Raw genomic sequence first — 72,089 nt, 5'->3', positions numbered from 1 at the left:
TTATTAAAATACTCATTGTCTATGAAGTAACCATATATATATATATATATATATATATATATATATATACACTACACACTTTCTAATTTTTATTGTTTCTAATTATTTGGTTTGTCATAAAATTTATTTGTATCTCCAAAATATTTTTCGTCTTATCACTACCTTTATACAATTATGTTAAAATGATTTATGACAATTAAATATTTTTTATGACACATTTGAATATTTCTACTCCTTTTTAATATTTTAATTTTTTGTATTTTTTTCATGTAAGAATGTTTAACACACTCGACTTAAAGTGATCAATAGCATAACCTTTCATCTACCAAGGTAATATACAAAAGTTATATTCTTTATTATATTATTATTAATTTTTGTTCCATTTGAAGAATTCTTTAATTTTGCTAAAATAATATTAAAAAAAAGTGTTATCTCTTTACTATTGACTATGTTGATATTTGAAAAAAAAAATTAGATCTTTAAGGTAATTTTCATCTTACCATACCCTTAATTATGCATTTCTTTTCCGTTGTGTGAATTAATGGTCTCTCAAATTGTTTACAAGACATACATTTAGTCATTTTTTAAGATTTTTATTTATTTTTTATTTTTATCATGTAGAATACTATTTTGAAATTTTTAATATAATTATTTTATTTTCTAACCCATTATCATACGCGTAATTTTATCATCACAATTGTATAAATAAACGTTATTTACTATAATATAATAATTTAATGTAATTGTCATAAATCTTTTTTATACACCATCCAACATATATTGAAGTTCAAGAGATGAAAGATTTGTTAAAATGTTATTATTATTATTATTTTAATCTTTGTTCTTTGTGTGATTTTGATCAAGAAATGTATTATAAATTTTATGAGTGTATAAAAACAGAAATTTCATTAAAATTTAAAAAATTGAAGTAAAAATGCAAAATATTTTTTAATTTGAAATTTTTTTCCTTTTATATTTTTGTAAAAAGATTTTTAAATTTTATCAACTAGGTTTTATTGATGCTTGCAAATTTAATAAATGTTTTGATTTTCATGAAATTTCATTTGATATTCTAATTTGAAATGTAAATAATTATAATTTCTTTATAAATATTTGATATTGAAGAAACTATTAATATTGAATATTTGATAATATCATGTTTTTTTTACCGTAATTTTTATTATTTGATAAAAATTAATTAATTAATATTGAAACAATAAGAAAATGGGTATTGGTGTGCGTACGAGTATATACTCGTTACCCGATGAGGATGAAGATGAGACAAAACTTTGATATCGTTGAGTTTGGGTACAGTGATAATGATGATTTTTTTTTTCTCTATGAATGGATATGGGATTATGGGAGACAGTTTTTGTCGCCTAAGCTATCCCAAAGAAACTGAATTCATCATCTTTACTAATATAGTATAAGGATCAACTTAGATCAGTTCAAGGACAAGACTAGGGATGTCAACGAGGCGTATAGGGTATGTGTAGTAGTTTTCCTGTATCCTACCCGTTAGATAAATATTCGTCGCGTATCCGTACCCATATCCGTGCGGGTATCCGTTATGTTGGTACCCGCATATTTTGTTAATATCCACGGGTACTCAAAAGTATTTATAAAAGAAAATTTTAGTATTTAACAACATATTTTAACCTTAAATTCAAATAGGTTTAAGTTTTTTCAAATAAGTCCTAGTTTTGGTTGTGTTCAAATAGGTCCCAATTTTCATCAATTTTGTTCAATGGGTCCTTTTTTGCTAACATTGTTTAAATCATTAACGAGACCATGAACAGTGACTGTCACGTGTCACTTCGTGATTTTTTTGATTTTTTTTTAAATTTTTTTAAAATTTTTTTAAATGTACATGTATCAACCCAGTAGAGTGTCATGTGTCACTTCGTGGTTTTTTTGAATATTTTTTAAAATTTTTTTAAATGTTCACGTGTCAACTCAGTAGCGTTCTATGTGTCAAAATCAATGTTCTATATTCAATTTGGTTCCTATATTTGTTATTTTTGTTCAATTTAGTTCCAATTTTTGTTAACATTAACCAATTTGGTCCCTCTCCAAATTGAAACCAAATTTAATTTTTATATTAAAATTCATATTTTTTATTAAATATTTTTATATAATATATTAAATTTCACATTATTATAACTTTAATATAAAAATTAAATTTGGTCACATCTTCGATAGAGATCAAATTGGTTAATGTTAACAAAAATTGGGACTAAATTGAACAAAAATAACAAATATAAGGACCAAATTGGGAACAAAAATTAGGACTTATTTAAAAAAAACTTGACAAAAATTGGGACCAAAAAGGTATTTTATCCATTCAAATAAAAATACAATATATAACATTCATAAATTTTAAACAAAGTGCAAAATAATTCATTTGCATAGTATTAAATGATAGTTTATAAAGAAATGAAAATTTTTTAAAACCAATTAATAAAAAATAATCCATTTAAAATTAATGTGTTAATATTCTAATAATATTTTTTATTTTTTCTAATTTAAATTAGAACATAGCTATGCTTAACCCCGAAAGATTAATAGGAATTTAATTAAAAAAATCCACATTTACAATAAACTTGAAACTTCTGATATTTTTCTTTATGAAACTCATGTCAGGTATAATTATGTATATTATAGTGTTTTTGTTAGACTGACATCTTAAAATACACTAATAATTTACCATAAAAAATAATATTAAAAAAGAAAAATAATAAAAATAATATATTGTTATTAGACTCCTTTCTTTTTCAAAATTTTATATGTAAAGAAGTGTAAAAACTATTTGAAAAAAATGCATGTAACTTTTCTTAAGAGTAACCCGAAAGAACTCTAAACTTTTAAAGGATTAAGATTAGCCTAGATTTAAAATTGATGTTTATTTTAATTTATTTTAGAATATGTTTAAAAAACAATTGGAATACACAGTAAAACTTAGCTAACATAACATAACCTTGAAAGTGTGAAATGAATACATGAAAGAAATAAGATCTTTTTCTTTCTTTTTTCCAATCGTTATGCTCTTTGAAATTCAAGTTTTCCACATTCAAAAAAATCAAGTCTTGTTCTCTTTTTCAGAATGAATAATCCAAAATGTCTGTAATGCAATATTTTTACACGTGAAATAACTCTTTTTAGAATAAAGAGTGAGCAATCTAATTTTCGATACATAGAAAAAAGAAAAAAATGTTCGTTGATACTATTCGATGATTATTTGAGAATTTTTATAAATTTAAAATAGTATTAATAAAAATTAATTTTTATATTTTTAGAAGAAATAGAAAATAAATAATAATAAAAAATCATATTAAATACCGATATCTTATAAAGAATTTCCCTCATGTGAAGTACAAAACTCAAAATGACAAAGTGAGAAGCCCAAAAGTTTGGGTCATTGTTGAAAGCCCAATCAATTTTACACGTCAAAATATTTTTCCTTTTCTTTTTAAACCTAAAAGGCTAAATCTGGTAGAATGAGAGATTAACGGGAAATTGGGATTTGATTCAACGGCAAAAAAAGCCCTAAGCAACTTGTTACAATTTGCGTTCGAAGATGGAGCATCAGCACGCAGAAACAGATGCTGGAGATGTATCATCAGCCCAAGCAGTTCTGCTAGGAGCACTGGCTCCTGGTGTTAACGTTCGTATTTTACTCTGCGATCACTTCTATTTTTAATTTTATACTATCTTTTCGCTAAATTTGTGTGATTTTTGTTGCTGCTGCTGCTTTTTTAATTCAGGGTCCTACATGGATTACTTTAAAGTCGACTTTTTTAATGTTGGGTGTCTCTCTTGCTGTTATGCTGGCCCTGGCATTCTCTTCCAGTGATTCATGGTTGATGTTCCATGTTGCATTCTTAGTTATAATTTGCGTCACCCTATTTTTCCTTCTCAGCTGGTACTTCCATTCTTCCCTATTTGAAAATTGTATTGCTTTCAGATTGAAATTGAGATTTTGTTCACAATGATGATTCCTACTTAGTGTGCATCCCAATGAACTCTAAATTAAACATTTATTAGCTAGGCCCTGATGTTATTTCCGGAATGACATAACTTGGAAGTGTTGTTATTGTCGCAGGTAAGGTCAAGTTTTGTGCTTCATGTATGAGTTAAGCTTTTCACTTCTGTATGTGCGTGTTTTCTTTTATATAAGTGTGTCTGGCGCTGGCACTCCATATGGCTGGGCAAAATATTGTGATGAATCGATGATGTTGTGATTCATGGATCAAATTAAGTTTTTTCAGAGTGATATAGCATCGAAAGGAAGGAATGTGTGTGTATGATTAGTTAGTGTACTGTGATTCTGTAGGTGGTTGTGCTCCATTCTTGGGGAAGATTGCAAAAGTGAAAATAAAAGGAAAATGCATGTTGTATCATGATAGCATATGTTTAAGTAAAGCCGTGAAAAGCATCGGTTTTCTTTTGACATCTTCTTACGAGTCAGTTGTTTACAACTTTCTCTGATGAATTTTTTATATGCAGTACTTAATACATTTTCTGTGCAGGTTTCTTGCCGAAACTGGTTTAGTTTCTGTTAATTATCAAATGCGTGAGATGGGATTAGAGCATAAGGATCATTCAGAGAACCTAAAGAGCAAATGACTATTTCTTAAAATATTGCTCAGTTGAATTTCCGAGGACATTTTCTTGAATTGTGTAGGGAAACTTCGGTTGAAATCTTTCACGATGAATTGATCGGCAACCAAATGTTCCAGATTTCTTAAGAGAAACGAACTAGCTGAAAGGTTTATGTTCTGTCAGCTACTCTTGTTTAATGATACGATGAAACAGATGCATTGGCTGGGGAAACCTCCACTAGAAGTGAGTTTCTTTTGATATGCTGTTGTTGTCTAATGAGGACACTGTTTATGTTGTCTGATTGCTAAATTTGTTACATTCTTTTTTTTCCGATTGTGGATGTTGCTGCTGGATACCTTGTAGTCATGTACGTTGCAAGTTGTATAGATTTTATGATGATTTTATTATTTCTGCTTGTTTATGTTCCTCCACGCACTGAATTCATAGTATAATCACCTTAATCAACTACAAGGATATGTCTTTGTCTTCCAAATATATTTTTAGTCTTTTATAATATTTCACGCATGTCTTGGTCTTTCCAAATATATTCTAAGTCCTTATAATATCACATCTTGATTTTAGTTTTCGTAACCAATTATAAGGTTTTAGAATATCCTGTACGAAATATATGCATGACTGAATTCGTTTCCATTCGAAGGCAATACCTTCATGCAGTGTATATTCGCTACATCCACTGTACCTTCAAAAGCTAAGTCACTAACTACACCTTATAATATGAGAAATAACTATCGGAACAAATACATTAGAATATTATCTTCTATGTATGAGCAAATGTATTATTGTTAGCTGTTGGTTTCTGTAATGTTGACGATCTACGTCAATTCAGAAGCAAAGAACTACAGTTTGCTTGAAAAATCTTAATATACACACATATATACAACACGTGTAGACAAAACGTACTTAATAATATCTTAGGAATTGATACAATCTGAAACATCAAAAGTAATTGTGCAAATGAGATGCACTGTGTTTATCATCAGTCATATATGTAGACGTTTTTTCCCCCAGATGTAATTGATTTTTCTTTACCTGGAATAGCACATCTATTTAATTGCATCAGTTGTATCAAGAACATAAGCATGTAAGCATTTCAAGCTTTGAACCTTGAGAAGGACAATTGAAGTCCTCAACCAGGGTGAAGTCAAGCATAAATTAAACAGGCAGGTAAAGAATATATTAATCAATCAGAACGAGTAGCTCTTTGAAGAAACTATTCATTTTCAGAAAACATTAAAAAAATTGAACACTGTTTCACTTCCTTGACAAGAATTATGAGCAGCTCTATATCACCAAGATTGAAATCTAGAAGTTACATCGGCTTCACAAAGATTGAAATCCATTACTTCCACAATTCTTCCATTGGAATACCCCGCTCCTCAGCAACCTCACGAAACTGCTTCATTTTCTGCACAGCAATAACGGTTGCTCTGGCATTGTTGAGTGCATTATTACTCCCTAGTTGCTTTCCCAAAGCATTCTCCACTCCTGCCATTTCAAGAACAATTCTCACAGCCCCACCTGCAATAACTCCAGTACCCGGAGAAGCAGGTCTAAGCATCACCTTCGCTGCTCCATAATCTCCATCAGATCTGGAAAAACAAACAACACAAAAATAAGTATCAGCTATCAGAACAGAGACAATAACATACTTCTACTCTAAGTTAAACTCCAACTCTATCATCTGATAGAGTAGTCATAATACTATGCTTGCAAAAATGTGATCATAATACTATGCTTCTAAACCACCGTCAAAACGATAAAAAGGATTTCTCCAAACTTTTACTTTTAACTCGCACATGTACCAAGTCAATTTCATTTTTTTCATATTTAATTATAAGAGAACCTCATGGATTCAATCTTGGATTCAAAGACACTTGCAGATTATCATAACAGCATAAATGGGTGACCAGAAGAAACAAAGAGTTTAGAAATAGATTGTAAGGTGAGGTAAGGTCGAGAAAGTACCTGTGGGGAAAAGTGGAGTACTTAGTCATTGGCACCTTTACGATGTTCCTCCTGGCATTGGAGGCGGACTTCTGAACGGCGGCGACGACTTCCTTGGCCTTGCCAACTCCGACGCCGACTTGGCCCTTCTTGTCTCCGACAATGACGACAGCTCTGAAGCGCAACTGCTTCCCTCCCTTAACAACCTTCGTCACCCTCCTCACCTGGACAACTCTCTCTTCGAACCCGTCGCGGACCTTCTCCTTCTTCGACCCGGACCCGAACCCCGTGTCCTGCTTCACCAGGGCGTCCGTTTCAAAGACGTCGTTCCCGAGCACAGAGACGCCGCTGAAGGCGGGGCCGTAGAGCTCCTCGTAGGCTGCGGCGATCTCCTCCTCCGTCTCGAGGGGGCCATCGTCGAAGGAGGGAGGGGCGACAAATCCCTCCGGAGGCTCCGGGGGGTTGAAGTCAATGTCTTCCAATGGGTTAACGTTGTCGAAGAAGGAAGTGTCGATGTCGTCGGAGGGTTTGGATTTGGCGCAGAGGAGGGAGGGGTGGTGCTGGGGTTTGGCGAAGAGGAGGGAGACGGTGTGCGGTGGCGAAGGGAGGAGAGAGAAACGGGAAGAGGCGGAGAGAGAGAGGGAATTGAGAGCGGAGGAAAGCGAAGGTGCGGCCATGGAAACAGGGAAAGCTTATCCTGATCCTCAACAACACTCAGCAACAAAATACGTTTGTGAAGAAATTAAGATGAATAAATTTCAAAAGATAAAAATATGAATTTCCTTATTCTTTTTCTTCCAAAGTTTTTTTTTTCTTTCTTGTCTTAATTTTTTAGATGAGCGAACTAATTTTATAAAAGTGATAATATATTTTAGGGTTAAATATGTTTTTATCTCTTAATTCTAAATTTTAGAATTAGTCAATTTTAAAATTTTGGACTAATTTAATCTTTTATTTTTTTGAAATTCGTTGATTTAGTTTTTTTAATCAAACTTTTTAAAGTTTATTTGGCATTTCAATCGTGTTTTATTATAATATTTGACTTAACATTAAAAAAATGTGTCAGACACTATAAATAACTCAGATACAATCTTGAAATGTGTACAAAACATCAAATAAACATAAGAGAAGTTGATTAAAAGAAATAAATCTACATACCTTGACAAACGAAAGAGTAAATGATAATAAAAATTTGAGATAGACTAATTTTAAAATTCACTAAAAATTAATGAATAAAAAACATATTTAACCATTTTATTTAAATTGAAATTAAAAGAATTAAATTTAGTTCTAATTTCAATAATTTCGTGAACATGTACTTTTTGTCTTAATATTTAAATACATACTAATTCTTATTTTAATTTTTCTTTTTTGCGTCGTGAATATTTTTTTCGATAAAAAGATAATGACATGTGTGTAAATGATTACAATATTAGTTACTTATTTACGTAAAATAGTAATAGTAATCTATAAAAATATATAGAGGGAATTCATCTTTTTTGTGTTCACTTTTCATTTTTCAATTTTATTCTTAATTTTTATTTTAAAAATTATTTATTTTATAATTATTTTTTTAACCGTTTTTTTAAATCTTTTTTATTTTGACCGTTATTCTAAAAATTTTTTTAACAGTTATTTTATTTAACAACTATTTTAAAATTTATTATATATACTAGCGTAAACATATGCGCTCGTACTTGTGTATACGCATTTTTTACATATACATGATATTATGTTAGTAGGTGATAATATTGTAATATTATTAAGTTAATATATAAAATAAAATTATATTTATTAAAAATAAAATGAAATATATCAGAAAAGACGAGAGAATAACGGTTGATAAATATGGAAGAAGAGAAGAAGCAGAAATAGACCATTTTATAAAAATTTTGTAAAATTAACGGTCAATTTTCAAAAATTTATTAAATAATTATATTTTAAAGGGTAAAATTAGAATTTTGAGATGTGAATACAAAAGAGGGAATCTCTTTATATATTACTAGCGTAACACAGGCGCTATCCGCATGTGTGTATACATTTTTTAAATATGCGTGATATTATATTAGTAGGTGATAATATTATAATGTTATTAAGTTAATATATATATATATATATATATATATATATATATATATATATATATATATATATTAAAATTATATTTATTAAAAATAAAGTGAAATATATCATAATAGATAAAAGAATAACTATTGATAAATAAAGAAGAAGAGAAGAAACAGAAACATCTGATTTTATAAAAAGTTTGTAAAAGTAACGGTCAATTTTTAAAAATTTAATAAATTATTATATTTAAAGGGTAAAATCGGTATTTTGAAATGTGGACACAAAAGAGAGAATCTTTTTATATATTACTAGTGTAAACACAGGCGCTATCGCGCCTGTGTGTACGCATTTTTTGAATTATATTAATAATTGATGATATTGTAATGTTATTAATTTAATAAACAAAATAAAAGTATATTTATAAAAAATAAAATAAAATGTACGGAGAAAATAAGAGAAAAATAACTGTTGATGAATAGTAAGAGAAAAAAAGAAAAAGGAGATAAGTAAATAATTTTATAAAAACTTGTAAAAGTAACCGTTAATTTTTAAAAATTTAATAAATAATTAAATTATAAAGGGTAAAGTTGGAATTATGAAATGTGGACACAAAAGAGGGAATCCCCTTTATATATAGTTATAGATTATAAATTTTAAAAATAAATATTATTGATCTTATAAAAATTAAAAAATGTGGATACGCAAACGCGACAACACCTGTAGTGTTCAATAATAAAAGTTAACGTGGTCAGTTAAAAAATATATATTAATATTGGATCGATATATTAGGAAAATTTGTTAGTTTCGAAAGTTTAGAAGAGCAAGAAAATTGTAAAGGACCAAAATTATATGTCAACGAAACTATGGAGACTAAAAGTAAATCTAAGTTAAACACTATGTAAATATATAACTAATTTTTTATTCTTTCAAATTTTGAAATTAATATTAAGATATATAAATAGCATTTATTTTGGATTCTTAATTTGTTTTATTCGTTTTCATGTTAAACCATATTATAGACACTAACAGTGTCATTTAGAATAATTATTTGACGTTTTGTTCGATAAACAATATTATATAGAGATAGTAATTTTTAATTTTAGAAAAATAAAAAATTGTTCGTTTTACCAATAATAAAATCACATTTGAACCTTTGTAAGCCTAAAATAATAAAAAAAATCATACCATTCAAAGTAAAAAAAAAAAAATGTTTGACACATGTATTCTGCACATTTGAGCTAACTTCTAATGTTTTTACTTGATTAAAGATTTGTGTGACCCTATTCTTCTTAATGTTTGTTAGATACACTTCTTTTTAATAATTTATGGTATTTTTGAAAGGTACTGGAATTAAGATTTCTTTTAAGTTTGATTAATAATTTAGTTTTATATTTAATTTATCGTACAATTATATTTTTATATTTCTTTTTCATTTAATTAAGTTTTCATTTTTTAGAAAATAAAAAATTCAGTCATCTTTTTTGAAATTGATATTTACAATATGTTATCTTAAGATTTGTTGGGCTTATCACGTCATGAAAAGTTTCACATCACCTAAGATAACCTAAGAGTTATTTTAGTGAATATATAATGAACTTTAAGTTCATGATCTTCCTTGCTCCATCTAAAACACTTTGACTTTTCTTATTGGATAAAGATAGTTTAACCCACATTTTTTGACCTACTTTTAATCCACTCCTTCTTTTAATCCACTCCTTCAATCACCATTAGATCATCTATTTTGAATCTTTCAAGTGATGTGATGTGATGATCTAATGGTGATTGAAGTAGTGGGTTAAAAGTGAGTAAAAAAATGGATTGAAATATCATTGTCCTTTCTTATTTTCTTAGTAGAGAGTTGTGAATTCTTGTGTTCTTTATGTTAATCTTATTTCTTTATTAATAGGGTGATTCTTGGGGTAAAGACGGTAATATTTTTAATTGATGATGTGTTTTTCCCGTATCAAGAGTTATGGTTCGATAGTAGGATTTTTACTTAGTATGCTCTCTGGTTGCAACTTAGTTTGATCTTCCACGTCAGAAAAGATTAATTCCTTATTGTTGGAGAATCATCCTTGGTTGTTAAAGTCCCATGAGAAATTGAGAAATTTGATGGAAGGATCATTCTTGGTGCTTTGTTGGCAGCAGGATGTCATGGTGTCATGGTGGTGCTACGTCATCAGGTATTATATTGATGGGTGTTGAGTCTCCAACGAGGGAGTCAAATGGCACGGTGTCTACAAAGTGCGGACGTTCGATTTGTGGCTTTTCGCAGTGGTTTTGCATCGTGGGTTGCGGCATGGTTCCGACGAAGGGTTTATGGTATTTATGCGTGAGCATTGACTAATATTTATGCAAGATGTTAGGTGATTATACACGGACATTGGTTACCATTGATGTAGGTGCATGAAAATTCTTGGGATGACTTAATTCGAAGTGGAAATTCTTTGGAGGGCTTGATTCCAAGTGGAACTTCTTAAGATGGTATGATTTCTAGTGGAAATTCTTGAGATTGGTTGATTCCAAGTGAAAATTCTTTGAATGATTTAATTCCAAGTTAATATTCTTGGGATGGCTTGATTCCGAGTAGAAATTCTTTGGATAGTTTAATTCCAAGTGAAAATTCTTGGGATAGTTTGATTTCAAGTGAAAATTCTTGGCATAATTTGAATCAAAGGGGAAATCTTTGAAACGATTTGATTCCAAGTGATACTTTTTATGATGGAGTATGATTGCTAGTATAGATAATGAATATGTGCTTATTTTAATTAGGATGTAGAATGTTCGACTGATGAAAATAACACATCTTGAAAAGTCTCACATCGCATAAGATAACCTTGGGGTGGATTTAGTAACTATATAATAAATTCTAAATTCATAATTTTTCTTTTCTTAAGTCTAAGACACTTTAAGTTAGTATTTGACTTTGTAGTAAAGTGTAGTAAGAGGTAGAATGAGAAAAAGAAATAGAAAAAGTCAATAAAATTCCATAAATAGAAAATAACTCTATATGTGACATCTTCGACTAACATTTACTAGTTTAACTAAAAGGTCACATCGACCGACCAAAATACTAGTTAACTTTTTTTTAAATAAATAAATTATAGCTCTTAATATTTATTTTTTATTTAGTTCTTAAAATATTTTTTAAGTTTGTGTGATTTTATAGTTTTATTTTCTCATTCATTCATACGTGTCTTTAATATTTTAATTTTTCTTACACATCGTACAAAATTATTATTTTTAATACTTCATTAAATAAGATTTTAAGAGTGATAAAAAATAAAAATATTATTATGTGTTCAAGAATCGTTTATCACTGTTGCTATTTAAATAATTTATTTTGTCTATTTTATTAATTACAATATTCATTTAATATGTGATACATAAATATTGGTGAATGATGTACTTGTTTTTTTAAATATTTGTTATTTAACTATTTTTATAACATCCTATTTTAATAATTTATTAATACTAAAATAAAATGTTTGATCATGGTGTTCGAAAAAGATAATCGAGCATATAATACAATATTACAAAAGATATGCATATTATTTATATAATTAAACTAACCTACAAATCTATACGAAAGACTGACTAACCAATACTAATGCTCCCTGAGACCTATTGATAACTCCTCATCTTCCATATATGTCTCTAAGTTTGTAATTTCGTCTGCTCTCGCCAAATAGGCGATCATCGCAAAAGAAAGAGATAGCACAAGCACACAAAAGGGAAAACTATTGTACAAAAGAGTTATGCTACACAATTAAAGCATATTAAATACTAAACATGGTTAACACACGAGAATACAAACACACAAACATTTGACACTAACTTAATTATCCGGATACATGCCCTTGATATAGAGTTCATAGGTGTGCACTTGTGATGGTTCATAGACTCCCTAGAGTTCATAGTCTTAAGGGGTTATCACCCAACCACACATAAAGTTAATCTCCTTTCCAAAGATTATGATCTTTTGCGACTCTCACCAAATAACTCATTATAGTATAATTGAGTGTGAATGATTATTAGAGTTTATATACCTCCTTCTTAACAACTTTTATATCAAGGCATACACTAACAATACACATATATCAATTTCATGAAGCAAACATAATTGAAATTTGTTGAGGGCTTCTAAGAAAGGAATATTTATCTGTAGCTTCTTATGCAGTGGCGGAGGATAATGGTGGCAGGGGAGGGCCATGGCCCCCCCAAAAATTTAGAATTTTTTTTTATGATAGGTATTTTTTTTTATAATAGATATTATGTATTTTAATTTTTTTATTATAAATATTAAATCAAATATTCTTTTCTTTTATAAAAATAATAATTAATGGTAATAAATAATAAAATATAAAACCATACATAATAAAGAATAAAAAGATTTATCAAGATATTTTTATTATTTTTTTCATTATAGTTTGAGTTTCTCACAACTTGTTTTCATCTTTCATTCTTACTTGTTTTCGTTTTCTTTTGTATCTGAAAAGAAAAAAATATTTTATTTTTGTTCTTATTTCTCCTTTATTATCTTCCATTCTCGAGGAAGTAAAGAAGAAGGTAATTTTTTCGTCTCACTTGATGATGAAATATTAGTTTAATATTTTATTTAATGAACCTTTTTTATATTTTTTTATTTATTTTATGAACATAGAAAAAAAGTATTGTACCATGTGTTTTTTATAATAAGATTTTAATTGTGGTTCCATTATATGTCTATTTTCTTTTGTTTCTCAAGAGAAAAAGATCTATTATTTTTGCTCTCATATCTTAGTTGTTCTCTTCTATTCTTGAAGAAATAAAGAAGAAGGTAATTATCTTTTGTTTCACTTGATGGTGAAATATTAATTTAATAATTTATTTAATGAGTCTATTGTATATTAATTTTATATTTAATGAACATAGAAGAAAATGGATTGTACTATGTGTTTTTTATAATTGGATTTTAAGTGTGGTTTGATTATCATCGATTTTTCTTTTGGGTTTTAAGTGTGGTTTGATTCCCCGCTAATGATGTAGTTTATTGTTATACTAAGTTATATATATTCATTTTTACGGTATTAATGCCAATAATTAAATGTATAAATTTTGGATGTATTATTTTGGCTCTCCCAACAATGTTGGTCAAGATCCGCCACTATTCTTATGGATATCTAAGAATCTACCGAATCAATTTTCCTTTTCCTTCCATGATGGTGCATGAGGACAAGGATTGATTTTCTACTGAAAATTTTCCCCTTCATTCTCACTTTTTCTCTTCTACCGTTTCCTCTTCATTATTCTTCTCTCCCCCTTCATCCTCTACTTTCACTTTTCTCTATACTCTCATTTTCTTCTTCTTTTCATGAGTGAGTGATTCTCTTTCTAAGTGAGTGTTTTCAAGTATAACTTTCTTCAATATTGCTCAAAGCTTCTAATTCTCTAAAATAATATGAATAGATTAATGATATTTTTGATAAATTAAAGTAATCTTCAATTAACTGATTATATTGTTTCCTAATTCACAAAAATGAAAATATCCATTATATAAATGTAAACAAGTTGTGAATGTGATATGATAAATTAAGAAATTATCATCACATTTGTCTCCAATAAAAGAATATCATTAAAGACTTAATTTATATGGTTTACGTAAACTAAATTAGAAATTATTTACTTAACTGTAATTTTTTTATTTAATGTCCTTTCAGTATCGGTGAGAATGAGAATATATGGTACTAACACAAATATTCCTAACTAAACCAAAAACTTATAACTATTCTTAAATAAATAAAAATTAATAAATATATGATGGGTTTTTCTATGGGAGAATTCATTAATAAAATACAACACTAATAAGATATGAGCCCAAACTATATAAGTAGGGATATCGACTTACCACATGTTGCGTTACAAATGAGTGAGCTTGGTCATATTTACTCTTTGGTAAGTCAAAAATTTTGTAACCCAGCTCAGGTTCGTAAGTTAACTCACTTAAGGATGTTTTGTAGGTTAAGTGAGTCAGGTCCAATTTGATTCACATTTTAAAAAGTTAAATTTTGTCCAACTCAACCCAGCTTGATTTTATGGTGAGCTGAGTTGGTCCACATGTTGAAACTCATTTTAACATCTCTCCACATAAGACATTGACATCACCTCTCACCTAAAACTTTAAAACAATGAGTTTATAAGTGTTCCTTCTTATATGGTAGTAAACTTTATCAATTCTACTCAATGTGAGACTTAGACTCACTTAAATTCCTAAAAATATATACTCACACTACTAGAAATTCTCAATTACATGGGATTTTTCTTGCAAATTTGTTAAAAAAATAGCAAGAAAAGAGTGTTTTCTACCATTTTTTCTAAGAATTTTAATTGGCTTGTAATTCCTTCGTGGGTAATCATTTCATACAAAATTATAAAATTTGTAAGTATTTCCTACAAAATTTGTTGCGAAAAGTGTTTTATACAAAACACTTTGCAAGAAAATTAGTAGCAATTTCTTGCAAATTTTTTTTTTCACAACAAAATTTGTAAATATTTCTTACGAAAAAATTTTCAAAAAAGAATTAGTAGTGTCATTTATCATGTTTGCACAAAAAGTAGGTATATTTTTCCATATTGATATGATTAACATCATTTCACCTTGTGTTTATAAAAGAGACCTTACAAATCTCGAATATATTAATTAAAGATTAGAACTTTTTGGTCATCCAAAAGACTTATTTTACTTTATAGTAAATCTTTTATCTTCATTATAGTTTTAATTACCATGATGGAATAAATCACTAAAAAAATATCTAAATAGTAATCAATTTTAAAGGCTAAAAATAATTAGTAATTATAATGACCAATTTAGATATACTGCAAGAAAATTTCTAATTAGTTACAAATTTTAGTGACCAATAATGATTAGTAACTATAGTAACCAATTTAGATACTAATTTACAAAACTAAAAATTATTGGTTACTAAAATAGTCACTATTATGAATAAAAAATTTTAATTCATCACTAAATTGGTCTTTAAAATTAGCTACCATGGTTTTGACTACCAAAGAAAATTGGTCACTAAAAATTAGTTACCTAGTTTTAGCTATAAAATGACTTAGTTTCTAAATTGGTCTTTAATTAATTAGTGACCAATTATAATTTTTTATTTATAATAGTGATTATTTATGTAACCAATAATTTTTAATTTTATATATTGGTATCTAAATTGGTCACTATAGTGACTAACTATTTTTTTGTTCTAAACTTGGTTTCTAATTGAGAATTTTCTTGTAGTGATATCATTTATAAATTATAAATTATTGATATTTAAAATAATCTCTATTATAAATAAAAATATATATTTGGGTTGTGAATCGGCCACTAAATTAATTCTAACATTAACTACAAAATTTTTTTTTTCTACCAAAAAATTAGTGTCTAAATAACTATTAAAGACCAATTTAAACACTAATTATTTTGTAACTTTTTTTATAACAAAAACTTTGGTAATTAATATTAAAAACCACTTTAATTACCAATTCACAACTCGATTACAATTTTTTATTCATAACAGATATTATTTCAAATACCAATGATTTTTAATTTATTATCTAAATTGATTATAATATAATAATTAATTACTTTTTACCTCTAAAAATAGTTACAATTTAGGCATTTTATTGACATCCTTAATTAGTCTTAATTAGTCCTGTCCTTATTTTCTCTCGTATTTAATTATTTTAGCGGAGCCCGAGGAAAAAAAATGAGTTTTTCGATTTATTTAAGGTGTCCATAAATGATCAGAGAATTAACTCTCGGAATCATTCAATGTCAATTATTGTTCCACCTACTGTTTTTTTTCCTCTTCGTGCAATCATCAACAAAAATGTTTGCAATTGTTTTTTGGCTTAAATATTTTTTTGTCCTCATTTTGACAGTGTTTGTTGTGGACGATCCTCATTTTGACAGAATATTTAGAATGATCATCATTTTGACAGAATGTTTAAAATGATCCTCATTTATACCGAATGTTTAAAATGGTCATCATTTTCGCAATTCGTGTTTTATTTGGTCCTTTTCTGTAATGTTGTTTAAATCATTAACGGAGCATTGTACCACACCTGTACAATGCTCCGTTAATGATTTAAATAACGTTACATAAAAGGACCAAATAAAACACGAATTGCGAAAATGATGACCATTTTAAACATTCAGTAAAAATGATGAACATTTTAAACATTCTGTCAAAATGAAGATCATCCGCAACAAACACTACGAAAATGAGGACCAAAAAAGTATTTAAGCCTTGTTTCTTTTAACCACCAAAATTTCACCCCTTTATACCATCAAACATCTGAATACGATTTTTCAGGATTTCTATCTACATCCTTCTTAAATATGTTAGCCACTTAATTATGTATGTAAGATTTACTTGCGTAGTTTCCCTTAATTACTATCAATTGTGCTCATGTTGAACCAATCGTTACGAAACCAAACTCACTCTCACCACTTGACTCAGGTTGATCTCTCCACACAAACCCTACCAAACTTCCTTTTTTAATAGTCTTAACAACTCTGGAAGTGAATGCTAAGAAGACACTATTATCATAGCAAGTTCCTTCGAATATTCTAACATTTATTTTAAATAAGTGTAATTTAATGGTTGAACCAATAAAAGTTATATATGCCTAAATTAATTTTATTTGAAAGTTCCATCTCTCTATATTTAAAACCAAAACAAAAACACATATTTGATAACAATATATTTTTTATTTGATTGAAAAGAAATCATATAAATAAAAGATTTACCCTCTTAAAAAATTCAATGTATTTCTTACAACTTTTCTTTCACGTACCATTGAACACAACAAGCAACAAGGAACATCACAGTTTGAATATAACAAGGAACATCACAGTTTGAATATGCAAGGAACATCACAGTTGAAATTTTAGTTTGTCTCTCCTCACACATTTTCTCTCCACCATCTCATACATAGAAATAAATATACCACATAATGACACACAACAATACAAGGTTGAATGTCGTAACATATATATCTAACATTTGTCTCTATTATCCCACTGACACCATTAAACATAATAAGAAACGAAATGCAAGAACACAAGGTTTGCATACAACTAAACACATCTACCATATCTCTTAAATATAGCGATCATAGTTTGGATAAGGCCATATCTTGTAATCTTTCAAGTTATCAAAAGTTTGATTCAAAACCATGAACTATTCTCAATTTCAAAGATGTTGTCAAGGCCCCCATAGACATCTTCATCACTTATCGGCATGTTATTGCCATCAAGGGGTGTTGTTGGTGCTGGTGCTGTGGCTTCTGCAGTTGTTTGGCTTGGTGCCCCTTTCCCAGCAGTGTTCGACAATTGATCATGGTGTGCTATATTCACATCTGATTTTGCTCCACTTGAAGAACTTCCACCAGCATTGAGTGAATTCAAAAGCCTTTTAGCATCAGCTTCTTTCTTACGGTTCAGCTTTGTGAGAAATTCCATATATGCATCTTCATATGTAGATTTCATGTCGTTAAGGTTGTCTGTCTCGGATGTTTTCGAGCTTTCCATGTTTGACAAGCACACCGGTGCTTCCACATTTTTGTTTTTTCTAGCCCACACATACTGCTTCCTCTCAAAAAAATGGTTCATATGAGACAGATAAATAAACATTGTACAAATCTGCAAATTACTTCTCACCCATGCCCTATTTTTACTTTATTTGTGTAGAAACAAGTTTAGAATATTAATTGGTTTTTCTTTTGTTCTACCTTAAAATAACATGTAGTTTTAGTTCAAAATTTCATGAGCATATTGTGTGAACTCTCATCCCCCTAATATATGGTAAACAATAATTGTTCACTAAATAATGTGCAAAGGATGCAAAACTAACCAGATTTTTCCTTTCGTCCGTGAAAATGGTTATAAAATCTCCCAGTTGTAGCTCATAATGGTTCACTAACTCCCCTGTTACATTGGATTGGCAAGTAATTATTTTCTATGATGCCAAAATCAAGACTGTTGCAGAAGTTAGAAAGAAAAAAAAAATGAAATTTTACCTGCACTTTCAAGAACATACATTCTACTTCTGTTATTAGACCAATATCTGTTTAATCAGCAACATATATTTAATAACTTTGAAAATGAAAGAGATATCCAATAATAAATTGCAAAAGAAATTTACTTGTATTTCAAGGTCCACATCTTCCCAGAATAAACATCCTTGACCATGATATCCTTCCCTTCCTTGTCTGTCAATGGTGGAAGCTTGGCCTCAACCTCCCTCTATTTAACATATGTATATTTCATAATCAGAAGGCAAAAGTTGAAGGCATTGCATCATGTAAATGAAGAATAATATTATATTTTCCCACAAGTTTTCCTGATTCTTTATGAAGAAAATATAAAACAATTGATAGAAGGTTAGAGAATTAATTAAAAAGATGTTTTTAGAGACAACATTAAAATTATATATATTTAAAATAGAAAATTTCCATTTCAAGAATGTTGAGGCAACTTGGAGCATAGATCAGGTTTCTTATTTCGTCAATGATTCATCTTTCTTAGAATAAACATAAAGAAAACCAAAATGATAATTGAGAAAATAGAAAACCTTACCTTTGGGAGCACAATGCGACCTAGGGCACTAACGTCACTATTCTTCAACTGCTTTGTGAAAACTTCCTCTAACATCTGCATTCAGATAGGCATAATTAAAAAATATATATATAGATGAAACACCAAAAAGAGAAAACCCCATATTAGGAATGTTTGATCTCGAACTCACATGTTTGTTTTAAATAACTGCATGTTTAATAATTATTTTTCTGCTTTAAACTTATAAAACTTTGATAATTGTTTCCAAAATAAAAACAATTAAGATGATTCATCATCTCTTAATTTTCTTTGAAAGGCAAACTCTTAAAAAAGCTAGGTTTAATATGTATCGAATGGTAATTTCAGAAAACCTTGAAATCAATGAAGAAGGACCAGTTACCTTCCCATCTGGGGTGCAAAAAATAGTGATAGTTTTATCTTTCTTGGCAGTGAGTTTTCCATCTGATCCTCGTCCAGAAACAGGTTTTTCCTTTGCTGTCCCTTTGGTTGGAATCGAAGGAGCCGTAGGAGCAACACTCTTACTTTTCTGTCTTACTTGTTTCCTTTTGTCCCTGGCAACTTTGCTAGTCAATGGTCCCACAGAGGCTTGAACTTGAACTTCAGAATTTGGTGGTCCACGAATTGCACTAGGTTGTCCTGTCGGAAGGGTATGCAAAGGATATTGATTCATTTGTTGGAACTGCATGTTTTGATTATATGGAGCGAAATAAGGATCAGGAAAGCCACCTTCTCCAGTTTTTTGAACAGGGACGTTAAAATTTGTTAGTTCTGCCATGTTTTGTTGAGCAGGGATTCTTACGTTCGAAGTAGAGACATTAGGGATTAGTGGGTTGGTGGTGGTTGCTGAAAACGGCACATGAAAGTTGTCCATTCTTGAAACAAAGAGGCTGAATTTGAGGGTTCTTTGTTTGTGTGTTGAGTGAAATGGGAGTGAGGGTGCGTAGGGCTTTTATACCTGTGAAGGAAGCAGAAAGGAGTGTGGAAAAAGCATGAGACGATGGCAGTGAATGAAGAAAAAAACGAAACACACGGTAACAAGAGAGGAAAGAGAGAAATTTGCCCAATGGGGTGAAAAAGGTGACAGGTGGAGGAAACGTTGTGGCATTGGAATGCAAATCCTTGTTGTAAATGAAGCGAAATGTAGGAAGAAAAACCACATATAAACATTTGTTCAAACTCAAAAAGTGGATGTGCTGAGAGAGAGATGCAGCAGAAGAAAACAAGATTGGAAAATTGTTCTTCTTCTAGAGCATCAATCGCAGTTCAAGCGAGCGTTATGGTCTCGTAAAGTTCTCGTCACCTTGCAAAGTTACAAATTCTGTATAAAACACCCTTGTTTTCATATGATGATAAAATGTAATTAAATAAATTAATTAAAAAAAAAAAAAAAACAGTGTGCGTCCTTTGTTTTGTAGAGTGAGTGTGTCGAGAAAGTTGAATATCAGTTATAGAAAGAGATGGTAGTAAAAGGAAATGGTGAGGTAAATTTTTTAGGTTTTGATTTTGCTGTGGTTGTCTTGGAGGTGTGGGGCTAGGAGTTTCATGAAACAACTCAGCATATGTTGTTTGCCAACTAAGAAAGAGGTTCTAAGAGCATAAAGTGAGAAAAAAAATTCAAAAAAAGACAAATTTGAGCTAGCGAAAAAATTGATACACATTAATTGAGTAAAACTACAAAAATATATATTTTAATTATAGCTTTTATTGCACATGAAAAAGAATTCTAAAAATAGTTCCTCCTATGTGAAGTATAATACATAAAATTAAGGCTTGTGGGGTTTATCCTAAACTTTTGAAAACTATTTGCAAAGAAAAAGAAAATCAGTAGGTGACATATAAGGATATAAAAAAAAAAAAAAAAGGATAACAAGTGTTAGGTGTTTGAAAATAATGAGTATACATCTATCATTACTTTTGAAAATATAATGATTGAAATTAGCATATAGTGCTATTTATTTTATAAAAGCTGAACTATAATTATAATGTTTTATTCTTTACTTATATTTTACTTTTTTTATTATCTTCCAAATGTTCAACGTAATATTATTTATGTTTTTAAAATTAATTAAAGATATTCATTTAATTTAGAATTAACTTTGTTAATAATTTCAGTATAATGGTAATTTAAAGCTACCATAAAACCACATCTCTTTTTAACTGTTAATAGCTATAAAAATAAAGGAGTATCATTTATTTCTTTGACCAAAAAATTATATAAACTCATACTTTTTTAGAGAATATATTTCAAGATTAACTTCTCATAAAATTTGATTTTAAAATTATATATTTTATAATTTAATTATATATATATATATATATATATATATATATATATATATATATATATATATATATATATATATATTAATGATACACATATTTCATTTTATCTATATCTATTATACACTTGTTTGTGTGTCTTTTTTTTTCATCACATCATATAACTCAGAAAATTATTCATGGACACCAAAAAACAATTATATAATAGGTTTAGATAAAATAAAGTATGTGTGTATCATTACCCTATAACTTATAAACCTATTATTTTTACTTTCTCTTTATATTTATATATTAAGTGTTGATGATGCACATACTTAGTATACATGAATAATTTTATAAATATATTGATCATTAAACTTTATAAATCTCCAACACCTCTATGCATTATATTATGCTTCATCCTTCATTTTCCTCCCTTCCCTTCCAACTCCACTTCCACCAAACCATGTTGAATTTTCCTTCTTCCATTTTTTCTCTTCTTTCTCCACCCACCTTGTTATCTTTTTTTTCTTCTTTTTATGCAATTTAACTCACAATTTAATATTTAAGTTAAACAAATATTGAAAATAAAAACAATTAATTTAACTTTTTGTGTTAAATTTAATAAATATGATGAAAACTAACTAAAAATAAAAGACCAAACTGAATATAATTGAAAGTTAAAATGATTAAAAAGTATAATTCAACTTTTATATTAGATTAAAACAAATAAATGATATATAATTATAATGAAATTTTCTAGAAGTGTAAACTAATAAATGTTAGGAATAAAAAACTAAAGAACCTATTACACGCTTCAAACAAAGCGAATAAAATAACAATACTCAACAGCTGAGATGAATTCACTTCAATAAGTAAAACAAAGTTGATAATTAAAAAAAAATGAACAATTAAATTGTATATTAATCCGTAGTTTAAAATTAAGTGTGTAAAACCTTGAGGAAATAAATGGAAACACAAGCTTTTACGACACATAAATGATAGCAGGATAAAAGAATAGTTAGAATTGGCATCGCCATTTTAGAATAAAAGGTCAATTAATATTTGTTGTTAAATAAAAATTTGTTCATTTATAACAAAGTAATTGAGTATGTTCTTATATTTTTTATATCATATTAGAATAGAAACTGAATATTTAATTAAATGGCGTTTGTGTTATTTAATGTACATTAGCGTTTTTTATATTTTCTGAAACAAATAGAAAATTTAAAATTAAAATTAAAGGTGTTTGCTTAAATCCTAATTACTCAAACACGTATTCTCTCCACATTTGTTATCACATTGTTATATATATATATATATATATATATATATATATATATATATATATATATATATATATATATAATTTTATTATTTACGTGATTTTATTCATTTGTATTAAATTTATATTATAATAAAAAATGTAATTATATAGAATCAGAAACTTTGAATACTTACAGCTTAATTATGCGCAGATGGTAGACTACTGTTATTTTTAATATGTATGGAGTTTCTTCCGATTATTTAGTAGTTTTCTTTTTCTTTTTCTCTAATTAGTTTTTTTAAATCGATTTCTTTTTTACATTTGTATCTGTATTATTAATTTTATATTGTGACTTAAAAATATTATTAAAATTAAATAAAAACAATTTATTTGCTGAAATTGTATATTATTATAAATTGTAAACTATATATAACATAAAGTACTCCATCATATCGAAAAATATGAATACATTAATACTCTTAAATTTAAATATTAGTAGCATCTAAATAAATAAATACACTATAAATAAAGAGAATTTTAAATGTCAATTATCTCGATTAAGTTCTACATGTGTAGTAATTAAAGAAAAACTCTTTTATAATGTCATTAATGATTTCAATAAAGTATGACACATGTAGTAATGACACTTATCCTACACGTCTAACTTTTGTTATAGTTGTATGAATTTTACTAACTAGTACCCTAAAGACACTGATTATTAACTGAAATTGTATATGGTTATAAATTGTAAACTATATATAACATAAAGTACTCCGTCATATCTAAAAACATGAATACATGAATACTTTTATTTTTAAATATTAGTAGCATCTAAATAAATAAATACACTATAAATAAAGAGAATTTTAAACGTCAATTATCTCAATAAAGTTTGACATGTGTAGTAATTACAAAAGGAAAACTCTTTTATGATGTCATTAATGATTTCAATAGAGTATGATACATGTAGTGATGCCACTTATCCTACACGTCTAACTTTTGTTTTAGTTTTATGGGTTTTACTAACTAGTGTCTTGAAGACACTGGTTAAGAATAATTAATATGCATTGAATCTTATAAAAGTTCATAATTAAGTGTGATATTAAATAAAATCTGACATCATAATCATTAAAGTAATTTTATTTTATTTAAAAGACAAAAATGATCATAAGTGTTACAACTATATTTAATATTTTATTTAATCCTCAATAATAAAGTTAGAAAATAATTAAATAATAAAATAATTGTATTTTAATATTACTAAAAATAAAATTATAAATAAACATAAAAAATCTAAATTAATAGAAAAACCAACAAAAAATTGTGTTAAACATCTAAAAAGTTTACAAAAAAAATTAATAATTAAAATATCAATTTAAATTTGATACTTCATTTAATTTCCTTTATCTACCTTCTCGATAACTTTTTTGCAATGTTCCTATTATCTTAACCAAATCCCAACAAACATATAATATTTTAATATTTGAATTTATTAATTATAAATACATAAACTAGCAATATAAAAAAAATAATTACCTAAACTTTTAATAGAGACCTTAGAAATTTCAAAGTGCTTAATTTGTATCAGTTATTGCTTAAAAATTTCAAAGGATAGTGTTGTCTTTATAAAATCTGTTAAATACATTTATATTATTTTGATTTAAATACATAAAAATGGTGAAATCAATGCACATTTTAATTATTTTTTAACTAGTGCTCTAAAGACACTAGTCACGAGTTAGCATTCTCATAGTTTTTTCAAACCTTTGTTAGCATTCTAAGTAGCTAACCAATTAAGTAATTTAGTTGTTTGAAGGTTAAATTTGCAATTTTTTTAATTTTGTAGAAAATGATTACGCAAGAAAGAATTATCTGTCAATTAAAATTCTTAGAAAAAATGACAGAAAAAATCTTTTCTTGCAATTTTTTTTAACAAATTTGCAAGAAAAATCCCATGTAATATGTGAATTTCTAATAATGTTTGTATCTTTCAAAATTAATATCAAATTTAATTTTTATATAAAGAGTACAACAAATATTTTTATTAAAATTGATATTTTTTATTAAAAAATTAAGTTTATTTAAATTTATATTTTACACTAAATTTTATTTACTTTTTTTAAGTTGTTAACATAAAAAAAGTTAAAATTAATTTTGACTAACAAATATGTTAAACTTGTTTATCGATTGTATTTCATAAAATTAGATAAATTTATTAACTTTTTCAACTCTAATAAAATTTGTATTTTACATCAAACTTTAGTTGTATTTAGGGGTGGGCATGGATTGGATTTTTAATGATCCAATCCACATCCATTTTATATCCAAATAATTGGATTATATTTTTGACCCAAATCCATTTCTTTAGCAAAAGTAGTTTGGATTTTTTTTAAATCCAGATCCAAATATTTGGATCAAGATTTAAATCCAATCCAAATATTTAGATCAAGTTCAAAATCCAGAATCCATTTTTTATAAAATAAATTTAAATTGAATTTTTTAAAACTTGTGTCACTCAGGCCCGGATGACCTAGATGACCCGGATGAGACCGACGACCCGGACGGGCTCGACGACCCGGACGGGCCGAACAACCCGGACGGGCCCGACAACACAAACAAGCTAGACGACGTGAACGGGCTGGACGACCCGAATGAGCCCGATGACACGGACGGGCCAGACGACCCGAACAGACCCGTCCAAACAGTTGGGCCCAATCGGGTAGTCAGACACGTTAGAGTCGTCTGGTCTGGGTCTTCAAGCCTGTTTGGGTCGTCGGGCCCGTCCAGGTCGTAGGCCCCGTCTAGGAGGTCGAGCCCGTCTGGGTCGTAAGGCCCATCCGGGTCGACGCGCTCGTTCGTGTCATCGTGCCATCTGGGTCGTAGGGCCCGTGTAGGTCGTCAGGCTCGTCTGGGTCGTCGGGCCCATTTGGGTCATTTGAGTCGTCAGGTCCGTCAGGATCGCCCGGGTCGTTCAGCCCATCCGGGTCGTCCGGCCCGTTCGTGTCGTCGTGCCCATCCGGGTCGTAAGGCCCATGTAGGTCGTTAGACCCGTCCGGGTCGTCGAGCCTGTCTGGGTCGTCGGGCCCGTCCAGGTCGTCCGCCCCATCCAGGTCTTCAGGTCGTCGGGCACGTCCGGGTCATCGGGCTCATCCGGGTCTTTGGGCCTTCCTGACTCGTTCGGGTCTTTAGGCAGCCTGACCTGTTTTCGTCATTGGTCCTACCTGGTCCGTTTGGGTCTTCGGGTCTGCATGACCCTTTCGGGTCTTCGTGTCCGCCTGACTCGTCTTTGGGCTCGCCTGACCCGTTCGGGTCTTCGGGCTTGCCTGACCCGTTCGGTTCTTCGAGCTCGCTTGAGCCATTCGGGTCATCGGGCCCGCTTGGCCCGTTCAGGTCTTCCAGCCCGCTTGGCCCGTTCGGTTCATCGGGCTCACTCGAATTTCCCGGATCGTTGGGCCCGATCGACTTGTTCAATTTGTCGGGCCCGCCTAGCCCGTTCATATCTTTAGGCCCGCCCAACCTCTTATGGTCGTCGGGCCTGCCCGATCCGTATAGGTCGTCGAGCAAGGCCCGTCCTAGTCTGAATTTAGCATAGTCCATCTCAACCTTTAGTCTAACCTAACTAAAAATTTAAATTGAAAATTTGGATTGGATTTTTTGGATTATCCCTATTTAAAAATCTTGATTTATAAAATGGATATCCAATCCATAAAATATATAAAATATAGATTAGATTGAAATCTAGATCCATTAAATGGATTAGATTTTTAATAAAATGGATTATAAATGGATTGGATTGGAGCAAAAGTGGATTGGATCAAGAAAATTAGATTTTTTGCCCACCCCTAGTTGTATTGATATTTTATTATATCATACTTTAATATCTTTTTATTTGAATTTATATTTCAACTAATTGTATATTTTTAAAATACGTAAGATTCAATAATTTCTACATAAATGTTTGAGTTAGTTTAAAAATAACCATTATATAAATTCAAATGTAAAACTTAAAAATAATATTAAACAGTTCTATAACAATTAAAAACAAATATATTTAAAATTTGTAAATAATTTTAAATAAAGTTCAATTTGAAATATAAATTTAAATAAATTTAATCTTGTTAATAATATTTAATAAAAATAACAGTTGGAATAAAATATCAATTTTAATAAAAATATTTGTATAACCTTTATATAAAATTTAAATTTTGTTTCAATCTGGAAAGGGGTGAAATTACTCAACTTTAGAAAAAATTGGAGCTAAATTTGAGACAAAATAAAAATATGAGGTCCAAAGTGAGACGGAGTCCATGATACCTAGCGACATGTGACATTGTAACTGCCATATCATATTGCCACTACAGCATCAATTGGATACGTGATAATTTATTATTTTTTTATAAATTAAAAAAATATCAAAAAAATCACGAACTAATTTGGTACCTCCTGAACATTGTTAATACAATATTAATGCAAATAGTCTAATTGTATCAAAATTTTCAAAATAGAACCAAATTGATATACATAAAAAAAATAGATCAAATTGATACACATAAAAAAAATGGACCAAATTGATATTTTATATAAAATATAGAATTAAAGGCATAATTTAACCTTGTTTAAACCGATTTAGTTTTGTTAGTTGCACAAACATGAATAAAATTAAAAGTGTAGTCTTCTACGATTAGGATTTTTTTCTTTATGTTGGGAGTTTCCAACCTTTTCGCCTGATTCTTAACTTGAATTGTTAGATTCAAGTTTAAGAGTGGGTTCACTTGTGAAGATTAATTTGAGGGAGAGTGAGATGATGGATTTGAGTGGATTAGAGTGTGAAGTGTGTGTTATTTTTTTGAAGGGATTTGAGAATGAATTTAGAGGTAAAGTTTGTAAAACTATGTGAGTAATTTGAATGATGTGATATAGAAGAAATAAAGTTTTGATAGATTAAAATGTAATATTACAATTTTGCCCTTATAGTTAAAATTAATATATTATTATTAGATTTAGTATTTATTGTTATTATTATTATTATTAATATAATATAAATTATTATTTAATATTATTATTATTATATAAATTATTATTTAATAATAATAATAATAATATTATTATTATTATTATTATTGTATTCAAAGAAATAATAATTAGAGAAAATTTATTTAATGAAAATTAAATAACAAATAATATTTACTTTACATTCTAATATGAAATCGATTCTTTGTTTTCTGAAATTGATATATCAATGTGTGTGTGTATTGTTTTCACTAATTATTCACAAAACAGATTCAATGGGGATAATATTGTAAAAAAAAATTCTTTCCCCAAATCTCTTCCCATCAACGAGATGGAATATTGAACTCATCCCGCAAATTAGTTCTTTCTCCCTCTTGCAAATCTTTACATGTGAATGCAAAATTCAATCGCTTATCCGTCGTCGCCAACTCTTAGTAACAGTAAATTCGCGTATTCGAACATAGCGTAAAACTGCGGCGATGTGTATTTTTTTCTCAATTATTTTCTATATTTTTAACTTTCATTTAAACTTATGTTGTTTTATTTCCATTGAACGAAACTTGTTCTCTTGGCTTTCATATATTCACTTCGTTGGAAACATAACGTAGTTAGATCCTTTCAAAATCCAAATCAGTTTACATAAAGTGTTATCAAAATTTACGGAGACAACCCAAGTTTAAAAGTATTTTCTTCAAATAAGTTTTATAATGAGTTTTTCTTTTCCCGTTTAAGAACTCATTGGTTCATTTAGACAATAATTTTTATCTTTTAATTAAATATAAGAAATAATCATTCATACAATGAAGATTAAATGTTGTCCTAGTGGATATTAAATATGAATTATTGAAAATAATTGTAGAATACAGAGGGTCTTATCTAATTCATTATATAAAATTATACACTTGTAATACAAATAAAATATATACCAATTATGTCAGAAAATTAAGATTTATCTTGAGAGTTTGTGGAGTTATGCTTTATAAGAACATCAATTTTGTCTAACCAAGGTAACCTATAATCATTTTCACGACTTATCACTCATATTCTCATATTTTTTTTAGTGTGGTGGAGTCAATATATTTTTTCAAACCCAATATCAAACCAACCCTTTTGGTTTCTCATCAATTGGTATCAAAGCTTCGACTTTTGATACAAGAAAAAGTCAAAAGACCAATACCAGATCTTTATCAATATTTTTAGGGAAGCCTAAATAATACATTCAAAAATTATATATTTAGTTACTGTAACTAATACTATTAGATATGTATAAGTCATGAGAAGAAAAAATAATCACAAGAGGTGTTTGATGAAAATAACTCAATGAGATATTGCTTACTGATTTATTAGAACTTTGTTCAATATACATAGTACAATGTCTCATCATATAAAGGAAACAGTAAAAACTAAGATATATGATACATAATATATTTGATAATAATTAAGAAGAATAAAATATATTATATATCCACCAATAGAATTAAAAACAGGAGATATATGATATCTCAAACAAATACAATAAAAATGAATACATAATTTAATATAAATGTAAGTATAGAAATAAATCAAAGATATACAAAATATTGTTCTTCATTCCTTGATTTTTTGAACCAATCACTAATTGAATCAAAATTAAAATTTTCAGTTATTTTTTTTTCATGTGCATAGATATATTGTCGGCAAGAAATTCATCTCACATTTTATTAATGTGCATAGATTGATTCAACAAATCTTCATAATATAAGGTTTTTATTGCATTAATATGGGATGAGCAACTTTATTGTGACGTTTTCATTGTGTAGTTTCTTTTATATCACTTTTAAAAATTGAATTTATTCTTTTATTCTTTATTAATATATTTTAAAAAAGTTTAAAACTAATAAACAATTTATCATGATCTAATAAAAGAGTTGAGAGATGTAATTACTAAAAAATATATATGATAATTAAACCACAATTAAATTTTGATTATGAAAAAATATTTTGGAATACCAAAAATTTTATATAATCATATAATTTTTTTAAAGCATCAAATATATAAAATATATTAAAAAGATATCAAAATTTTAAAAAAATATTTTAAATTATATATTAATTTATATATAAAATAAAAATTCGGAGGATCAAGCCCTCCGAGTCCTTACTAAGTTCTGCCGTTGCAAAAATATATATTAATCAATAATAAGTCATATGTTAGCCCTCCGAGTCCAATAATAAGTGCTGATTTAATGAATGTTAGCAAAAACAAAGTCATATGTTATGTTGAAATTGAGTGTTTAATTGAGTTTTAGATACCATTTTTTTTTCTTATCATTGATTAAAGTACAATCACAAAATTCAATTTTTAATTTCTCACACATAGTCTTTATGGACGTATTTATGGTATTCTTTTATTTTTTTTAAATTATTAGTGACCATTTGCTGGCTCATTGATTTATTACCATGCTGAAATTGGCTTTCAAATAACATTTTTCGTATCTATAATTTCAAATTTAAGTTTTTGTCAATTGTATTGTTTACAAACCTTTTTATGGTATTGTTCTTATGAAATATTTGTTGGTTGATTCATTAAGGTGTGTTCTTATGTAAGTGATGATTTGTGGGAGAGAAAGATGTTTGATTTGAGTTGATTAGAATGTGATATTTATGTTGTTCTTTTTTATGGAGTTGGAGGCACTAGTGCAGAATTGCATTTTTACCTCGTCTTATAGGCCTCGGTTGGCGAGGAACCGAAGCATATAATGGTGCGGTGACAATTTTGCAATTACATGAAACTTTTATGCCTCAGTTCACATAAAACCCGAAGCCAAAAGTAGTTATAGGTCTCGGTTCAAAAAAAACCGGTGCCAAAAGAGATTATAGGCCTCGGTTAAGGAGGCCCGAAGCCAAAAAGGTTGATAATAAAGTGAATTTGAGAATAATTTTTGTAAAAGTTTGTGAATAATTTGACTGATATGACTAAAAAAAACTAAATTTAATAGATGAAAATGTAGAACGACTTAATTGTCCTTGGTGTTAAAAGTGATATAAAATGATATTTAGATGAGTTGTAATTATTTTTGAATTTTTTTATAATGAATAAAATTATTAAAAATAATTATTAATTGAAATAAATAAAAATTATAAAATATTTGGTATAAAAATTGAATATTTTTTATTTTCAATATTAAAGCTCAAAAAGTTAAATATTTGTTATCATATTTTTTAGAAAGTGGAATAGGTTACAAAAGAAACATAACCAATTCCAAAACGTGTGTGCATTTTTTAGATCCAGTTCCAAAACTTTTGGAACTGATTCCATTCATGTGTGGCCTCCATTCATGCACGGGTTCTTCATCACGCACCATAACTCCAACACATGTATGGGGATGTGATCAAATGAAGTGGGACGGGATGCGAGGTTAGCTTCGTAAATTACCAACATCCACCCGCAAATCTGATTAGATGAAGCATGATGGGATTTTAACCTTCTCCTGCTGATCCACGCCTTCCCTTCCATTCAAATACACCCAAACGAACACATACAATTTTTCTTAATCCTCGCTCACCATTCTTTTTTAATAGTGTATCCCCACAAACAAACACGATGTAAGTGTTGAATTATAAAGTTTGGTATATACTACAATAAAAATCGCTTTAGACAACAACACAAAATTATAAGTTAAATCACAAAAATTGTGGACTAAAGTTTATACAACAATTTTTTAGACGTACTTTAGGTGAACGTAGTTGTTTGTAAGAGGCTACGATTTTCAGTACGACTTTGATGTACGTTGCTTAAAATTCTCATAAATGCAATGATTTTGATGTACGTTTTTTCTCAAAACTTCACATCTTCAACACTTTGAGTTCTTGGCATTTTCAGTGTAAAATCAAAGGGAGGGAAGAAATTCAATTTTTTGCGTTTTTTGAACTAAGTTTTGTACTTTTAGTCAAAAAAGGAGGGATGAAATATTTCTAATATAAAAGATTTAATTTTTAGTGTATTTTAGATCACATTTTTAGAAATTAGTCCACACCTTTTACAAGCAACATTTATATAAATGTTGCTTAAGATAGTTTTTAAGTCACGTCTAGAAAAATGTTGCATTTAATATGTTTAGACCACATTTTTATACCCATGGTCTTGTTTAGTGTTGTCTAAAGTCATTTTTGTTGTATATATTACTTACAATTAAATTATCTCCATTTCTTGAATAGTTTGTTTGGATGAAGTAATTGAAATATTTTAGATTTCAATTTTCCTTGGATAAAATATTTAATTTATATTTTAAGGAAAACTCAACTCTATCCTTCAACTCGAGTTGAGTTAGCTCGACTTTTGATTTGAGACGACTTGTCTCGACTTTCGGTATGAATTGACTCCCAAAGATTCAACTTGGGCCGATTAGGCTCAACCTTTGACACAAATAGACTCAACTCGACTTCGGCCAAGGCCTACTCAGCTTAAATTTAGTTAGGATCGATTGGTCTCGTTCAGTGGCGGAACTTGGACAAAAAATTTAGGGGCGCCAAATTAAATTTGTTACATATTTTTTTTTTTAATTAGAAAAAAAACTTTTATTTTTTCTCTTCATTTCCTCTGCTTAAAACAAGCACACATTATAGTATAATTCAAAAAAATATCACTATCCTTCGTTACTATATCATGATACCTAATCATGAATACCATTTTGATAAGTCATTCGTACCTCATCAATTTGATTTGTTGGGTATTGTCAAATTTAAGGACGTTTTTCCCGGATCGCGTTCTAATGAATTTTTAAATTCATTATATGTAACTCTATGAACTTTAGAGATATGTTTTTCATTGTCTTGAATTTTCGATGCTCATGAAATTTCTTAAGTTTAGTTAATGTCGATGCATTTTTTTTCATATTTATCACAAACATTTCTCTCTCCAAAAAAGAATCAATTATTTTACTCTTTATCATAATCTTTCTAATATAAATTTATCACCTCCCACCTATTTAGAAAAAAAAAAGATAAAATATATATTCACAAATCACAATTATCACAATGCAAAACATAATAAAACCCATACAAATTTAATTAAATAAGCAACACTGTATAAATTCAAAACTTTTAAAAATTTTACCATAGGCAGCAGAAAACATAAAATCCCCAAATTTCATAATTAAGGGTTATAATAATTTTGGGAAATATTATAATTAAGGTCCATACAACTTTCATAAAAAAATTCCTAAAATCATAATTAGGGTTTATACTAATTTGGGATAAACTTAATTTGGAATAAACATCCTAAAAAGAATAATAAATTTAACATATATAAATCATAATAAGATACTAACCTTGATATGTGAGAGATCATCCGAGAATGTATACTTCAATCTCAATCTATGTATTCCCCAACCTCTGTTTATCTCTTTGTATTTATTTCTCCTCATACACTTTCATGATAATTTACATGATGAAAAGATCTTATAGCCAGAAAAAAAAAACTCTAATGTCTTTTATAAATCAATATCTCCATTAAACTTTTTATTTTATCTTTTATTATAATTTTTCATAACATAAACTTAATATAAATAATATATAAATATAATTTTAATAAATAAATATATATATATATAAAAAACAAAATTCAAAAATTTTGGGGGAGCCGTGGCTCCCCTATGTCCCTAAATAGTTCCGCCAATGGTCTCGTTCATCGGTCATGGCCGACTCAACTCGACCTTCGACATGGGTCTACTTGGCTTGACCTTCGACTCAGGCCGACTCAGTTCGACCTTCGACTCGGGCCAACTTAATTAAACCTTCGACCTAGGCTAACTCATCTTGACTTTGGCCCGAGTCGACTCATATCGACTTTGGCTCAGGCCGACTCGGCTCGACTTCAGACAAGACTAACTTGGCTTGTCCATTGATTTTACCTTCAACATGGGCTGACTCGGCTCAATCTTCGTCATAGGTCCACTTAACTCAACCTTTGGCTAGGGCAAACTCGACTTCGACTTGGGACGAGACTTGACCTGACCTTCAGTCTAAGCTGACTCGATTCGACTTGACCATCGACTCGGGTCAACTAGGCTCGTCCATTAGCCTGGGCTAACGGGGCTCACCCATCGGCTTAGACCATCTTGGCTCGACCTTTGACTTCGACTGATGGGTTAACATAACTCATGCGTGATGTTTTGTCTGATGGAGGAGATTATGTTATATGTTATTCTAAAAGGAGAGGATAATCCTTTATGTAGAGTGATGCATTTTTTTTATAAATATGATATATGAATAATTTATACTATGTTTGATGGTGGAGACGATGTTATAAGTTGTTATAAGGGGAGATGACAACCCTTCATGTAGAATGATATAAATTTTTAAATTTGATCTATGAAAAATTTATACTACAATAATTTATACCTATAATTCAGGTGTGATGATTATTTTTACAGTACCATCCTTTAGACTCAATGGGTATTCCACGAGAAGTTATCCAAATTCGATCGATGAGACTCTTTCTTCTGCTGATGCAATGGTGAAACTTGGACAAAAAATATTAGGGTGACAAATTAAATTTTTTATATATAATTTTTTTTAGTTAAAAAAAGGCTCTTCATTTTCTTTCTTCATTTCTTATGCTTAAAAGAAACACACATAATAGTAAAATTTAAAAAAATATGACTATCATTCGTTATTATATCATGATACCAAACCATGAATACTATTTTAGATAAGCCTTTCACACCTCATCAATTTGATTTGGTGGGTATTGTGAAATTTGATGATGCTTTTCCCGGATCGTGTTCTATTGAATTTTTAAATTCATTATATGTATCTTTAGGAACTTTAGAGATTTGTTTTTCATTCTTGGTTCTCATGAAATTTATCAAGTTTAGTTAACGTAAATGCATTTTTTTTCATCTTTATCACAAACCTTCCTCCTTCAACAATTCTTTTGCTCTTTATCATAATTTTTCTAATATAAATTTATCACCTCTCACCTATTTAGAAAAAGATGAAATTTATATTCACAAATCACAATTATCACATTGCAAAAAATAATAAACTCATACCACTTTAAATAAATAAGCAAAACTGTAAACTTTAAAAATTTACCATAGCCAGAAAAACACAAAATCCTTAAATTTCATAATTAAGGGTTATACTAATTTGAAAAAAATTATAATTAGGTTTCATATCAATTTCATAAAAGAATCCTTAAAATCATAATTAGGATTTATACTAATTTGGGATAAACATCATAAGAAGAATCATAAATCTAACATACATAAATCATTATATACTAACCTTGATATGTGAGAGATCATGCAAAAATGTATATTTCAATCTCAATCTATATGCTTTCCAATCTCTGTTTTTCCATCTATCTATTTGTAATTTTTTCTCTTTACACACTTTTATAATAACTTACATGGTAGAAAGATCTTATAGCAAAAGCAAAACTCAAATCTCTTTTATAAATCAATATTTTCATTAAATTTTTTATTATTATTTTCTATAAAAATTAATATAAATAATATATAACTATAATTTAAAAATATATATATAAAAAAAATTCTAAAATTTTTGGAAGAACTATGACCTCCCTCTCCCTATGATGTTCGCCTTTGTGGAGATGTCATTCCTCCTTGCACCACCAACAAATTATTCAAAATCCTCAAAATCTTCCAATTTCCCACACTTTTCCTCTGACATTTGATCAGTAAAATTTAGTTACCCCTCCGTCCCTCTCATCTCTCTCATCTCTCTCATCTTTCTATATTTATGACATTTTCTTTAAAGAATGTAAATTTTTTTTTTCTAAAACTATTTACTAATTTTTATTATATAAATAAAAGTACATGTCATTAAAAATATAATATTTATTCGCTATTTAAGAACATTTTTTATTTTCTTTTAAGAAAAAGTTAATATATTTATTATATAATTTTATTATATATATATATATATTAAAAATAATTTTCTGTAAAACTTATATTTTAAAAATAAAATTATAAATGGTAAGAAATATATAATTTCTCTAAAATTAGTTTTGCACACTAATTTTTAAGAAATTAAAGTTGATAAATTAAAATTTTTTATAAGCAATTAAACTATGTTAATTATATAAAATTTATTTTAACCTTTTCAAAAAAAATATTATTTGTTAAAATGTTGATGGTAAACTAAATTTAAATTTTACTCATTATTTTGCCAAAATGATCTTACTCCTAAACAACGGTAAAGAAAACCAGCACTATAAGAAAACTTTGAAGGAAGGAGAACCAACTTTCAAATAAAAATTTAAGAATAAGGTGGATATTTTAAATTTATGCGGGTGCAATTGGAAATCATGAGGGTGCAGGAGACAAAAAATAATTTTGGTTTGCTCCTATTAATGAGGCTGAAAACTGTGAAGTAGAAGGTAGAAAAGCCCAAAGTCTGCAAAACCCTATCTTTCGTCGTGGTTACCGAGTTTACCCTTATGTATTTATAGTTTCCAAACGCACCAAGCGAGTTAGGCGCGGCGGGATCAGGAGCTTGCAAAATGAAGGTGTTCTCTCCAAAACCCTAATTGCTTCCGTTCTCGAATTTTTCTGTCTCTTCTTCCATCTTTAACACGTCCATTTCTTTTACAGTTTAACATCGCAAATCCCACCACTGGATGTCAGAAGAAGCTGGAAATCGATGACGACCAGAAACTGTAATCTTTCTGCTTTCTTTTGATGTTTCAGTTGTCTTACTCTTCTATTCCGTTTCGCATGTCCTGTTTAGAATAATGTTGCTCTGTGCTCTGTGTTTCCGACTAGCATTGATTATGATTTTAAATTAGCTTAAGTTTTTTTTTTTTTTTTGTAGTTTAATAGTTTCTTTCTTTTCGATGCTTTTTTAACTCTATGATATCTATTGGGATTTGACCGCTGTTCTTTGCAAGTTGAAGTGGGATTTGTGGACCTTTTATGTGAATTGTTTATTTAGTGTTCTTCTATTTTGTATTGCAGTCGAGCATTTTGGGACAAGAGGATCTCCCAGGAGGTCCTTGGTGATGCCCTAGGCGAGGTATGCTCATTCTGCTTGTTTTTCTTGTTTTTTGATTGTTAAAAAAATTATCTGTTAACCGCTATAATAATTTTGATACTGAAGGAATTTAAAGGATATGTTTTTAAAATCACTGGTGGATGTGACAAACAAGGCTTCCCAATGAAGCAGGGAGTGCTGACCCCTGGTCGTGTCCGACTCTTGCTCCATAGAGGTAAGATTCTTCTGTTGCTTTAGTCTGTTGTTTTGGTTTATAAACAAACCATAATTGTAGTTTACTGATGTTGGAATTATTGGTATGGCTGCCATGTTCAACATTTGTATTTTGTCTTGAAAATTTTAGAATGGATTCCTCTTTTCCTCTACATATTCTTTTTACTTACTCAGTGCGTCTTTTTATGTCCATGCTTGACTTTTAGTTTTTACTAGAAACTTATTTATTACCAAAATTTTCATAGCCGTGTTTATTTGCAGACTTGATGATTTTGTTTGCATTTGAACAGGAACCCCATGTTTCCGTGGATACGGGAGGCGCAATGGAGAGCGTAGGAGGAAGTCTGTTCGTGGATGCATTGTTAGCCCTGACCTATCTGTTTTGAACTTGGTTATTGTGAAGAAGGGCGATAGTGATTTGCCAGGTCTCACCGATGTTGAAAAGCCAAGGATGAGGGGTCCAAAGAGAGCATCAAAAATCCGAAAGCTGTTCAACCTGTCCAAGGATGATGATGTGAGAAAGTATGTGAACACATACCGCCGGACCTTTACGACAAAAGCTGGTAAGGTTTTTAGGTCCATAAATTTTCTCAGTTTCAGTGTAAATGTTGTAAATGAATAGTAATGTTATTCATCTGTAGACTGAGAAAATTTGTAAATGAGTAGTGTTAACTAACCAATCACTGTAGCTTGTACAGCATCAACTCTATAGTTCCAAGTTTTAATTTATTCATCTAGTTACGGATTTTCTGATCAAATAGCTAGTATTTTGTCACGTGGTGGACAGGTGATGTGTTTTATTTTTAAGTGAAAGAACTTAACATTCGCTATTAGTGTGGAACCAAGTAATGGATGTTTATGATGGTCTCTGATATTTGAATAAATGAATTATTTTACTCCTTTACTTATATTGAAGTCCAATTATTTATCAAACATGATTTGTAATTGTGTTTTAATCTGTAATGGATAATTGGTTACAGGGAAAAAGGTGAGCAAAGCTCCAAAGATTCAACGATTGGTCACTCCTTTGACTCTCCAAAGGAAGCGAGCAAGGATTGCTGACAAGAAGAAAAGAATTGCTAAGGCAAAATCAGAAGCAGCAGAGTATCAGAAACTCCTTGCTTCCAGATTGAAGGAGCAGAGGGAACGCCGGAGTGAAAGCTTGGCTAAGCGTAGATCCAAACTTTCTACTGCTTCCAAACCCACTGTTACTGCATAGGCTGCGTGAGATCTGGTGAGGTTTAAACTTCACTTTAGTTTTTGGGAGACTCGGTTGCTTTTAAATTTAAATACATTCAGTTCATTTGAGTAATTTTCAATGATTTTTGTCAATCGAATCTAATGATTTTTGCCTAGTTGGAACTTTTATATATTTTATGCGTTGGCTTCTACAAAAAGCTTCATATTGCATTTCATTTTATGCAAGGCCGGCATTAAGATTAACACGAACAAGCGTTTTATTATGTGTTTCGCCCAAAATTGTATAAATCGGATGGTGGATACCATGCTCCCAATGAAATCTTGTGAACTAGGCTAATTTATTACTACTATATTAGGTTTTATTTAGGGATTGTTCGAGCATGTTGCACAAGGGAGTATTCATTAGTTTAAAATTATTCAACCTAATTCAACTTTTGTAAGTGGGATATTTTGAATGTTTGGGTTAAATATATACAAATGTATTGTTCTTTTGGTTGGTACTGAACTATGAATTTAAAGTTAACATTCCATAAAACCTATATGTTAATATAATGTTTTTAATTTTTATCTATCGTTATGTTTTATTGAAAATGGTGGTTGGTTAAAATTATGATATCCAATAGTATGTTTGTAATTTTGTTCAAAACATAATCAAAGTTTTTAACATTATTTATGACAATGATCGAACTAAAGTAATGTCATGATGAAACCGAAGTCGAACTTGACTTACCAAACTCATTTCTGGAATACATATACAGTATTAGTAAAAACCAATATCAAAACGTAGAGGATAAATGATGATCTTTTAAATCGTAAAAGAGCTTATATTTTTATATTTTAGCTGTTCATAGATCCTATTGACCCGTGTTATTATTTGATACAATCCATAAAATGATTTAGGTAGTGATTGATATAGAAAAAAAAAACGTTATTAAAAAAGCGATTTGTAGTTTACTTCTGGAGAATTGGGTGGATTTCAGTGTAAGAGAGGGTAATTTGCTATATACTAGTTAAAAGTTTTATTTAGTCCTTCATAATAACCTACGTTGATAATTATTTTTGTTTTCCTCAAAGTTGTAAGGTTTACTTATAAGGCTTCAAAATATTAAGATACCAAGCTGCGTAAAATGAAAAAATTATCTTGTTTCAGAGATGGAAACCTTATTGTTGGCGCGAACATTTCAATATTCTCCCAATAAACAATATTTAAAACTTAAATTAAACTATATTTTATAAATAGATATCTTTACATAAAAAATAAAAAAATATTAAAAATGCAACATCACGTTTTTAAAAATTATTTTATTACTAATATAAAGTAATTCAAAAATCATATCTTTTAAGAGAATATTGAAACAAAAACAGGTTGAATTCAACTTCGGATCAAATTGGACAGATACGCAAGTGCAAAATATTACTTTCTATCTTTTAACCGAAGAAGCTTGAAAGAGTTCCAGTGCTGTTGAAATTTAACAGTTTGCGTGAAACCTTCAATAGAGAATGCTATAACACATTCAGGCTGAAGGTTGTAGTTTTATATTACAATAGGTTGACACAGTTTGACCAATGACAAATACAAACTGAGAACATAATTCATAGAGGGTCCACTTAAAATTTCCTTGGCTTTAAATCTGGATTCTATAAGACCTTTCTATTGAAACATGATTACAGATTACAAAAGTTAAAAAGAAAAACATTTTTCTATTTTAAAACCATTTTTTCCACCTATAAATAAAAAATTACCAGAATGTAAAATTTATAACATTTTTAGAACAAAAGTTAATATAATAAAAAAAAATCCACAAATAATTTTGGAAATGACTTTGGTTATAAAACAAATGACTCGTGGGACAAAACACACCTACTGACGACATGGAGTCAACTGATATTCCAGTAAGGCTTAAATATACATTTGGTCCCTATTTTTGTTGATTTTATTCAATTTGGTTCCTATTTTCGTTTTATGTTCAATTAGGTCATTTTTTTCGTCAAATTGTGGTCAATTTGGTCCTTTTCACTAACGGTGTTTAAATAGTTAACGTTTTTGAACAGTACATGCCACGTGTCAGCTCCTGGTTTTTTTTATTTTTTTTTTATTTTTTTTAATTTTTTAAATTTTTTTTTTAAAATTTTTTTCATTTCAAAAAAAGTGTCCACGTGTCAAGTCACAATTGTGCCACGTGTCAATGCTAGTGCCACGTGTCAATTTCTGATAATATTATTGTTTTTGTTCAATTTAGTCCCTATATTCGTTATTTTTGTTCAATCAGTCCCTATATTCGTTATTTTTGTTTAATTTAGTCCCAAATTTTGTGAAAATAGAACCATTTAATTTTTAAAATTGACATTATTATTACTTATTTTTTAAATTTAATTATAAATTATAATATTTAATTATTAATTGAATATAATTCTTAGATTCAATTGTTAAATAGAATATAATTATTTAAATATTATTAAAATATAATTATTTAAATAATATTAAAATATAATTATTTAAATATTATTACAATATAATTATTAAAATTTTAAAAATATATATTAACATTTGTAAAATTTACATTTAAATTTAAAGTATTTAATATTTTTATTGCATTTTAGATATTAAAATCTAAAATATTTTATATGTAAATGTTAATTTTACAAATATTAGTTTATTTTTCTAAAATATTTTTATATATCAATTTTAAAAATATTTTAGAATATAAATATTAGAAAAAAAATTAATAATTATATTTTCATAATATTTTAAATAATTATATTCTATTTAGAAATTAAATATAAGAATTTATTCAATTTATAATTAAATTTAATAATTTATAATTGAATTTAAAAAATAATAAATTTAAAGATCAATTTTAGAAAAGATATTAATATAATTTGTATAAAAGATATTAAATTTAGCGTCAGACTAAATTGAACAAAAATAACGAATATAGGGACTAAATTGAACAAAAATAACGAATATAGGGACTAAATTGAACAAAAATAACGAATATAGAGACTAAATTGAACAAAAAAAAATAATATTACCACAAACTGACACGTGGCACAATTATGACTTGACACGTGGACCATTTTTTTGAAATTAAAAAAAATTAAAAAAAATTAAAAAAAATTAAAAAAAAAAAAAAACAAACAAAAAAAACCAGGAGCTGACACGTGGCATGTACTGTACAAAAACGTTAACTATTTAAATACCGTTAGTGAAAAGGACCAAATTGACCACAATTTGACGAAAATGAGGATCTAATTGAACATAAAACGAAAATAGGGACCAAATTGAATAAAATCAACAAAAATAGGACCAAATATATATTTAAGCCTTCCAGTAACAAGTACATTCCCTGTTACAGCTACACATTTGTGGTTACAAGAAAACGTACTAATGGCATCGATCATCAAGGTTTTCAATAAAGTAAAGATGTTTGCCAGTTCTTTGTAGTATGAATCATACAAGAGAATTAAAAAGCATATATATATATATAGAACTCATAAAGTAGGGTTTGGTGAATATGAAAAAATGAGACAAAATCATACGCCCTGAACACTTCCCAGCTTTTAAAACATTCTCAAACCTACAAGCATAAGTGTCAATGCATGATGAACAACTGTGTTACATGGGAGGAAATAACTGCAGCTAAACTCCACCTGAAATCACCCAAAGAATCGTATCTAGATCTAGAGAATTCAAGCTTTTCCCAACTATAAATAGATAATTAAGTAAAAAGCTATGCCCCTAGCTTACAAATCCAAGACAACCCCATCACCAGCGCAAGGAACTGAGTGCATATAACATTATACAATTACCATCAAAAGCAACAAGAGCAGTCAAATGGGCAGAGAGGGGTATTTCCAGCATCTGCTTTATTAATACCTAACTCATCTTCAGTGTAGATGGTAAACCCGTCCTCGGTTTTCCTTTTTGGTCGAGAAGGTCGGTCTGCAAACTCACCATCGTCTGATCCATCTGTTTTCCTCTTCACAATCTTCTTTTTCTTCTTCTTTGTTTTATCAGTACTCTTATTTACTCCGTCAGATTTTCCAGTGTTTTTCATTTCAGATTTCTTCCTCTTTTTTCCAGCAAATATTTCATCAATTTCATTACATGTTTTTTTTGGTGTAGAAGAGGCTTTCTCCTCTTTTGCAACAGCATTCTCCTGCAACTGATTTGGTGTTGTTTTAGAACTCTTCTTCGTCATTGAAATTAAAAGAAAGCTGCATATCAAGTTACAACCTTTGTGAGAACTGAATTATTCAACAAACAAAAAAGAAGAAAAACAGTTCCCCAGAGAATAAGATTAAGACGAGATAGGCCAAGGCTTTTTCATTCAAGATTTAGATTCTCGTTTTGAATATTCATCAAAGAGAAAAGGATGTATAAGTACATTTTATGTCATCAGAAGAAAAAATGTAAAACAAAAGAGGAAAAATTCCAACCCAAATAAAACTCTAGTATCATCAGATTTTAAAAGTAACGAAGAAGATAGAACAAAATACAATTACAGAAAAAAAGAGTAAAGAATGAAAATTAAAAAGAACTGATCGTTATCCTATAGTCCACTAACCATTTTGAACCAAAAATCACTAATTCACAGAAATATAATATAACTCGGCAATACCATATTGCCAATTAAATTAAGGGTTAATTGCTTTATTCGAAGTTCTGGTGACTGATTACCCTTTAATTGGCAAAGAGCAGCAATCAGAATTTCTGCAATATTAACATAATAACAGCAGATATTCCATTCAAACAGAGAACCGAAGTTTTAAATGATATTTCAGATTGAGAGTGTACAAAATTCCCAGTAGTTTCCTTCTGCTAATGTGTCAAGAATGAAATGAATTATAAAATTAGGATGAACTCCTAAGTTCAATTGCTGTCAGAATCAGTATAATTAGATTTAATCCCTGCATCCATGGGCAAAGCTAAAACAGGCATTTTATTCTTGCCAACACAGAATTACCATGTAACTAAAAACCAGTGATCACTACCTAAAGACAAATTTGCAGAAACTGTATTTACACGAAATCAGAAAGTGCTATATAAATTTCAAAGGATGAGAAAAAAAAGGGGGTAAGTGCTATATAAAATTTCAAAGGATGAGAAAAAAAAGTGGGTAGCGTTATACCAATGCACGAACCAGGGGAAACCGATGATTGTGGAGAAAGAAATTAGCTCTGATATTTCATTCTTTTGAAACCCTACTGCGAGGATATGCTATAATAAAAAAATATAACGTTTTAAGCTAAAATCTCTGTTTTTTTTAAGCATATACAAAGAAGAAGCTAGTATTGTTCAAAATCATTAAAATCCCAATTCAGATTATCCACATCTGTTACAGGAAGTTTAATCTCAAACACAAAACAAATTCAACAAACAATATCGTACATCGGAACCAGAACAATTCAGAGAAGTCGGGAAGGGAAGTGGAGGACCAACCTGTTGCGACGACGGACACAACTCGAGAATGCAGGGAGGGCGTCGTTCACGCCGGCGATTAGCGGAGCTGCGTAACTGCGTCCTCGCGGTTATGGTGGCGGCAGAACCAACCGCAGCGGCGCGTGGGCGTTGATGCCTGTGGTGGGGGATGTGAGAAAGATGCTCTGAGAGTAAGAAGAGTTGGGTTAGGGTTAGGAAATTAGGGGAAACATAAATGGGCCAATAGGTCCATGAATCCTTTTTCTTAATCTTTTTTTATGGCTGGAAATATGTTTAAAAAATGGGTTTAATTATTACACTAATTTTAATTTTAAAATGGAGATAGTCATTTATCTTCTTATATACTATTATTAAAATAATAATTATATTCTTTATTTTATTATATTTATACTTATATTAAAATTATATTTAATTAAAAGAATAAATTAAAAAATTTCGTTATATATATTATAGTTATTTGTTTATTTATACTAAAATAATATTTTTAAATATAAATTTTATATTTATATGAGACAATTAATAATTTAAGGTATTTTTGGACGAAAAGATGAATTTGAAGAAGTGAAAATAAATAAATTTGAAGAGAAATAAAAAAAAAGATTATTTGAATTAAGAAAAAGACGAAGAGAATTAAGACAAAAATTTATAAAAGTGTATGAATATTTGATTGATGAGTATATTATTTAATATAATATTATTATTAATTAGAAAACTTAATATTGTTAATATTTTTTATTATTATTATATTACAAACATACTTTAGGAAAGTTAAAAAAATAGATATACAACATCTTCTTTGTTTGGTTTTTCTATTTTTAACTCTAAATAACTGTTTCTCTCTTTTTCGTCCGTTGAGCCAAACAAGGACTTAGTAAAAATATATTGTTTGTGATGATTTTAATAAAAGAATCAAATTTTTTATGTTTGAAAACCATTTTTAATTTGTTTAAATTTAGCCAACATATTGTTTTAAAATTGTTAAAGTAAAGAAGAAAAGTATCATTTTATTAAAATAAAAAAAAAACTTTTACATCGTTCATTCATTAAAAATAAAATAAAAAGATATAAATGTTTATATTAAAAAATATGAAGAAAGTGAATGTCTAGCTTAAAATATAATTATACAGGAGATAAGTATTGTTTTTCTTTCAATTTACGGTTTAATTATTATTTTTTATCTTATTATTAATATATTTTATTCAATTTGGTCTCCAGTACGAGTTTAATTAAGTTTTCCAATTTTTTAAAAACATAATCATGTGACTGTTTTAAGCTTCAATTGATTCCCTAAATTTTTTGAAAAGAAACATGTGACTTTTTTTAATATAGAAATGGGCGGCGGTTACATTATAACTTTCTATTTACATTGACTATAAGGTACAATGAAAGTGTAAACATGATATTTATATTTATTCTTTATTTTAATTAAATTTAAAAATAAAAAATCACTTTTCTCTTCTTTTAATTGTTACTTTATGTTTATGTTTATTTTAATTTATTTTAATTATTTTTTTTATATTAAATAAATTTATTAGTAACTAAAAAAAAGGTAAAAGTATAATTTCTATACGTATATTTTTTAATAAATTAAGTTGTTTAATTGATAAACTTAGTTTACTGTACTTATATATTATAATAATTTAATTAACCTTAATTCTACATAATTTATAATATTATGAGTAATTTAAGTTCTTGAATTTTATAAATTTATGAAAGCAATTCAAAAATTTAAATACTTTATAATTTCTGTAATATTTTAGTAAATAGAAAAGATTATATATAATATCTAGCTTCCCTAATTTGTACACCAATAAAATAGAGAAGGTTATATTTTTTTAATACTTCTCACATACATTTTCACATGCAGTTATAATTGTAAACACCTAAACTTGATCAAGGTATAAATTTATTTGTCTTTCCATCTTATGATACATGTTTTAAACAAAATCATTTAAGATTGAATATGTTTAGATTGATCATCGAGCCTCAATATGAATTTTGCTAAAAACTTTAAGACATAAAAAGGACTTTTATTAGAGACTGTACTGGTAAAGTATTTCTTGTAACTTAAATAACATGTGGAGTAAACATTTCATCTTTAATAAGTTTTATTCAATTAAGAAAATGTTTGGATAAGTAGATGAATAAAACTTGATAATTGTTTGTGTGTGAAATATTTACGTAAACTTATTTATGACATTTACACAATAATATTATTTAGAATAATTAAATATAAAAACATTTTATATACTATTTTTAATATTTTGTACATCATTACAATTCATGAGTGATTATTCATGATGGTCTACTATCAAAATGTCATGGCAAATGGGATAAAATTGTTAAAAATAAAGTATATGTTTTGGTTAATATTAAACAAGTAAATGGTGACAAAGGAAAAATGAATTAGTGTTATATTTTAATTAAAATAATCTTATAATATGGGTTAAGTAAGAGAAAGTTAAAATAGTTGAATTATTATTGAGTGTATGATTGAGTATATATTATAGTAAGCTAAATTGTTGGTGTGCATTTAAAAATAAAATAATTTAAAAACTTGAAAAAGTACACTTTACTGTAATTTAAAAAATATTATGATGCGTTTACTTAACTTAAATTGAAATTATATATATATATATATATATATATATATATATATATATATATATGATATCATATTCAATTAAATGTAATATTTCAAAAATTAAAAAAAAACAATAAGAATGTGCTACTTAAAATGTAAGAAGAATAAGATGAAACAATAAAAATGAAAATAACTAATTTATTTTTATTACATAATTTTGAAAAGATTACACCTTCTCTAAATTATGTATTTTTTTTATCATAACCAATACTTAACTATAAGTGGATTTATAGAACAGATTTACTATTCTTAGATTTAGAATCAATATCATTGGGAACCATTTTTTTCCAAAACCAATGTGAAGTCCAAAGTATGTTCATTTCTTCAATGGGAACGTTCTTGGTTTCAGGTAAAAGTAATGCAATGAAGATGGTCATGATAACCATAAATCCTGCGAATAAGAAGAAGAGACCAAACTTCAAGTGACAAAGCATTGTAAGAAAGACTTGAGCAATTGCAAACGTAAATAACATGTTGGTCACAACATTGATAGCTTGACCTGCTGGTCGAATTTCTAAAGAACATATTTCACTTGGCACCAACCATCCCAACGCTCCCCATGACCATGCAAATGCTGCAACATATGCACAAATAAAGAACAACAAAATATCTGCTTCAACTCTACTGAATGCTCCTTGACCATTTAGCCCAAACCTTAGACCGATCATGATTCCAACGATAACCTTCCATCAAAAGTATTAGCAATAAGAAACATTATATATAACAAATTGTGTTTTCCTTAGGTTTCAATATTTATATAGTGATACACAAAAATATTCTTTGTTATACAAATTTATCCATGGTTGTTCAAGTAATATTTACTAAATCAACCATGCATGTTCATAAACAAGAAATTGTTGGAGATTTGTCATCAATTAGATATATGGTCAATTTATAATATGTAAGTGAGTACAAATCTCATTTTCTAAGTTGATTTTGTTGGTTTGAGTTAAACTTAAAGTCTACTTATTAAGATTGTATCATAATCATTTAAAGCCTATTTTGATGAAGTTTGTGATTTGTTGGGTTTATTGTGTCACACATTATTTTGCTACTATCAGACCATCCTTAAATATCTAGTCTTTCGCTTGAGATGTATATGAACCTCAACTTACAAGCTGATTTTGTAAGACTAAGTTATGTTTAAATCCATTTCTTAAGATAAATTAGCAAGGTTTAAAGTTTTATTGAAGTTATGAGTTGAAAGTATTGGACTTATTAAATTTTACCTGACAAATAAACATTTGGACACCACCTTCAAGAAGTAACACTCTTCTTCCAAACTTGTCTACTGTTAATATAGAAACTAGTGTTGCAACAACATTAACAACTCCAGTGATAACTGCAGACATGAGTGAAGCATCACTACCAAAGCCCAAAATCTGAAAGAGAACCGGGGCATAAAACATGATGACATTGATGCCAGTGAGTTGTTGAAAGGTTGGAATAAAAATGCAGAAAATTAGTTGAGGCATATATTTTGGTCTTGTAATGTTCTTCCATGGATGTTCTACATGTTTTGCCGTTTCACTAGCCTCAACAAGATCTTGATATTCCTCGTCAATTTTCTCAGTGCCACGAATTTTTTTCAACATTTTCTTAGCTTTTTCATACTTTCCTCTTTCAATCAAAGAATTAGGTGTTTCAACCACACAGAGAGATCCTATACATAACAAAATTGCTGGCACAACTGCAATGCCTAGAGAAATCCTCCATCCATTTTCATGCTTAGATGTACCATAGTTGATTAGGTTTGCAACTAGGATACCAAGTGTGATCATCATTGAGAAGCCAATATTGAGTGCTCCTCTAATTTTTGGTGGAGCCACTTCAGACAAATACACTGGTACAGACTATTGATGTAATAAACAAAGGTGGAAAAGTTAATCATCATTTTCCTTGGAAAATACAAAAACACAAACCAGATTAAATGATTATATGTATAACTTATGTTAATTCTTACCTGATTACAAAATCCCACTCCAATTCCTAAAAATAAACGACCAATGATAAGCATTTCAATGTTCATGGCAAACCCATTCAATAGTGAACCAACAAGAAAAAACAAGCCTCCAATGAGCATAGAGGCTTTACGCCCTAGCATTCTAGTTGTAGTAGAAGCAAAAAAAAGAAGCTATTAGCGCTGCAAGGTATAAGGAAGAGGTGAATAATGTAAGAAGTTGGTCGTCAAATTTGCAATATTGATTCTTGCTTTCTGATTTATCTTTCATCTGTTTGTACACGCCAGGGAAGAACTTAATCAAAAATGGTTCCATGGAAGTCACTCCTCCTGTAATACCAAGATCATATCCAAAGAGAAGACCTCCCATTGCAGCCACAAAACATGTAATCAGTACAAATGTTGTGACATTCCCCTCATAATGTTTCGCTTCATCTAAAGAAAAGCCACCTGCCATATTTCAAATTGTAGTTTTCACAAATATCCTAACTCAATTCCACTCTCCTTAATATTAATTGACCCCCTTCAGAAGTATGTAACTATTACAAGAAAAGAACAATAACCACTTTGAACAATGTACTTTCTCCTTTTCTTTCTTTCTTTTTTCTCTTATCATTGTTTTACACATAAATTTATGTTTTCATAAGTAGAGAAGCAAAACACTCTTGATGGTTGAAAAATGTTACAACAAAAATAGGTTTCAATCGTCACTTATCCATTACTTTTTTGTTGGAATAATGAATAAATTGATTAAATTTATTAGTATTTGCTAGAAAGTTGGAAATCAAGTTATTATTTACCTCAAAAATATTACTAATTAAAATTAAGATTTGAACTTTGTTATTTGACTCATTCTTATTATTGATTTATTCTCCCACACTTTAATTTGTGTCTAACAAAGTATAATTATTTTTTTAATTCATAAACACAGTGTTACCCCACAAATGTAATTGTCTCCGTGGGTATTTACAAATAAAATTTGTCACGGATAGTTGGTATACACAAGTATTTATTATATGCAGGTAATCAGTATTTTGTTAAGTTAAATATAATTAAAATTAAAATTTAATTTACATTTTATTAGGTTAAATTTAAATAAAATTTAATTTATATTTAATTTAATGTATATTATATTTTATATTTATATTTTTTGTAATTTTATTTTAAAAATTTAAAAAATATTTTTTAAATATTCGTAGGTATCCATAGATAACCATGAGTTTTAAAACATCCATGAATTATTTTATTCGGGTATCCAACAGGTAAACGGGACGGTTGCAAGTCAACATTTTCTTGTGGGTCGAGTCAGGGGTAAACACTATCCGTATCCGACCCGACCCGACCTGTTGTGATCCTACTTGTGCATTAAGTAAAACTTGTGATACATATTTGTTAGCATTTTACAATTAATTGGATTAAAAGTGTTCACATTATTGCATTTCAAAAAAAAATAATGGATTTTGATTGAGTATTGAATTAGTAGTGGGACCTAGTTAACAAAAATGTCTAAAAAGATAATTAAATCTAAATTTAAATAAATATTTTAATCTTTAAATGTTAAAAATATACTTTATTATTATTATTATTATAAAGAAATAAATAGTAAAATTATCCTTTTGTTTTTAAGAAATTAGATTAAAAGGATAAGAATCATGGATATTCGTCCCATAACCCGTCTCCATATTCGTTCGGGTATCTGTTATGTGGGTATCTGCGTATTTTTTTAATATTCACGGATACTCGTAGGTATCAATGTGTATTTGCAAAAAAAAAATTAAAAATATTTAATAATACATCACCATCATAAATTGAAAACAAAGTCCAAAGAACTCATTTAAATGATGTTGAATGACAAATTACAAAGAATTATATTGTATTTTAAAAATAACTCATTTAAATGTGTTAATATTTTAATCATTTTTTTAATTTAAATGTTTTAATGTTTTAATCATTTTTTTAATTTAATTTAGAGTTTAGTGAATACGGGTATCCACGAGCAGTGACGGATCTTGACGAAAATTGTTGGGGGAACCAAAATAATACATCAAAAATTTATATATTTAATTATTGTCACTAATAAAATAAAAATAAATACATAATTTAGTATAACAATAACTAAAAAAGAAATCACACATATCTAAAAAATTGTCAAAAGAAAATTCAATAATAATTAAACCCACACTTAAAATCCAGTTATAAAAAAAATATTTTTTTTCTATTTTCATAAAATAAAAAATTAATATACAAGAGACTGATTAAATAAATGATTAAACTAATATTTTACTATCAAGCGAGACAAGAGAGAATTACCTTCTTCTTTATTTCTTCAAGAATGGAAGAAAATCGCTGAAAGATGAGAGCAAAAATAATAGATTTTTTTCTCTTAAAAACAAAAGAAGATAGGTGAAAACAATTTGTGAGAAACTCAAGACATATAATGGAACTACAATTAAAATTTGGTTATAAAAAAACATAGTATAATATTTTTTCTTCTATGTTCATAAAATAAAAAATTAATATAAAACAGACTCATTAAATAAATTATTAAACTAATATTTCACTATCAATTGAGACCAAAAAATTATCTTCTTTTTTCCCCCCTCGAGTATGGAAGAGAACATAGGAGAAATAAGAACAAAAATGATAGATCTTTTTCTCTTCAAAAATAAAAGAAAACAACTAAGAATGAGATATGAGAACAATTTGTGAGAAACTCAAGACATATAATGGAACCACAATTAAGATTCGGTTATAAAAAAACACACAATACAATCTTTTTTCTTCTATATTCATGAAATAAACAATTAATATAAAGGAGGATCATTAAATAAATTATTAAACTAATATTTCACTATCAATTGAGAGGAAAAAATTACCTCCTTCTTTACTCCCATCAGAATGGGAGAAGACAAAGACAAAGGAGAAATAAGAGCAAAAATAATAGATCTTTTTCTCTTCAAAAACAAGAAAAAACATGTGAGAATGAAATACGAGAACAATTTGTGAGAAACTCAAACCATAATAAATAAAAAATAAAAAAAATATCTTGATAAATCTTTTTATTCTTTATTTTTTATTATGTTTAATTTTATATTTTATTATTTATTAACATTAATTATTATGTTTATAAAAGAAATAAAATATTTGGTTTAATTATAATATATTTTTTAATATTTATAATATAATATAAAAAAAAAATTAAAACTTTGGGGGGGGGGGGGGGGGGGGGCATGGCCCCTCCCTGTCCTAACAGTGCTCCGCTACTGTTCACGAGTACGAGTACTATGATAGTCGTAACCGATTCCGTTAACATGCAGGTATAAAAAAACATGTACCCATTATTTGCGAGTATTCATTTACAATATCAATTTTCTACTATTGCAGGTTTTATCTACTGTACCACAAGTACATCCTAATCTAAATAAATTAAATACCTAAAGTTTTTAAATTGTAGAAAGTTATTATTATTAGTTTATTTCTTCGAGTTTTATATAATCATTAAAATACAGTTTGATTTATGGGGGGTTAATTTTTGTTAAAGATTTTAATTACGCAATTTAATTGAGTAATTAGTCTTAGTCATATTCTTTTATTTGTATTATTTGAATTCTATAATTTGTTTTAGAAATTTGAGTATATTTTCGGTAATCAAATTATGTCTTAGGCTTTTATTTATATATATATATATATATATATATATATATATATATATATATATATTTTAATTTTGGTTAGGTTTGTTCAATTTGATATTTTTTTTTACTATTCTATTAGGTCTTAATTTTTTTTTTTCAAATCTTGTCATTTTTTTCCTTTTTGCTGACAGCGTTGACATAGTTAACAATGTACATGTCACGTGTCAATTTGTAATATTTTTTATGTTTTAAAATATTTTTTTAACTTTTTTAATTCAAAAAATTTGTTCACATGTAAAGTCAGTATTGTGTTTTACGTGTTAGTATCAATGTCACATGTTTAGTCTTAATTTTTTTTAAATATAAAAAATTTTGATCATTCCGAAAGCAAATTTATTTTTTATATAAATGTTATACTAATAATTTGTTTTAAATTTACATTTTTATTAATTATTTATTAAATTAAATTATAAATTCTATATAATTCTTATATTCGATTATTAAATAAAATTTTATTATTAGTAAAACATAAATTTAATATTTATAAAAAATTATAATATTTCTAACATTTTTTAAATGTCAAGTAAAACATAAATTTAGTTTTCTAATATTTTTAAATATCTAGTAAAACTTAAATTTAATATTTCTAAAATATTACTAATATTTTTAATATTTTTAAATGTCAAATTTAAAAATATTAATATATTTAGAATATAATTTTTAGTAGAAAACATTTAATAATTATATTATATTAATATTATAATAATTTTATTCTATTTAATAATTGAATCTAAGTATTATATTAAATTTATAATTAAATACAATAATTTATAATTGAATTTTAAATATAATTTAAAAAAATTTCAAATTTAATAAAAATATTAGTATAATATTTATATACAAATGAAATTTAGTTTCAATTTGAAAGGGGAAAAATTGTTTTATTTTAACAAAAATTGATACTGAATTGAACAAAAATAATGAATCTAAGGGTTGAATTGAACAAAAGATAATGACACAACTATGAACTAACATATGACACTGACATTGACATGCGACACAATGTTGACTTGACACGTGAACAATTTTTAAAAAGAAATTAAAAAAATAAAATTTGGAAAATAATAAAAAAATTAAAAAAATCACAAATTAACACATGACATACACAATTCATAGACGTTAACTATTTAAATGTTAGCAAAAGTGACCAAATTGAAAAAAAAAATGACAAAAAATAAAACTTAATTGAACATTAAAACAAAATAAGAACAAAATTGAACAAACTCGACAAAAATAGGGAGCAAAAAGTATTTAAGTTAATGTATTACTTGTGTTTATTATTTGGATGCAGTAGAAAACAACCACTTAAACAAATTAAGTTGCGAACTAGGCGAAAAATTTTGTAAGGTAATGATTTTTGAATCATTCCAAAAATAGGGTAAATTTTATTTGTTTTCGAGAAAATTAAGGATCTTAACATCTTATGATGAAATGAATTGTAGGATAAAGATTTCACTCACATATGGATGAAACCAATCAAAATATAATTTTGTGTGATGGGAATTGCACATGTAATTGAGAGAATTATACAATTGGGAAGTCATTTGGCTGAGAAAGTAGTTGAAATTGCATTTGTTATGAGTTGTTCAATGATGAGGATTTTGGTTGATGTCATTAATGGATGTTGGTTCCATAACATGTTCATTAGGAATAACGTGTTTAAAAGGATGAGTGCAACTTTGATTGGCACCTGTGCACAACCACAAAACGGTTCAATCCATCTGTCTAAACACAATTATTATTTGGACTCAAAAGTGTGTTCTAGCTTATCATTGATATAGATACTGTCATTGTCTTGTGCCGAATTTTCACTATTGAGTTCAACTTATTTGTTGTGTTTTCTTGGAGTTTAAAGGCTTCAAGATAATTCCCAAATTCTGAATACCATGCAATCAGAATCTAGGAAGGTTGCTTCAAGAACTAGACCTACTACCTCAAACCCAAAAGGAAAAAACAATGGTTTAATATATGGTTTTGCTTCCTGATTTGGCTTGGATTGCGGGAAACTTATTTGCGGATTGACTCAAAGGTTTGGAAGACCCAAAACAAACTTAAGATGAGGTTTTTTATTTAAAATTTATTTTTTTAACTTTTTTTTTATATAATTTATTGTTTAAATTATCAAATTAATTTCATTTAATATTTCTTTTCAATACATGATAAGACTAATTCGTTCAATATTTTTATATATTTTTAATTGTTATCATAAGTTTGAGACTTAAACTTATCATTATCACTAACTACTTCTCTTTTTCTATTGTTGCTTTCACGTATATTTATATTTTTATTATCTTGTTCATTCATAGAATAAAACATCCACTTGTTTTTCTAATTCATTCTTCATGTCTATTTTTATAAATTTATTTTTGTGATGCAACTAAAGCTTCAAATTTTCTCTTCTTAAATTTTGAATTGCCTGATTCAAATTTTTTAGTTGACATATATATATATATATATATATATATATATATATATATATATATATATATATATATATATATATATAAAATAAAAATTTGTAATACATAAAACACTACTAAAAGTAAGTATATAAAAAAGAGAGTTAAAACAATAAATCTGGTTCTGGTTGTCAAGAAAGTAAACTCGATCTTAGACATGTAGTATCTTGAAGTCTCAAGCCTCTTTCTATTTCTCATGTCTAAACTTTTTCATAAACTGCAAATTTATTTTGAGATTAATCATTAATAAAAATAAATAAAAAAATTATTGTTTCTCAACTAGAACCTTAAACCATAAACTCTAAACAAAACCATACAAAAGAAATGCATTTCTAATCCTAATACAAATTCAATAAATTGAATACAAACAACATAAACACAAATAGAAAGAAAAATATACTTACAAAAAGTGAGAATAAAAATATTGTTACACATAGACAATATGAGATTCAAAGAATGAAATTTGTTAAAATGTTTGAAAAAAAACTTATAGAGTAGAAAAAAGTAAGGCCATGTAAGGAGTGAAACTAAAAGATAAGCGGTCACAAAGAAATAAAACAAGAAAATAAAATCAAAATTGAAGTCATATATAAAAGAAGAAAATATAATCAAAGTTGCAGTCACATATAGATAAAAGAAAAGAATAAAATCAAAACTAAAGTCACATTAAGATAAAGAAGAAAATATAATCAAAATTAAAGTCACACAATAGAGATAAAAAAAGAACATAGAATCAAAATTGAAGTCACATATAGATAACAAAAGAAAATAGAATCAAAATTGATTATAAAAGAATAAAGATAACTAATCATTCTTTTTTTCTCGAACAAATTTATAATTTATTCAAATAAAATTAACTCATTAAATATCATTTTTAATACTAGTGAAAATTAGCATACACTAATAATAATTTAATTAGATTTTATTCTCAAACATAAATATATAATTAATTTAATAGAAGTATATTAGTACTATTTATTTAGGCCTCTCTTTATCTTAGACATAATTTTATAATTAATTTAGCAGAGTTATATTAGTGCTATATTAATACTAAAAAAAATTTTGAGGCTTTCTTTTTTCGAACGCCTAAAGCGAATATTTTACGTGTTTTACCCTTGAGACAACCCACTTCTTGGTTAAATATGGGAAGATTTCCTGGATGGATTTTGATTGAGGTTTGATGAATGTTTTAAGTTAGAAAACGTTGTTTTATGCTCTTAAGTTGAATGTTGATGGTTGAAGATGGTCTAGTTAAAGTCAGCCTATTGAAAGTTAAACATAATTATAACTTAAGAAAGTGCTAAGGATTAGAAAGAATCTTGCACCACTCAAACTCATTGAAATAAACATGTATAACAATTTATCACTTGAGACTTAACTCACAAGAATCATAAAGAGAGGAGTTTTCCTTCTCATAAACACTTCAGACTTTTGCACATAAATGAATTTTCTTCGAAAGTAAGAGTGTCTACATTGTCAACGGTTGGGTAAGGTATGAGTAGTAGTTTCCACATACCTTATCCGCTGGATAAATATTTGTCTTGTACCCGTCCTCATATCCATGCGGGTATCTGTTAGGTACCCACATATTATTTTAATATCTGTGGATATCTTTAGGTACCCATAGGTATTTAAAAAAAATAAAAAAGTATTTAATAACATATTTTAACCATAAATTCAAATAAAATACAATACATCCTTATCATAAATTGCAAACAAAGTCTAAATAAACTCAAATTCATACTAGTCAAAACAAAATTATACAAAAGTAGATATCAAATGATGTTAAACACAGTAGAAGTTTTTTAATTTGTGCTTGGATTAACAAACCCACTTTAGAATTTAGCGGATACGGGTATCCACAGGTGCGAATACTATGATACTCATAATCACCCTGTTAACATGTGGATATATAAAATACTCATATCCATTACTCGCGGGTATCCATTTATAATATTCATTTTCTATCTGCGATTCTATCCGTGGATATCCATGAATTTTATCCCTATCAACGATATTGATAAATTTTATCTTATTTTTATATTTAATATTATTATACTTGAAAAAAATAGTTTATTAAACAAAAACCATTATTTATTTTCCTTAAAAAAATTGTAACTTTATAGAGCTATTTTTTTTCTCTTTATCTTCGTCCATACTTAAAGTAATTCTTTTTCTTACATCATCTTCTTCTTCTTGAGGAGAATTCATCCATGAATAAGAAAAACATGATTAGTAACAAATGACAATGGAGAATCTAATGCCAAATAATATAATTATATTCGTTAGGTCGAACGTTTGTTACTAGGAAAAAAGCCATAGTTAATATTTAAAATACAATTCTTACTATTTAAGAGAATAACACCTCAAGTTTTATCATTTAATTGTGACTTGATCTATCTACCATCTACCACATGACAATCCCCAATTTTCAACGATTTTGTTACCTTAACAACTTTGATATAAATTTTTAGATTGAACGTTTAAAAGTTATAATTGTAATTCTAATACAATTTTTCACATTTAAAAGTGTAGTCACGGTTTGAGTGTGACTTGGTCTATACAACTTCCATTATAGTTGCGCCCATCGAAGTTAGAAAAATGTGAATTTAAACTTTGTCGAAACCTATCCCAATGTCATATCCTCTACACCGTCCAAACATACAAATAACAACTACTGTACAATTTTTTTTTTCATAAGAAGACTACAACTTTGGCAAATTGTAAAAATATCATTAGGAGAAAGAAAAATCGAATTTGAAGTCTTCGCTGAAACTAAGATGTTAAATACATGGAGCACACATACTAATTCTTCTAAGTTGAATCTCCTTATCCGAAGAAATTTTACTATTTCAAAGAATAAAAATAATGAAATCCTCCCAAATCATCAAACATCTTCAGTTATAGGAATTTTTAGAAGAATGAAAGAAATTCCTAATCACTTTCTAAGTAAGGATACAAAAATCATTTAAGGTCTAATTAGGAACATCATATATGAGAAATAAATTTTATAGTGTTTTAGAAGAAGAATTTCTCGCAAAACATTATAAACACGAATGAGAGATATCAAGCTTTAGCATTCTAAGTATGAACAACTTTAGAAGAAAGATCTTTTCATTATCAGGAATCCAAACTATCTTGAAAATACAAATTTTAAAATACTAATTGTCATTCTAAAAGTGAATCTGCTCACAATTACCATCAATCTAACAATTTTTTTTCAAGATTAGGATCATACAATTCAGTAGCACCAAGCCAACAAAAAAAAATATAAATAACAAGCTTATCATATTTGGTTGCTATAAAATTAATTCTAATTTAATAAATTATGGGTTAAATATGTTTTTTATTCCTCGAGTTTCAGTTAAATTTGAAATTATTCTTTCTTCAAAATTTTTAACCAATTTAGTTCTTCATCTCTATAAATACGTGAATTTAGTTTTTTTAACCAAATTTTATTAAATTTATCTGACTTTAAAAAAATGATAGTATTTGAATTGTTTACACTATTTGACACATTTTCGCTTTAATGTTAATTCAAATATTATCATAAAACGCATTTGAAACGTCAAATAAACTTTAAAAAAAAATGGTTAAAAAGACTAAATCTGTATATTTATAAAGTTTGAGGACTAAATTAGGTCAAAGTTTTGAAGATAGAGTAATTTCAATTTTCAATGAAAATTAAATGACCAAAAACATATTTAACCCATAAATTATTAAACAAAAAGTTGATATATTTTAATTCAAACTTATCTTCAATTTAAGTTTAAATTAATAATTTATATCATAATATGACAATTTCCAAATATATATTTAGTTATTATACAATTTCTTAAAATGTAATGATTTATCAAACTAATATACGCTAAATGTTAAGCTAGACGATTATTTTTTAAATGTGGCGTTTCCATTTTTGTGTTCTTAATCATTTATTTAATTTAATGTATATTTACAAAAGTAGCATAATTTTGGAAGGAAATTTTTAACCAAAACTTTCTTCTTCTTCTTTTCTTTCTTTTATACATAAAAGACACTCTAAAAACATATAATTTTTTTAAAAACAAATTTCTATTATTTAATCATTAAATAGAAATGAGTATATTGAATGTTTTAAAAAGAAAAATATGAGTTGATTCAGAGTCAGAGGTGATAGAGAAGGATCAATCCTGTGAAATAAGTTTCAGGTGGTTTGTGTTTCCCCTTTGTTTCCAAGGTTTGTGCTGAGAAACCTCAACATCTTTTGAGTGCATTATTTCAATTCCATTTTGATGTCATCTTAGTTGGCCAGAGAAGGGACTCCACAATCTACCCCATTTATTCTGCTTATACTTTTATCATAATCTGACACCTCTCTCACCAAATCCTCAATCCAACTTCCCATTTCAAACACCAGATTGGGACCCTTCATTTTTCCACTTTCTAAACATTTCACATCAATCCACCCTCACCCAATTTTGCATAAACACCAAAATTTCCCTTCTCTCATCTTTTCTCTTTTGCTATTTCACTCCTCTCAAATTTATTAAACATAGATCCCCACAACCCACTCAGATTTAACAAGATCCTCCCCAATTAATTCCAACACCTAGTTTCAGATACCTCATAACATTCAAATTCATTTTTTCAGATTTGCTTCGTTGCTTTTTGGCTTCATTCTGGGGAGGCAGTAAAAACCATGCACCATCATGTAATCATCGCCTTCGCTTTTGACAACTATACACACATTGCACACGTGGCGACACGCTTTTATTTCGAATCCATGCCACCAACCATTTCATAGTACACACAAAAATATAAATACAACCAAAATTATCCCCATCCACACGCAGATATGGAACATGATCCAGGGAGGAGAGAGGAAAATACAAAAATTCATCATCTTGCAGTTCCACCAAAACCGCAGCAAAAATGTCCTCGCTGCAATTCCACCAACACCAAGTTCTGCTACTTCAACAACTACAGTCTCTCACAGCCTCGTCACTTCTGCAAAACATGTAAACGCTACTGGACGCAGGGTGGAACCTTCAGAAACATACCCGTTGGTGGTGCTTCCCGTAAGGCCAAACGTGGAAAAACAGATTCTTCTTCACTCTCCAATTCACTCACATTACCACACTCAAATTTCATGAACCCTTCTGCATCACTCACCATGGCTCACTCAACTAGCCCCTACTATCAACTTGCAGCCGCCGCCGCCGCCTCCGCCGGTGGTGGGTATTTGCCATCTATGGCAACGCTTCATTCTCTGACCACATCACAGCCTTTCAACCAGTACCTGAATGTTGCCGGTTCTTCTTCTTCTTCTTCTATTTTGCCTCTTCTGTCTGGCTTCAACGCTGCTGCTTCTTTTTCTCCTCGGTTCCATCACGTGGGAATCAGAGAGAGGGTGGAATCTCTCTATCCTGCACCACAACGTTTGCTTCCATCAAACATGTCTGGTGGCAGTGCTGCAGCAGCACAAAGCTTGATTAATGATGTTTCGAGTTCAAACCTGGCTGGTTCTGATGTCTCTTTGTGGAGTGCTACTATCAACGCCACTTCCATCACTGGAAACTCTGATCGCAACAATGTCAAAGGTGGTTCTTCCTCTTTGATCCCAAACCACTGGCTTCATCCTCCGGGGTATCGTCCTCCTCAATAATCCCATGGGAACTTGCTACAAGTGCAGACATGGAGAATAACTACATTGTCCTGTCACCAACTTCATGTGTTTGATTTTTGGTTTTTCCTTCTAGTGTCTTAATAAGGTTGCCGGATGTGTATTTATATTATTTAATTAAATTATGTTTTTGAGTGATCAACGCAAGAGGATTTTATTATGTCATAATATATAGCAACCATAGCCGTTTTGTTTCTTTGGTTACGAGATTAAACATGATGGTACAAGGTAGAACTAGTTTTTTTTTTTTATGATCCTCTGTTTTGTTAAAAGCAAACTAGTTTTGAAGGGAAGTGTGATGAGGACGAGGAAAGTAGATTGGTAATTAACGAGGATTATGGCTACTTATGAGGTGAAGCCATGCATGAAAAAGGTTAATTCTTGGTTTGAAAAGTTGATGGAAAAGGTTGTTCCCCATTGATTGTGCAAGTGGGGGTGACTAAATCACTTCACCTTTATATGTAGGTCGAGAATCTAAAATGCTTAACTTTAGTTCCGTTTTTTACGCAACATAATTGTGTTTTTTTTTTCTTTACTGAAGGTTAAAAATTTGTTAATTTAATTATAAGAAACTTGTTAATATTACATAGATTTAAGATTCAAAGCTCATGCAAAAATTTATTATAATATTAAGATTATTAAAAGGGTGATAAACTTAATTTAAGAATCTTACAGTCCACTTCCTACTAGTTAAAACATTATTTCTATTGTTTTTTTTTATTAAATCCATTATTTGTTTTTATTATTATACAATAATTTAACATTTTGAGTATTTTACATGTCTATTCTCTCCATCATAAATGTATCTGTAGTATACTGTACTATTTACTTTTTTTTTTAAATAAACAAATATTTATTTGATCTTTATTTTTTATTTCTAGTTTTATTTATCTTCACTACATAGTAACGTATCAATAATACTCATATAATTGTCAATAATAATATAGTTATAAAATCAACCTTTTCTTTAATTTTTGTTAACAAATAATAATTTTTATTTTAAAATTAACATATTGAATAAAAGGTTTGAATTTGACAAAACTGACGGATTTAAATAAGCTTGTATTAAATGCTTATAAGAAAATAAAAAACTAAAAACCAATTAAAAATGCATAAGACAAAAACAACACTCATAAGAATAATAAACAAAAATGGTATTGTCGCTGTCAAAATTTTAGAATGATTTGATCGATTTACTGATTACCTTATATGGTACAGAAAAAGATTTATAAGGATTTGGTTTATTAAATTATAGCATATTAATTATATTTTTGGGAATAATTTAAGTTTTAATCAAATTGAAAACTACAAAAATAAAAATAACTTCTATGTTCCTACAAAAAGAATAACTTTTATTCTATGCATCCTCCTGAAATGGAAAAAATTATGTGTTCTGTTCTGTGATTTGTGAAAACTTCAAATTAAAATATATAATATAACTCTTTGTTATTAAAAACTGGAGCATGCCTTCATGCATAAGATTTTAAAATGTATAAAAACACAATCTAATTCGTTTTTGTGTTTTTCTTCTTACAAAAGATTTTAAAATGTTTGAAAACACAATTTAATTCATTGTTGTGTTTTTCCATTTTATATAGTTTATTAAATGTCAATTTTTGATAGAAGTATAAATTTTGTTATCAGAATATGTAAAATAACAAATATGTTCATATTTTATACTGTATCTTTTTAAAATAAATTCCTTTTTTATTTTATTATTAAAGGTGTTTATAGTTTTTGTTTGTTAACTCTTGAATTTTTTGTCCGTAGATAAATTCTTTTAGTTATAAAAAGATTATAGTCAGTTATTATATTTTCCATATTATATATTTTAAGATTAATCTAATATTATATCTTAATTATTTTAACGTTTAAAATTTTAAAATTTTATACTTTATTTATACCATTATATAAAAGATTCTCTTTTTTATGTCCATATTTTGTTTCTTATTATACCCTAAAGTAACATTTTTTTAAAATTAGTTTTACTGATTTTACTCTTTAGGTAGTTTTTTTTTAATTTAACCGCTTTTATGTTTGACCATTTTTTTTTAATTTAACTATTTTTTAAATTAAATTTATGTTTAAATATCTTTTTGGTCCTCATTTTCGTAGTGTTTGTTACGGATGATTCTCATTTTGACATAATGTTTAAAATGGTTCTCATTTGTTACCGAATGTTTAAAATGATCCTCATCTTCGCAATTCATGTTTTATTTGATCCTTTCTTGTAACGCCGTTTAAATCATTAACGGAGCACACAGTTTGTTTTAAGGTGTGTTACGTGTACTGTACATATGACTAATTAACATTAATTTCTCAATTTAGGAGAAATTTTGCAATTAGGGCCATTTTTTCATCTTCGTCTTTCTTAAGCTCGAATTTGTAGAGGAAGCAACTAATACTTACAATTTCATCATTGGATTGCAGAGGTATACAATAAGGTATATGTAAGCATCACATCACTCTTTCCCCCAAACTACTGGGTGTGTGCTACTAGCAGCTTTCCACATGAGTATCTTTAATTTTTTGCCAGAGAATCTTTTTCTAAAACTTGCATAGAGATGCCTCATGCAAAATATTAGCTGCAACTGCAATCTAATAATGAAATGACAAGTATTAGCTGCTTCCTCGAGCTCAAAAAAGACGAAGATGAAGAAATTTTCCTAATTGCAAAATTTCTCCTAAATTGAAAAATTAACGTTAATTAGTCATATGTACAGTACATGTAACACAACCTAATACAAACCGTGTCAGCTGTACAATGCTCTGTTAATCATTTAAACGGCGTTACAGAAAAGGACCAAATAAAACATGAATTGCGAAAATGAGGACCATTTTAAACATTCGGTAAAAATGAGGACCATTTAAATATTCGATCAAAATGAGGATCATCCGCAACAAACACTACGAAAATGAGGACCAAAAAGGTATTTAAGCCTTAAATTTATCTCTGGAATAAATAAATGATTTATATTAAAATTATAAAATTTAATTATCTTTTATTTTTTTAATGTAAAAAGTAACAAACATTAGATATTATTATTTTTATGTTAATTAGTGTTTGATTAAAATAAATAGTTAAAGTAATATTTGTCTGCCTAATCGCGTGAAATCTGACCCAAAACTTGAGTCCGGTCCAGAAGATAAATAAAATGCCGTAGGTCAAGTCAGATCCAAACATTTGGAGCCGATCTAAGAATTTGAAGATAATATTTAAGTTCATGAACCAGTTCCAAACCTTTATAAGATATTTTTGATTTGTTTAATAGTTCCATGTAATCTAGAAGATATTTTAGCAAAATATAAAAAAGTATTATATCTTCAATCATTTTTAGAATGCTAGAGATATATATGATTTGAAATCCTTGAGATTATAAATAAAAGCCTTAATTATCATTTTGATTCCTAATTTGTTGGATTGGTTTATTTTAGTCCCCTTATTATTTCTTAGTTTAATTTGATATTATAATTCTTTAAAAGGTTCAATTTGGTCTCTGCCATTAAGTCAATATTAACACCGTCTCCGTACATGTCACGTGTCATTTTGTGAAAATTTCCATTTTTTTATTTTTTTTAAAAAAATTTAATTATTTTTTTAAAAATATTAAACTGCCATGTGTCACTTTATGGTTGTGACACGTGTCAATTTGAGATTCGTTTATTTTTTAAAAAAAATATATTGTCACGTGGCAGGTCACGATTGTGCCATGTGTCAAGCTAACATTCGTTGTTTTCAATTTAGTTCCTCTATTGAAATTTTGATTCAATTTAGTCCCCCAATTTTTTAAAATGATTCAAATTTGTCATCTCCAATTTGAGACCAAATTAATAATGAAGCTTAATTACAATTTATATATTCATATTAAAATAATTTTTTACCCTTTATACATCAAATCACTCCCTAAATACTCATGTTATTTCATTTCTTACATTTTTCACTTGTAATTTTTTACACTTGAAATTTTCTATACATGTACAAAAAAATAATAATTTGAATAGTTAGATGAAGTAATTTAATCTATAAATATAATAAAAATTATTTTAATATATATATATATATAAGTTATAATTAAGCTTAATTACTAATTTGGTATCAAATTAGAGAGGGCAAAATTGAATCATTATAAAAAAGGTTAAAATACTCCCTTCGTCCATGTTTTTGTTGAAAAATCTCAAATAGGTCCTAAGATTTTTTTTAGTCTCAATTAGGTTCATATTTTTGAAAATGTGTAACAATTAGGCCCATTCCGTTAGTATAGAGTTAACGGTGTTAAGGATATGCCACGTGTCAGCTTCTCATTTTTTTGAATTTTTGAATTTTTTTTGAATTTTTTTTGAATTTTTTTGAATTTTTTTAATTTTTTTTTGAAAATTATTCATGCCACGTGTCACATTAATATTGTGCCACGTGTCAAGTCAGTAAAGTGACACGTGTCAAGTCATTGTTTGAATCTCAATTTGGTCCATATATTTGTTATTTTAATTATATTTCAGTCTATTTTTTTTTTTAATTTTCAATTTCATCATTTCCAAATTGAGATCAAATTTAACTTTTATATAAATTTTATAATGATATTTTTATTAAATATTTTAATAATATTAAGTTTATTTTATATTTTGTTTTAAAATTTTAAAATATTTATTTTAACTTGTTACAAAATTATTTTAAATAATTTATATACAAATATTAGAGTTGGTTTAAAATTAACAATTTTATAAATTTAAATATAAAATTTTAAAACAATTTTGTAAAAAGTTAAAATAAATATATTTAAAAAATTTAAAAAAAATGGACTGAAATGTAATAAAAATAACAAATATATGGACCAAATTGAGATTCAGACAATGATTTGACACGTGTCACCTTACTGACTTGACACGTGGCACAATACTGACGTGACACATGGCATGCATAATTTTAAAAAAAAAATTTCAAAAATTTTTTTTTAAAAAAAGTTAAAAAATTTTTAAAAAAATTCAAAAAAATTCAAAAAAATGTGGAGTTGACACGTGCCACATCTTTAACACCGTTAACTCTATACTAACGGAATGGGTCTAATTGTTACACATTTTCAAAAATATGGACCTAATTGAGACTAAAAAAAATCTTAGGACCTATTTGAGATTTTTCAACAAAAACATGGACCAAATGAGTATTTTAACCTATAAAAAATTGGGGGACTAAATTGAATCAAAATTGTAAATAGAGTGACTAAATTGAAAACAACCAATATTAGCTTGACACTTGGCACAATCGTGACTTGCAACGTGGCAGTATTTTTTTTTAAATAAAAAAACTCAAATTGACACGTGTCACAACCATAAGGTGTGACACATGGTAGTTTAATTTTTTAAAAAAATAATTAAAAAAAATTAAAAAAATTAAAAATAATTAAAAATTCCACAAAATGACACGTGGCATGTACAAAGACTTAACGTATACTTAATGATAGAGACCAAATTTAACATTTTTCAAGAATTAAAAGACCAAATTGAACCAAAAAGTAATAAGGAGACCAAAATGGTAATTAAGCCTAAATAAAAAGAGAAACTATGGGTTTAGGTACTTGATTCTCTAACTAAAATTATTCTTAACTTAAATTTAAATATTCATTTTTTCATGGTTCTCTAGTTTAGAACTTCAACTCCAAACTAAAACAAGATTATTAAAAAAATAATAAAATAAATAAATAAATCTTTTAAGTACATTATCAAATTAATAAAATAATTATCATGAATAATATAATAGTTAAATTATTTTAAAATTTAATTCAATAATTTAAATGATTCATTGAGTTCGAAAATGTTCCAATATATTAGATGTGTATTTGGATTTTGAGGAGTGAGTTTGAGACAGTGAAAAAGAAAGAAAATTAAATAAATGAGTGAAAAAAATGAAGTTGTTTAGATTAATAAAAGAGAGTTTAGAGTCCAAAGGACAAAAAAGAAAATTTATGAAATTTGTTAAAATTTGATTCGTATAATAAATTTAAAAAAATTACGAAATAATATATTTATAAAATACCAAATTATCTTAGATATAAATTAACTTTAATTAAATTTAAAATATATTATTATTATTTATTTTACAAATTTACTTTGATATTATATTTAATTTATTTAATTTTATTATTTAGCATTTTTTATTAATGTATTCTAATTTTAATATTATTATTATCATTTTATAAATTATTATTATTTTTATAAATTAAATTTTTCTCAATTCAACCAAATTCAAACCTGTGCTAAGCTAGATTGACTCATAAGTTGAAACTCATTTTGATATCTCTAACCACGTGTCATTTTGCAGTATTTTGAATTTTTTAAATTTTTTCGATTTTTTTCCATCTGTTAGGTCATTATCATGCCATGTGTTATTGCCAAATGGTAGTATGATGTCACGTGTCAATGTCATTGTCATGTGTCGATATCTTGTATTTACTTTAGTCTTTATATTTAAAGTTTTGACTAAATTGAGTCTCATTTTTTATAAATGAAACAATATTATCGCTCTCTAAAATGAGACCAAATTAGTAACTAACCCTAATTATAACGGACATGTCAAAATTATTATTTTTATAATTTATACATTAAATCACTCCACTTAAATATTCAAATTAATTTTATTTTTTATATTTTTAATTTCAACAAAAAAAGAATCCTATTTTAAAGTTTTAATTTTTTACAATTATTAAAAATATAAATGTAAAGTGATAATTGTAATTTTTAAAACTTTTGTATTTATCACATTAAACTTATAAATAAGCTAACAAAAATGTAAAATATATTGAGTTAAAAGATGTAACATATATTGAGTTAAAAGATGTAAATGTATTTGTCACGTTAAATTTATAAATAAGCTAAGAAATGAAAATACATTTGTTTTAAATTATTTCAAATATTAAAATTTAAAAATTATTAGTGTCAATTTACATTTAAATTTTTAACATTTTAAAAAAATTATAAGTTTAAAATAGGTTCTTTAAAAAAATTTAAATTGAATACAAAAATTAATTTCAATATTTCTGTGAAGTGATTTGATGAAATAAATTTTAAAAATTTATTTTAATATATATATATATATATATATATATATATTTGTAACTATGCTTAATTACTAATTTGATTCTATTTTGGATATGGACAACATTGCTCTATGTTGGAAAAAATTAGACCTCAATTGAGTCAAACTTCAAATACAGAGACTAAATTGAATACAATATATTATCATATGGTATTGAGATCGACATCACAATGACTTGACATGTCACAAAAAAATTATAAAAAAATAAATAAAAATAAAAAATACTACTAACTGACACATGGAATGTACGAAGACAATATTAATGTTGATCTCACATAAATGACCTAATTGGATTGTTTTAATTGATATGAATTTTTAAAATTGATTTTGAATGAAAGTGATTTAATTTTTGTTTGGATGATATAAAATATGAACGTGATTTTCACATTAAATGTTGTTTTGAAACTTGTTTTCAAAATTGATTTTGAGTGTATAATTACTAACATTTTCATTCATACTTATATATAATTTTCATAGAGACATTACTACTTTCACTTCCAAAATTGCTGCCAAAAAATAATTTTTCAAATGATTACTAAATCAACAAATATAGAAACATGCAAAATATATATATATATATATATATATATATATATATATATATATATATATATATATATATATATATATATATATATATATATATATATATATGCACTTCATCATATGCAATTGTTTTACTAATTGCATTATTCAACATATTCATAGTCATTCCAGCATAACACACTAACAACAAAAACGCCTAGAGTATATTAAATGCAAAATTGCATAGTCTACAAGCAAAAAAACATAATAAAAATATATTATAATGGTAAACTACAATGTAGTTTTATATATATATATATATATATATATATATATATATATATATATATATATATATATATATATATATATATATATATATTGGAATGTATAATATTATCTTGTATGGTGTCTCGAATACAATACATCTCACTTGAAGAAATTATATTAAAAGTTTGAGATAGGCCTAAGTTAATTTCATTGTGACAATATTGATCATATAGGTAAGGACAATGTCTTCATTTCATATTAACTAGATTGTAAATCAGTTTCAGCATTCCTTTGAATAAAATTGTGAATAGTCATTGTTGCACAGACTATATGAACTTGTGTTTCATATGAGATTCTTTTATTATCAACGAAGTTTGGGTAAGGATGACAAAAGAATGTACACCAATGGATATTTGTAGGTAAATTATGTAATAGATATTAGATGAGATATCTTTAATGGATACTCATGAATCATGGATTTGAGTATTTTAATTATCTACCGGTTGATTGGGTGAGTATGGATATTACGATATCTAACTCGTGAATACCCATTAGTAAATTTTATTCATGTATTTATCCACCGTATGAAAAGATTTCACAAGTATTTTTTTCATGATGAATACCCAATGAGTGGAGAACCAAGTAATAAGGTAAGACGATTTTAGACATTGCAAGGAATAAGTAGACACTATCCTTACCGCTAAAACTCGTTATTATTCCTGAGTCAAGGTAAAAGTTTGGTAAAAGACCCATACCTTTGAATGTTTTCAACCTCCAACACCTTCTGTGTATATTTACATGCATGAATGACTCAATGATTTGTGAGGCGTAAGACTAATGTAAGAATGAAACCTTTGTTTTACTAATAAAATAATTTATGTTAAAATGTATCCAAATTTTATTTGATTTTTTTTTTGAGTTTTTTGTAATACAAAATTATTTATTAAATTGTCGTAATTTATTTCATTTAACATTTTTTTCAATAGATAATAAGGCCAATTAGTTTAATCTTTGTTGAGATATTATTGATCTTAAATAAATTATAATCATCTTTAGCATTGAAAAACACCTCTCAATTGAAATAACTAACACTTGAATTATTAACATTATTTTACAAGGTATATATGTATTTGAAAAAGAATCTATTCGTTTCATATAATTAGGATTGTCAATTAGTTTATCATTTTCAAATCCTATAATAAATATCCTTTGAGAACTCTATATCAATTATTTTAATAGGGTATGGATATTATGATATCTAACTCGTGAATATCTATTAGTAAATTTTGTTTGATTATTTATCCAATATATATATATATATATATATATATAGCTTATTTATACAATGAAAGATTGTCATGATATTATAAGATTATTGTATTAACAATTATTTAATATAAACAATTATAATTTGGTAAAGGAACATGAAATCTAGTCAAGTAAATTAAGTGAACAATAATTTAATTTTTATTTTTGGACTTTAACATTTTAACTATGTGAAACCTTGTCATATTGAAAAGGAAGAAATGTCAACTAAATCCTTATATCATTGGAAAGATAATTAGAGACATACACAACACATAACAAATAAGAATAAACTAATGAGTATTAAGTAATGTGTCAAACTGAACTACCAAATTAATGTTCGATAAGAAATAAGAAGTCAAAGAGTAGAATAAGTAAGTAAAAAATCACATAGAAAAAATAACATAAAAATCAAAATTAATTAGTAAGAGAATAGAGATAACTTACCCACCTCTTTTTCTAAACAAAATTATGATTTATTAAAAAAAGTTGTTAGTTAATTAAGTATTATTTCTATTATCAATAAAATTTATCATTCACTCCTAATATTTTAATTAAACTTTATTCTCAAACATAATTTTATAATTAATTTAATAAAAATATATTAATACTATTTTTTGTTGAATTTTTTTAGCAAACCTAAAGCAGGGCTTTACTTGACCTAAAGCCAACCCTCTTTATAAGGTTGAGTGAGTTGACCTAACCATGTGCAATTAGATCTTTCAGGTTTCTTCCCATAATGCATAGTATCAAGAAGATGGGAAATGCTTTCCCTTTTCTCTAATTTCTCCATATCCAAGTGTACTTTCTAATCTCAATGCATCCACACGTTTATTTTCCTTCTTAAGTCTACCAACTCTTTCTCGTGTTTAACCACTATTATTGTCTCTTGCACTTTGGATATATGAGTGTTCTCCTTTTGTCATATTTCTCGTTCATAAAAAAAAAAAAAAGTTTTAGTTCATAATAGGCGTCAAATGCTCTCTGAAGGTCCAAACGACCTTACAAAATCAACGTCTTCTAACTTTTTTGTGTTCATATATATTATAGCTCTCAAAATATGTTGAAATTCGTGAGCTAATCTAACTCATCATGAGTTTGAATCGGGTTAAGTTAAAATTTTTTTACAAATTTCAATATGAATTGATTGATTTTTGACTTGGCTTACCTAGAATCCGGTTCACTCGTGGTGAGCTGAGTTGGCTCACCAACCCGCAAATAAATGGTCACACAGTGTCTTTTTATTAAGTTGGATTTTGCATTTGGTTCATGTTAGGTTAATTTTTTTAGCCAACATATAGATAATTTGTATTTTTATGATTTTAGTTTGTATTTGGGTTGTATTAAAATTTATTTAGATTTTAATTAGAATTATAATTTAGTTTTGACCCAAAAAGTAAAAAAAAATTGTATTTTTTTTTAATTAAGTGAACCTGTGAGTCAACCTGTTTAACCCACCAACCTATCCTGAACCGAACTGGATTCGAATTTTTTTAACTCGCTAATAAGTGAGCCAGATCGGATTGACTCACTAAATAATCAACTCGTAATGGATCGAGCCGGATTGAACCGAGTTACCTATTTTCACATGTATAATATATATTATCATTTGCCACTTTACAGTGATTTTTGCATCTAACATTTAATTGAAATATTTTGTTTTATCCGAAGGTTTGTTGCCTATGTAAACATGAACTTAGTTGAAACTTTAATACAATAATAATTTTTTAATTAATAAATATAACCTATCTTATATTCATTATATTTATAGTCTCTTAATTAACTTTTATTAAGTATCTAGATTGCCTCATCATATTATTAATGCTTTAAATGTGACATTATCTCTCCTAATTATAATTATAATCGAGATAATCTCTGGTTATAGCCGTATAACAAAATTGAGCAAAGATAACATTTTTTTCTAATGAATGAGGAGAGTTATTTTAACTGGAATCTCCGTATTACTTTTATCTATTTTAATTTTCTTTTCGTCCAAATAACATGAACTTTCTTTCTTATTTTTCTTGTGTAACATAATTTTCTGAATTCTCAGTTTCTTCTAAAACAAACAAAGCATAAAAGGAGACAGGTAATTTGAACATGTCATGTTACTCATGGCACACACATCCGCAGCTACATACAATACGACATTCACACTGATTTTCGATACTGACTACTGAGAACATCAAAGCAGTAAGCTATTTTTCCTCACTTTAAAGCCTTTTCAGACACCTTCTGACATTAAGCTTTAAATTAAATAAAAAGAGTAATAATATATTTCTCTTCCATCATAGTCTATTAATATTTTAATTATTTAAAGAAAATAGTAAACAATTTGATTATTTCATTTTTTCACATGTTAAAGAAATGCCAAATAAAAACCAATATATTGGATATCTTCTGTCTTAATACCTTTTTATTCACTAAAGCAAGAAAATCAAAATGATAAGAAGTATTTACAAGAAGATTTTGATTCCAAAGTAATGCAGGCCAATAACTCAGAAGAGCAAACTCTCGTGGTTTGTTCAGTTTCATTAGTTATCATAAAAGAAAAAAAACCGTGGTAATATGTTGCATGATTTAGTGCGTGGATGATGTTGAAAATTTAAACTTGTTACCTGGTCTAGTGTACCTAAATCGAGGCTCATTCTTTGAGACTACAGAAATGTTGATAAACAGTGTCTACAGTTTGAAAGTTGAATGGCAATTTACTTGGTTCTAGACACACCTGAAATGATAAATAGACGAAATGTTCCCTGTCGCTAAAGGACAACAACAACAACATGAGACCAAGTCCTGCTTACATTCCTATTGTGCGCTACAGATTGTAGCCAG

At 27.6% G+C, this 72,089-nt stretch overlaps 7 protein-coding genes across 7 annotated transcripts; 3 read left to right on the top strand and 4 right to left on the bottom strand.

Moving 5' to 3' along the window:
- The first annotated feature begins 3,473 nt into the window (after positions 1–3,473).
- On the top strand, positions 3,474–5,017 carry LOC114177083 (uncharacterized). The gene is made up of 3 exons (XM_028062317.2): positions 3,474–3,664; positions 3,765–3,922; positions 4,530–5,017. Exons 1-3 carry the CDS (start codon positions 3,578–3,580, stop codon positions 4,624–4,626), a joined length of 342 nt encoding a protein of 113 aa, XP_027918118.1. The 5' UTR covers positions 3,474–3,577; the 3' UTR covers positions 4,627–5,017.
- A 758-nt stretch (positions 5,018–5,775) lies between these two features.
- EMB3113 (Ribosomal protein S5 family protein) lies at positions 5,776–7,305 on the bottom strand. Its single transcript, XM_028060069.2, has 2 exons — positions 6,589–7,305; positions 5,776–6,212 (listed from the first exon to the last, which is right to left on the bottom strand). Exons 1-2 carry the CDS (start codon positions 7,242–7,244, stop codon positions 5,963–5,965), a joined length of 906 nt encoding a protein of 301 aa, XP_027915870.1. The 5' UTR covers positions 7,245–7,305; the 3' UTR covers positions 5,776–5,962.
- A 10,273-nt stretch (positions 7,306–17,578) lies between these two features.
- Positions 17,579–20,187, bottom strand: LEC2 (AP2/B3-like transcriptional factor family protein). Its single transcript, XM_028064994.2, has 6 exons — positions 19,635–20,187; positions 19,256–19,330; positions 18,822–18,922; positions 18,697–18,743; positions 18,531–18,604; positions 17,579–18,262 (listed from the first exon to the last, which is right to left on the bottom strand). The coding sequence occupies exons 1-6, from the start codon at positions 20,124–20,126 to the stop codon at positions 17,846–17,848; spliced, it is 1,206 nt and encodes a 401-aa protein (XP_027920795.1). The 5' UTR covers positions 20,127–20,187; the 3' UTR covers positions 17,579–17,845.
- Positions 20,188–36,187: 16,000 nt separating this feature from the next.
- LOC114179869 (small ribosomal subunit protein eS6-like) lies at positions 36,188–38,401 on the top strand. The gene is made up of 6 exons (XM_028066352.2): positions 36,188–36,306; positions 36,392–36,456; positions 36,755–36,812; positions 36,897–37,005; positions 37,295–37,567; positions 37,985–38,401. The coding sequence occupies exons 1-6, from the start codon at positions 36,301–36,303 to the stop codon at positions 38,221–38,223; spliced, it is 750 nt and encodes a 249-aa protein (XP_027922153.1). The 5' UTR covers positions 36,188–36,300; the 3' UTR covers positions 38,224–38,401.
- Positions 38,402–41,668: 3,267 nt separating this feature from the next.
- Positions 41,669–43,859, bottom strand: LOC114176493 (stress response protein). The gene is made up of 2 exons (XM_028061546.2): positions 43,648–43,859; positions 41,669–42,422 (listed from the first exon to the last, which is right to left on the bottom strand). The coding sequence occupies exon 2, from the start codon at positions 42,404–42,406 to the stop codon at positions 42,017–42,019; it is 390 nt and encodes a 129-aa protein (XP_027917347.1). The 5' UTR covers positions 42,407–42,422; positions 43,648–43,859; the 3' UTR covers positions 41,669–42,016.
- Positions 43,860–46,518: 2,659 nt separating this feature from the next.
- On the bottom strand, positions 46,519–48,708 carry LOC114178867 (sugar transport protein 10-like). Its single transcript, XM_085671509.1, has 4 exons — positions 48,533–48,708; positions 48,255–48,396; positions 47,521–48,144; positions 46,519–46,974 (listed from the first exon to the last, which is right to left on the bottom strand). Exons 1-4 carry the CDS (start codon positions 48,706–48,708, stop codon positions 46,519–46,521), a joined length of 1,398 nt encoding a protein of 465 aa, XP_085527635.1.
- Positions 48,709–59,055: 10,347 nt separating this feature from the next.
- On the top strand, positions 59,056–60,345 carry LOC114177573 (uncharacterized). The gene has a single exon (XM_028062970.2). The coding sequence runs from the start codon at positions 59,240–59,242 to the stop codon at positions 60,047–60,049; it is 810 nt and encodes a 269-aa protein (XP_027918771.1). The 5' UTR covers positions 59,056–59,239; the 3' UTR covers positions 60,050–60,345.
- Positions 60,346–72,089: the final 11,744 nt, after the last annotated feature.

Source organism: Vigna unguiculata, chromosome 3, assembly GCF_037176805.1.
Source record: "Vigna unguiculata cultivar grain cowpea cultivar isolate G323 ecotype 2 chromosome 3, ASM3717680v1, whole genome shotgun sequence".
NCBI lineage: Eukaryota > Viridiplantae > Streptophyta > Magnoliopsida > Fabales > Fabaceae > Vigna > Vigna unguiculata.
This window is presented reverse-complemented; position numbering and strand designations above follow the sequence as displayed.

Coding starts and splice junctions, on each gene's coding strand:
- LOC114177573 (XM_028062970.2), top strand. CDS start 59,240: ATGGAACATGATCCAGGGAGGAGAGAGGAAAATACAAAAATTCATCAT.
- LOC114176493 (XM_028061546.2), bottom strand. CDS start 42,406: ATGACGAAGAAGAGTTCTAAAACAACACCAAATCAGTTGCAGGAGAAT.
- LEC2 (XM_028064994.2), bottom strand. CDS start 20,126: ATGGACAACTTTCATGTGCCGTTTTCAGCAACCACCACCAACCCACTA. Junction 18,744..18,821: donor ATGTGGACCTTGAAATACAA/GTAAATTTCTTT, acceptor CTGATTAAACAG/ATATTGGTCTAATAACAGAA. Junction 18,263..18,530: donor CGGACGAAAGGAAAAATCTG/GTTAGTTTTGCA, acceptor GAGAGGAAGCAG/TATGTGTGGGCTAGAAAAAA.
- LOC114178867 (XM_085671509.1), bottom strand. CDS start 48,708: ATGGCAGGTGGCTTTTCTTTAGATGAAGCGAAACATTATGAGGGGAAT. Junction 48,145..48,254: donor GAGTGGGATTTTGTAATCAG/GTAAGAATTAAC, acceptor TTACATCAATAG/TCTGTACCAGTGTATTTGTC. Junction 46,975..47,520: donor TCCAAATGTTTATTTGTCAG/GTAAAATTTAAT, acceptor TTTTGATGGAAG/GTTATCGTTGGAATCATGAT.
- LOC114177083 (XM_028062317.2), top strand. CDS start 3,578: ATGGAGCATCAGCACGCAGAAACAGATGCTGGAGATGTATCATCAGCC. Junction 3,665..3,764: donor CACTGGCTCCTGGTGTTAAC/GTTCGTATTTTA, acceptor TTTTTAATTCAG/GGTCCTACATGGATTACTTT. Junction 3,923..4,529: donor CTATTTTTCCTTCTCAGCTG/GTACTTCCATTC, acceptor TTTTCTGTGCAG/GTTTCTTGCCGAAACTGGTT.
- EMB3113 (XM_028060069.2), bottom strand. CDS start 7,244: ATGGCCGCACCTTCGCTTTCCTCCGCTCTCAATTCCCTCTCTCTCTCC. Junction 6,213..6,588: donor TACTCCACTTTTCCCCACAG/GTACTTTCTCGA, acceptor TTGTTTTTCCAG/ATCTGATGGAGATTATGGAG.
- LOC114179869 (XM_028066352.2), top strand. Junction 36,813..36,896: donor TTGGTGATGCCCTAGGCGAG/GTATGCTCATTC, acceptor TTGATACTGAAG/GAATTTAAAGGATATGTTTT. Junction 37,006..37,294: donor CCGACTCTTGCTCCATAGAG/GTAAGATTCTTC, acceptor GCATTTGAACAG/GAACCCCATGTTTCCGTGGA.